A 72,089-nucleotide genomic window follows, 5' to 3' on the forward strand; every position below is an offset into this window, starting at 1 on the left:
AAATTTGCTAGTGTTACTGTTTTCAATACTACTGCTGGGTTAACAGGAAAATGTGTCCTTACTTTTAGTGCTAAAAAACATGAAAAGAGACTGAATTTTCAGCAGAGGAAATTGCAGAGGATATGACAGATGACAGTTTAAACATTATAGTCAAAGACTCTACACCTGTTTATAAAAAATTAAAATCAAAATCTTTGTTTCCTTGTGTTTCTCTGTTAATGATAGTTATTAATAGAAAATATTTAAAAAGAATATGCAATTTGGTCAGTTAATTGATATTTAGGAACTCTATCCTTACTCTTTCAAAAAATTACCTTCACGTTATATAGATTTCAACAGCACATAAAAAGGCAATATGTTGCTCACTTTAAAGAGAATTATTTCAGTAAAATAGTGTTAAATCTTTGTAGATCCAGAATTCAGGCCACATGGTATCACTTTGAATCCAATTTAGACAAGTTTCACTAAACTCACTCTGTCTAAAAGAACTATAAATATTAAGCTGTGACTAAAAGCTCTCTGTGATGTCCCTGTCTCCTCTTCAGCTCTTTTCTCCCCTTTGGTTAATTTGCAACAGCTTTTACATCTGGCAGGTGACTTGATCCATGGTCCTCCAGATAATTCTCAATTCTTCAAACTCTGTACTTTTTAGGGGGTTCATTAATAATCATAATTTATATTTATTTGTGGTCATTTTCCAAAGATTAAGCAGCATTTAAAAATTATACCTTTTCACAATTCTCTGATTTTATTTTTATTGTATAATTATGATTTTTTTCATTTTATAGATAATAGCATCATGAATTCAGGGATGAATGTCCCTATCTGTGTTCAGAAGAAAAAGGGGCTGGCAGGGACATTTGACCCTTAGATAAAATGTTGGGTAACTTTAGTGCAGGTGTGCATATGGCAAAAATAAGTTAACTGGATATTAGAGAATGTGAGAATGGGCTGCTGGAATCACAAAGCTATTCAGCTTATGTTTTCTGGCAGATGCATTCTTTTTTAGGCTGGACTAATGGTGAGGATATTTGGTATAAATTATGTTGCTATGGCTAAACTTCCAACGTTTCTTTTTAAAGAGTGGCATTAATTTAAGGTGTGGCTGCATTGGATTATTTGGGTTTTGCCACTATCATAATCACAGCAGAGAAATGCGTCATATTATTACATTTACTAAGCTGTTTTCTAGGAACTGTATCGTACACCAGTTTTTGCCAAAGTCTACTTATGATAGTGGCAGCATTTAGCCTTCATATGTACATTCGCACAATGTATCCCCTCATGTTTCTTGTTGATTCAAGTCTTTATCTTTCTCGGTTGATACAAACAAACATAATCCAAACAGATAAGTATTTTCACTTTCTTTTCAAAGTTCCTGATGCTTCAGCAGATTTATATGTTGTAATAACTCCTAGAAATATAGATAAGTTAATTCTGAAATATATTGATGACTCTGGTAGGTATAAGCTTCATTGTTTAATTTAAAGTAGTGTGATCATTTGTCCATTTTTCAGAAGAATGAGTTGTGGAATTAGTATGTTAATATAGTTACTTTCCCTGGTAATTCTCCTAAAAAATAAAGAAGGTACAGATTTTAGTGGTGAGAATGTGATTTAATAGGAAAACTTTTAATCTTCTTGGTTTTCTTTGTGATATGACTGGATTTTTCGAGAAAGGCTTCCTTGATCTATTTTGGGCAATAAAGGCATCTAGATCAGTAGCCCTTGAAGAACACCCACATTTTTCAGATGATCAAAAAGCCCACATCAGTGTGGTAAATGTGTGCCCTCCAAAAGAACAAAGGGAGTGCTCTACAGAGAGTACCTGATTGTAGCAGATCAGAGGGACAGCATTTGACCCTGGATGGAAAAAAATGAGAAAAAGCAAAGAAAGCAAAAAGTTGAATAAATAAAAATACCCCCATCAAACTGCAAACTGTTACCCAGTGATGGCTGCATTCACCGAGTATGTGTTTTTCTTGGTGTTTGCATTTGACACATCCTGAAAGGAACACAAAATAATCAAAGTCCATCTTTAAGCTGTGTCGTTATGTGACTGCCACAAGTTTTCACTCGTGTCATTACATTTACTGAAAGAGTTGAAGGAAAGAAATCTGGGGGGATCCACAGATGTTTGTAGTTTTCAATTTGCAAGCAAAGACTTGCAACTGGTTATTTAACACATATATGTCCTTAGTTGCTGATTATTTTCATATATGTTTTCAATCAGTATAGCATATAATTAGAAAGAGCTTTGTAATCCCTTTGACTTGTTTTGGGTTAGGGCAAGCAGTTATGCTCTCTATTTTTAACGGTGATTTTAAAAAGATTTTCTCCTATAATCACTGTGTTTTCATATCTCCTATCTCATTAGTCCATTACTGTCAACCTTATATTTGCTTTGAGGAAAATGTCCTAATTATCTTGTACACAGAGCATCTTAGATAGGTTAAAACTTCAGGTGCACAGTTATAATAGGCTTTAGTATGAATGAAGACACATAAAAAAAGAGTTAAAACCAATAAATATATTGAATTTTCAGTTAACCTTATTTAAAGTGTTTTTAAAGATTAGATGCAAATATTTTATATTTAAACATAGGAGCATTTTCTATGTACAAAACGTATTAGAAGAAACACATGAAACTTAGAAATTAAGGAGGAAAGAGCCTAATACTAAATTTTTCACTGAGGACATTATGAAACTATTCAATATTAATTAATTTACCAAAATGACTACTTCTTAACATATAAAGATGTTGGTCTGGGGAATCCAGATTATTAACTGATAAACAGCAATTTAGTCTTACATATTTGAGTCAATGGCTTATTTCAGTGACTTTCTTTACTTGAATCCACTGGCAAAAACTGATTTGAATGAGGTGAGCCAACAGATATTTTATGACCCTTCTTATAATCAGAGACTAGAATATCAAAATGTCTACTCAGGGATAAAATTAACTTCATTAACATATACTGTTAGTTCAATAATTTTTTCTTATAGAAAAAAATTCTTTCAAAATAGGTCACTGCCAACATTCTATATTTTAATTTTAAACTGGGACCTTCTGAACCCCCAAATAGTTTTAACACTATATTTTCAGCATCACTGAAATAACATGCAAGAACAGTGAAGACAGAAACATGAGACATTCAGAACAAAGAAATACAGCCAGGGGGCATGTGTTTGACAAAAATCTATAGGAACTAGGGGTTTCACATTTCACTCAATTCTATCACATCCAGTTCAACAAATCTTTGTGAAACATTATACTGTGGGAGATACAAAGGGGGATCTCAGAGTCACCATTTTTGAAATTTACCTCTTGCAGTTGACATGTGAGGGGGGAGGTAGTGGGAAATAACAGCTCATCATTGCCTTGCCCACTTGGACCAAAGGACATGTAGATACTTTTTGGTATCCCCTGTAGAACTAAAATATTAGAAATTCTGTTTGGCATCTCTACAATATACACAGGACAATTATTTTGAGTGGGTGGTATAAATAACTGTCTGCCTGGAGCTCCCAAATCAATGTCTAGGGAGTGAGGCAAGTAACCCAAATGTTTAAAGTAACCAGGTAGAAGACACTATACATAGAAAATTTCTGGTCTTGACTACTGGCTTACCCTAAAGATGAGATCTGGGGGCAAGTTACTTAAGCTCTTTATTTGTTGACTTTCTTGTTTAAGTAAAAAAGTTTGCAGATATGTGGTACATTTGATCTGGAAAATATGCAGTTCCTTTCGCCTCAGTCTAGAAAATGAAGAGGTTTGAATTCAAGGTCACTTTCAAGATGTTTTTAAGATACTTGATGAGACTGCATTTGAAGGAAAGCTGAGAGAGCATCAGGTTGAGAGGTTGAATACAAGTGAGAATGAAAATGAGGAAGAAGCTCTGAAGAGAAGGGCTGGTGAGAATGGGAACCTGAGGCTTCGAAAATTTGGGCAAGTTATGAATTCTCTAGTTTAGACTCATTGAGGAGTGCCTCAGGCCTCTATAAACAACATTCATATCAAAGAAAGCAGACATGACTATAGAATAATATCCAAGTCACTTTCAATTAGTTCACATGAAGAGAAAAAACTTATTCATGCAATGTTGATATACAATACAATGCATGATAACCTAAAGGACATGCTAATGGTTTGGAACATGAAAAGAGGGGCATAATTTTGCAAGAAGACTTATGAGTTCTTACAATTGGAAGATCTTTTTGAGAACTTTAAAAACTTCAGGTTCTACTCATAGCATGGATGGAACTAGAAAGTGTTACACTAAGTGAAGTAAGCCAGATGGGAGACAAATACCATATGATCTCACCTATAAGTGGAACCTAATTAACAAAACAAACAAGCAAACAAAATATAACCAGAGACATTGAAATAAAGAATAGATTGACAATAACCAGACAGAATGGGGGGAGGGAGATAATAGGGGAAAGAAGGGAAAGAGTTGTAAAGAAACATGTATAAAGGACACATGGACAAAGTTAAAGCAGGGAAGGATAGAAGTGGGGAGGTGGGGTGGGTAGGGTGCTGGAAAGTGGCGGTGTGAAAATGGATTCAACTGTATTCAAACAACAATAGAAAAATGATTTAAAAATTCAAGTTCTAGCAGAGTTGAGTCACTCATTTGAGCTTACACAAGAAAGCCCATGTCTTCTTAAAAATGGCACAAAGGAAAATTTTGTGTCTGTGATTATAAATATAGTCATATATATATAATCATATATATAATCATATATATATATATAGTGTGTGTGTGTGTGTGTGTGTGTGTGTGTTTTCACCAATTGCAGGATCTGTATGAGATCAAGCTCTAATGATGTAACATAATTAGATTCCCCTAGCATGTAGTTTCTAAGTGATGAAAACTGTTTTGTTTGCCTTGTTCTTCACCTGTTTTTAATTTAACTAGGATTAAAACACATTTCTGTACAAAAGTATAAAACTTTTTTTTACAAAACACTTAATTTCTTGGCAATGAAAACAAGCCTGTTGGAAATGATAGGAAATTAGAGTCAAGAAACTACATTCTTTACTATTACTATTATAGAGTTGAATGTTGCCTGTACTTTAGAACCTGAGCAGACATTTCATATAGTTGCTTGAGACAGAAGACTATCGGGTATTATACATTTAGAAAAATTAATTGCATAAATGAAATTAATTGCTCTAAGAGAGGATTTTCATATATGAGATAGACAGCATTTTTCTCAGCACACCAATGAAAAGAATAAGTTGTGACAAAGATTCTTTACCTGACTGAATTTTAGCCAGGCTCCTGAACCTTCTACATTCGTCTGTGCACTTGTAAGAATATAGCTTTAACAGGAACCCTGCTAAGTCAGATTAACCAGAATTTGCTATCCTGGGTATCAGATTGATTTTTTCATCTTCCTCTGTTCCCCAGGTGATGTCTGATCATCCTGGACAGTCTCCAGCAAAGAGGCTTTAAGGTTGATTTATCCAGAACCCCCTGATTCCTGATGTTTCTTCTTAGTAACTTTCTATCCACTGACTCCCACCTTGCCCCCTTGGTTATAAATTTCAATTGTGCATGCTGTTTTTGGAATTGTAGCTAGTTTTATAGTAAGGTCTCTTTTCTCTACTTTTTACCCCCTTTCCACTCTGGCTTAAAAAATTATAACTTTTCTTTATGCATGTACTTCATAAAATGCTAAAATTATGACCTTTGGCTGAACCATACTTGAGAGTGTTATTAGTTTATCTAGTGATAGTGAGTCACAACATATCATAGAAATAAATGAATAAAAATCTAATGATAAATAAAGTTCAGGTATACAATAGATACTTGTCATGTCAACAGAATACAAGATATGTAGCTGCCATGAATTCAGAATCAATTCAAACTTAAAAATTCATGTTAGGACTATGGAAACTGGTACATAAACTCTGTTTAGAAATTTGGTATGGTAGTAAAGATTTCATAAATGGACCTAACTCATTAACCTATTCACTTATTCACCAAATTTTTTGAGTTCCTTCTGTTAACCAGATAATCTTCTAGTGATGGAAATGCAGATGTCAAAATGAGCCTCAAAATTCCTATCTTTATGTTTTTCTATGTTAGTAAGGGAGATCTAATATAAACACATAGACAAAGACATAGAACATGTAAATGAAGAATTTCAAGTTCAACCAAGGAATGACTATACTAATAAGTATATTTGACAAGAGGTTAACTTTGTTATTTAAGAATGTGATACCTGAAAATTATATCATATTTAATTTCCATTAAATATGTAGGTAAAGACAAGACTGTAGTCCACCACTGAGATCTCCTTTTTGGGATTGAAATGCTCATTCTCTCACATACTTGGCTGGTAATGGCTCACAGCTAAGTCATTTGCAAGGACTTGCCCCTTCCAAGGTGCAGCTTGTTAGCAGTGATAGAAGTGTGAGTACAATGGCTTGTCTTGCTTGCCTCAACTGGGACAACTCTAGGAGAGCATAACAGTTCCAGAGGTCTCTTTGGATTGACTGAGGCTTTGTTGTACCTGTTCTGCATGTGACCTTTTCCTATGTTTTTCTCATTCCATTACTCACGTCACAGAGAGAAAACCCAATGAATTTTCTTTATGAAAATCTCTATCTCGAAATTAATTTCCCAGAGACCTTTTTCCTTAGATAGCAATTCTAGGGAAAGGCACGTTTGAAGGTGCCAATATTCACAAAAGTGTTTCTGTGCAAAATGCAATTGGAATTGAGCACAGTGGTTTGCTTCGGGAATAAAGACACCACTCAAATTTTTTACTTTACTTTTCTTTTTCTATTTTTTAGACTCTGGTAACAAGATCCTAAAACTTGGGACTTTCCTGAGTAATAAGTGTAATAATAGTGTCTTTTAATATTTTAATTCCCATTTAAATACACATAAGGTTCTGCTCTGGCTGCCTGGGGAACCAACTAGTCATTAGAGTTGTGACTTAGTCCCATCTCCACCCCAACCTTGGGGAGGAGCTTAAGATTGAGCTCTATAGCCACTGGCCAGTGATTTAAGAAATCATGGCAATGTAATATGACCTCCATAAAAATTCAAAAGGACTGAATTCCAGAGCTTCCAGATTGGTGAACACTTAGAGATTCAGGGAAAGTGGCACTCAAATTATATAATCTTGGTCCCCCTTTCCATGCCCCTTGCTCTATGCATTTTCTTCATCTGGGTATTCCTGAGTTATATATTTTGATAATAAATGAAATCTTGTTAAGGAGAAAAGAATATTTTTAATGAGACCTCTTGCCAAAGGTGTATAAGCCATCATTTATTCTTCAAGATTGCAGTAAGTTTAATATAAAGTGATAAAGCATAAACATATACTTTTTCAGCTGAAAATTTTAAGCCCCATTCTATTCACTGATTCAATATTTCATTAAGCAATTACTCTATGCCACAGATTGATTCAAGCAATGACCAATTTCAAGAAGGAAACACTTAATAGTTGTATGTTAAAAAATCTATTGTTTCTGTTCCAAACCTAAAGTGGTGATTATTTTAATGCCTACCGCATAGATAAAACCTTATATAGTAGCTCATTTGAGGCTAGAAATATACTCAAAGCCCTCAAGAAAAATATTAGCAAGTTAATATGCACCTAAATAGGATCTCCTAATCACAGATAACTGGCCCATCTTTCATTAAATTTAATGATTTGTTTTGATTGCTTACTACATGTCAGGTACTGAAATAGACACTGGAGATAAAATAATTTCATTAAGTATTATTTTCATAAGCTTCCCAGAGATTATAATTATTGAAAAAGGTAGCTTATGAAAAAAAGAACCAAACTGTGCTTACAAAATGTATAAGAATAACTCAAGAGAACCTTGACAGTGTTGGCTAAACTGTAATCTGAATCATCAGTAGGTGTCAAACAGTCAGAAAGGATTAAGATAGCTTGTGCATACATGTGGCTGTGAGTGGAAGGTTTGGCAGAAAGTGATGTTCCAAGTGGAGGGAATGTAAAGTTCTAGTGTTTAAGGAAGCATCCTTTATTTAGGCAATTGAAAGAAAGGGGGATATGAACTATAAGAAAACATCAGCTTTGTACATTATTATACAAATTTAAGATGTATTCCAAGATCATTGGAGGGTAGAGGAGAGAACAACTGGAGCATAAATAAAGCAATAACAAAATTTTGTTTGCTAGAAATACCACTGCTATAAATATATATTGTACAATGGTTTTGATTGAAATAAGAATGGCATCATTGAAGCCGTTATAGCATACGAAGTATAGTCAACAGCACTGTGGTGACGGCCTCTGGTGCCAGGTGGGCCCTTGAATGTTCAGAGGGAACACTTTGTAACATACATGAATGTCTATATGCTGTGTTTTAAACCTCCCAAAAAAGAGTTAAATGCAAATTATAGTAGAAAAATAAAAATTTTTAAAGGTGGTAGAAGGCTCTTTCTATGCCTCAATGACTATGGTTCAGTTTAGCTGACAAGCATGCTCTAAATGAGCCTTGCTTTCATTGCTACACATTTTTCAACGGCTCAACTTTGAAAAAGTTTACACCAGTTACCCATCATGTAACTGTGAAAGAATAATGTCTTCATGTAAATTGCAAGCTGAATCTGAGGAACAAATGGTTGCTTGCTGTTGCTGTCATATATCACACAAAAAATGAATTGAGGAGAAATGAAGTTAGAACCATTGATGTTGAGTGTTCTTAAGAGAGAGTGAAAGAATGATTCCATGAGGCAAAATATCAGAAAATTAATGAGCTACCTGAGGAGGCAGGTGCTCCTTCCAAGATAATTTAAAAACAACAGAATAATCATTAGAGATATTTTGGAGAATATTTGCATTTTAAAATATCTTCCCAGTGCTTCAGTTTGTCCCATTCTTGTACTTGATATTACTTCTCCTAACCTAACACAATATGTCAGCTTAATTAAAATATTTTCTGTACTATAGAAGTAAGTTATTTGGGCATTTACAAGCAACAAGTATTTATCAAATATATATTATTTTCTCAGGCACTGAGCTATATAAATATGCATAATAGGAGTGCTTTGGGTCCATGCACAAAAATTTGCCTTTAATTGTGAATAATGTTCATCGCAGACATTTGTCGGCTTAGTCAGAATGTTTTCAGTTATAAAGAACGTCTTATTGGGTGCTGAGAACAGAGATTTAATCCTGGCTCTGCCACTGATGAGTTCTGTTCTTTGGATAAGTCACACTAATGATTCCTAGCTTCAGTTTCATCACTCAAAAAGGGAGAGTGTTAGAACAGATGCTCCAAAGGCTATGACCATTAATAAAAGTCTATTTACAAAAGCTTTTGTTTTTCATAAAAAAATGTGATCTTTGGGGCATTAATTCTAATAGGTGGTAGTAGGTGTTCCATGGTCCAACACACTGAGATGAGGCTGAGTTTTATTTTCTATTTTCATTATTTTACTTTTTTTAGGTTGGTAAATGCTTTATTTAGTTCTGTGTTGCAAGATCTTTGTCCAAGAAAGACAATGAAAATTTCACTGGGAAAAAAGAGCTCAATCTGAGTTTTTTCCAGTGCCAACACAAATTTCAAAGGGAAAGTGAATGGTTCTTGTTGTAGTTATTTTGTTTTGAATTGATGAGGAAGAATCTAAAATCAAAGAAAGAGCTTTGTAAAGATATACTTCCATCATAGAAATCCATGAAATACTACTATTTGTTCTTATAGTTTTTACAACTAATATTTTAATCTTATTATACTTCTTATTTTTGCAGAAAATTTTAATTTAATTTAATTTTTATTGTTTAAGTACAGTTGTCTCCATTTCTCCCCATCCACCCCCCCTACAATAGCCCCTATAATTTTGAGAAAGAAGAACATAGTAGGACAGATCACAATACCTGTCATCAAACTATATTTTAGTGCCACAGTAATCAAATAGTCTGGTACTGGCATAAGAACAGACACACAAACCAATGGAACAGAATAGAGAGCCCAGAATTGGTGTTTCAGGGAGGGACTGGCAGGGCGTGGGGAAATGAAGACAATTGTACTTGAACAACAATTAAAAAAAGAAAGAAAATAAAAAAAGAATAGAGAGCTGAGAAATAAACCCAAGTATCTATGGTAAATTATAATTGACAAAGGAGGCAGAAGCATAGAATGGAGTAAAAATAGCCTCTTGAGCAAATGGTATGGAAAAACGTAGACAGCTACATCCAAAAAAATGAAGCTCAACCACCAAATTATATCATACACAAAACTAAATTCAAAATGGATAAAAGACCTAAATATAAGTCATGACACCACAAAAGTTCTAGAGGAGGACATAGGCAGGAAAGTCTCAGATATCCCAGGCAGCAATATTTTCACTGATATGTTCCCCCTAGAGGAAGGAACATAAAGGAAAGAATAAACAAATGGGACTTTATCAAAATAAAAAAGCTTCTGCACAGCTAAACAAAAGATCAACAAAATGAAAAGGGCATCAACCTGTATGTGAAAATATATTTGCAAATGATACCTCAGATGAGGGTTTGACTTTCAAAATATGTAAAGAACTCACATGACTCTACTCCAGGAAGACAAACAATCCAATTGAAAATTGGGCAATGTACCTAACCAGACACTTCTCCAGGGAATACATACAAAGGGCCTAGGGATATATGAAAGGCTCAGCATTACTAGCCATCAGACACTGAGTTTTAAAAAGTTAAAAAATAGATTATTACTACTGGATTTTTCAAAAATGTTAATATTCATATGAACCTTATGAATGTTCTAGACAGTGATATCCAATGCCTTGTTTCCCAAACTCATTTTGACCAAGAACCTCTTTTCAATGTGGAATATCGACCAAATATTCAACTAAAATTTATTTACCAGTGAGGCTATCCCAGTAGAAAATAAACATCAATAGCCATAACAATTAAAAATAGCCATATAATGACTCATGGAATTGACAGAGCAGAGACACAATTAAAAAAAAAACCTAATTTAACTTCATTCTACATAGAATGTCATGTCCTGAGGAACATAAAAAGGAAGCAGGGATCTGGAATGCTGGGGAAGTGTTGTTACAGAATATAGCCGGGTGGGGGAGCAATTATTGGCCCACCCTGGGACACCTAAAACTGTTACAGAGGACAGGCATCAAGGGCGGGGGGGATGATATACTATTATTACCGAAATTAGCCCCACTAGGTTCACATTGTCTGCTGCCTTAGGAAAGACATCTCTCAATGCCAGAGATCTGTGAAAAGGAAAGGAAATGTTTGTTTAAAGCTATACAGAATTATAGTAGTGACCTAATGTCTTCATTAAAATATCAAAGTCCTTTTGGATACCCTGTAGACGCCCACAGTGCTTCCTTCTCCCCCTGCCTTAATTTGAGGTACCATAACTCTGGAAAAGAAGCAAACATCCATGTTTTAAGCCACTGGCACCATCAGTTATGTCGCCATCCAGGCAGGATCTCTAATTAATCCAAAGTCATGTGGCACCTTCTCATGGTCCACTGGCAAGAGTTCTTTCACCCTTCTTCCAGGCAAAGTCTCTCCTGCTTCCCAGGCTACAGAAACAAAGAAAGCACCCTAAAGCTGGGTGGTCCTCTTCTACTGATACAGGGTGCAGCGGGGGGTGGGCAAAAAAAGATTCGGAATGGTGTCCAGAATCCAAAGTGTATAAGAATATTGGAGAGACATATAAGATGTCCTCACCACCACCGCCCAGGGGGAAAAGACAAATGAAGCAGGGCCATAGAGAACTGTTTTGCATAGCAACAGCTTTGCAGCTAACCTCTAGAATGGTCATTTAACATATCTATAACCTTTAACTGGCTTTGTAAGTATGTTAAATAGAAGTGGCCAAGTTTTGAGCCAAGGAGAAGGGAGGGGCTGGTACCCAGGATGTAACTAGGGGCTGAACTCCTGAGTGAGAGCGCTGGGGTGAGAGCTTGGAAAAGATGGGCTCCAGGACATGAGGGGATAACTGCCCAGGTGAGGAGAGGGCCACGCAGTTTGGGGCAGAGTGAGGACCCTTGCAGTCATGTAGGGGAGAGCCACGAAGTTTCATCAGAGTGAGGACCCCCTGTTGGTGAGGTGAAAGAGGGAGCCACGTGGTTTTGGCAGAGTGCGGACCCCCTCTTTCCCAGTTGAAAGGGAAAACCATGCAACTTTGCCAGAATGGAGATCCCTGTAGCCAGGTGAAGAAGAAAGCCACATGCTTTTGGTGGAGTTGGAACCCCTGCAGCTTTGGTAGAAGAGGACAACACGGCTTTGGGGTGCCCCTTTGGCCACGTGGCCTGGAAAGCAGGAGAGACTTTGACTGGAACTGGGTACAAAGAACTCTTGCCAGTGGACCATGAGAGGGTACCACAGTACTTTGGATTAACTAGAGATCCTTCACGGCGACACAGCTGATAGTGACAGAGGCCTAAAAAAGGGATGTGTGCTCTTCTCCTGATTTACGGTACCCGGAGTTAGGACAGTGGGAGAAGCGGGAGCTGTGTGGGTGTGGGTGTATACCCTAAAGGACTTTGATATTTTAGTGGAGGCATTAAGCCTAAATAGCATTAAATAAACATTTTGTTTCCTTTTCACAAAACTCTGGCATTGAGAGATGTCTTTCCAATTGGCAGCGGACCGAAGAGCCCAGTAGATATTAGTATACTGTCCTTGGGAGGGGCCCTCTGCTCTGTACCAGTTTTTGGCATCCCTAGGTGGGCCAAATATTGCCCCTCCTCAGACCTCTTGTTCTGTAACACTGCCAAAGCTGTGGGGGTCTACACTTTGGTGAAACTGCATGGACCTCTCTCATCTAAGCTGCAGGAACGGGGGTCACCACTCTGCCAAAGTGGCAGTTCTCTGCTAAAGCCACATGGTGATTCTCTCCTCCCAAGCTGCGCATGGCTCTCTCAATGGCTGTCACATCTGAGTTTAAATCTTCATGCCAATCCACCTCTGCAGCCCCATTTCCAACTCCTCCCACAATTGGCTATACTCACCAGCACTCCCATATTATTCCAAGTTTACTGGGCTTCAATTGTGAGTCTGGGTGGGTGTGGCCCCATGGCATGGAGCCAATCATCTCTAAGCTCTCAAGCAAGCACTGTAACTCAGAGGACCTGTCTCCCAGTTAGGTCTTGGGGGGAAGTCACTTCCATCCCCCTGGCTCAGCATGGGCACAGCTATTTAACATATCTATGAAACCAGTTAAAAGGTATAGATGTGTTAACCGACCATTCCAGAGGTTAGCTGCAAAGCTACTGCTATGCAAAACAGTTCTCAATGGTCCTGCTCCATTTGTCCCTTCCCCCAACTCACACCTGAGGTGGGGAAGGGGTAAGAATATCTTATATGTCTTTCTAATATTTCCTGGACACCCTGAGTTCTGGGCTCCATTCCAAATTCCTATTGCCCCCCCCTCCTTGGCTGCACCCTATTACAGTGCGATCTCAATTAAGCAAAAACATAAGAGATCAGGGAGGAAGTCATGTTAATAGCTGAGGTAAAATCAGGTAGTAAAACTTCTGTGTTTAGAACCACAATGTAAATGTATTTGTAAAAATATTACTGTGCTAAATTATAATCCAATGAACAGTTAAGCGCAGTCTTGGCACTGGGGCATCATGCTGAATGGAAGAGAAGTGCCTGGGCTTCCTGGAGCTTATGTTCTAGTGAGGGAGAAATGCTCGGGCCGCGGAGCAGTCAACTGGGGCTCGACCACCTACCTAGAACAAATGAGTTGGGGGGACAAGAGGCGCGAAGAATGGCAGCAAGACAAAAGATTCGGATCAAGCTGCAAACTTTATTTTTCCGAACTGGGTATATATATAGAGGGGGAGGGAGAGATTAGGTTGCTTGCTATTGGCTAGCTTGAGACAAAGAAGGGCCCGCTTATTGATTACTTGGGTGCAACTGGTACTTGTGGACACCTCATGTGCCTGTAGCCGATTGGCTTGTGGAGCGCACAGGTTCCTGTAATCAATGCAATGTTTTTAGCTAGAAGCCAGGTGTAAGGTTCCCAACAGAGAAAGAGGAAATATAAACAAGTATCCCAATCCAAACAATTACTACAAATTCTAGTATGTTATCCAAGGAGGCATAGTAAGGATTTGTTCAAATATTTGGGGACATTATAAATATGTTACTAGGAAAAAATTTTGAATCAATCTCATATAAAATGAGAAAAAAAGGAAGAAAAAGAAGAGCAAGCCAGTCATCTGAAGAATTTTGGAAAGAACTCTATATGTAGAGGAGACAGATTTGGCATTTTGAGGAATGGAGAAAAAACATGGCTGAAGAGAAGAGAGGCAGGCAATTCTAACGAACACTTAGTTGAAACCTTGCATAAAGTTTGAATATTATTCTCTCTCTATCATAATACCACGAAAGGGATTTAAGCACAGAAGTAAAATGATCCCATCTGTGTTTTAGAAAAAGTCTTCTGTTCTGAGTGGAAGAGTAGAGACACTAGGGATGGGAGTTTGAAGAAAAGGGGTGGTTAGGCTTTTCATTGTACATATGCTAATGGCCTCAATGTACTTCTCAGAAAAGCCAACACTAGCAGGCTCTCCAGAGCCAAAGAAATCAGGAGAAGAAATATTCAAAGCTGAGAAGCAGCCAGTGATTTTAGCAATAAACCATAAAAATGAAGAGTGTGGGATACAAAAAAACAAACAGACAAACAAACAAAAAGATGTTTAAGTGGTTAAAGAAGTCCCCCTTTTCTCTTTTATTTTATTATTAAAATGTTTAATTTTGTCATTAAAATTCAACATGAGAGAAGCAGAATGCTGGAATCCTTAAGTCGAAACACATTTGTGACAATATAATCACAGGGTTTCAGAGCATAATCACACAGAAGGAGCCAAATCTGATCCATATCGATGGACAGAACATGACGCTTAACAGCGTGAGCAATAGTTTAAGAACAGGATTGATTCAAAAATTTCCCCAGGCCTCAATGTATTACCATAAACAAGTTATAATTCTTTAAATGGAATCATTTTCAAAAGCACTATATTTTAAAATAGGGGGGTTGATAACAGCTAAGATTAGCTATGGAAAGCAATGAATCTCATCCTAATGTCATGCTCCTTATCTCTCAGAAATGGAGACACAGTCTTCCATCAGCAACCTCTCATGGAGGAATTTCAGTCTCTATGGAGACTGGCTTCATTTCAGTCAGTCAATTAGAGGTGAAAGGTATTCCATTTGCAGCCACCTAAGCCAGAGAGTTCACCTATTTTTTTCTTTCTTTCAGCCAAATGATATCTTCTTATCTAAGAAGAAAAAAACTGGGTTTCCTGGTCATTTAATTTGTGCTTGTTCTGTTCCAGTTACTCTTTTTCTTTTGTCTCAAGTAGTAGCATTCTCTGTAAATCAGATAAAGAGCTATGTCATTATAGTATCATCTTTGAAAAGCTCCATAATTGAAGCTTTTCTACCCAAGTCATTGAAATAAAACAGCTATTTCTGCACTAAATATTCACTTATTTCCAGGAGTACTTATTATATTATTTACTTAGGTGGTGGCACTTTAAACCTTTTTTAGGAATAGCCTTATAGTATAGGAAACTTTTCTAAATAACAGACATTTTCACAAAAGGCAATAAAAAGTATATAGAAGTTACCTTTGTTCATCACTATTTCCATATTTTCCCTAAGAATATAAAAATTTCAGTTATTGCTGATGTTTTAAATTTAGTCACTTCAGGTAAAAAAAAAAGTCACACTCAATATGATTAGATTTAATTAATTTATGTCCTCATTAGAGCTAGTAAGATTTGTACAACATGAGCAGTGATTTCAAAAAGAAAATGAAACAACATAAAAATTATTTATCAGAAATAATTTAATGCTGAGGTTCTGTTATTAAATATTAAATAAAATATTAATTTTTTATATTTTTATTTATCTTTAGAGGAGAAGGGAAGGAGATAGGGAGAGAAATATCAATGTAGTGTGTCCCTGCTGGGAACTGGCCTGCAACCCAGGCATGTGCCCTGACTGGGAATCGAACTGCGATCCTCTGGTTCGCAGCCCCGCACTCAATCCACTGAGCTACACCAGCCAGGTGAATTTTTCTTTTTATTGTGTTACTCAAGAAATGTAAAACTTGGTAGTAGCTAAATATCATATGTTTATGGCTGCAAATGGCAGAAGCTCAACTCAAATGAACAACAACTGAAAAAATGACTAATGGAGAACTTGTCTAGAGAGTCTATAAATTCTAACTTCAGTCATGGGTAAATCAGGGGGCTCCTGCAACATCATTATTAGGTCTTACTTTCTCCATCTCTAGGATGGAGATGCTTTTCTAGGAATCTAGCTCAATTTTAAATCAAATGTCCTCTAGACATACCCTTATGCCTAAGAACACCTTTAAGCTTACATTTTAAACTTTGAGTGACCATAAACATTTTTTAGAATATTTTAAGAATGGTTTGTATTATGTATTCAGCCAGTCCTAAAGTAACTATTATGGCCATGTTTATATGGCCATAATCAGTTGCACTGATTGTCCCAGTGGGTTTTATAACCATCCTTAGGTTAGAGGTATAGTCAGCACACTTAATATGACTGGCATGGACTAAAAAATAAGAGGAATGTTTTCCTAAGAAGAGTTGGGTTACTCTTACTAAAAGAAGATGAAATGGGTGGCGAGCAGCCAGAAACTAGAGAGGTTCATGCCAACGTCACAATTCCTTGATGACTCCATTCTCAAAATTTCCTCTCCATTTAACTAGACAACAATTTTTTTAGTGGTTAAATGAACTCTCCATATAAGATTTTTTATTCTGAATATTCAGTCTGTAAATACAACCTACTATTCTCCTACGTTTCTAAACTTCTCACCTTGATATATTTACTTTTGTTTTCCCCTCCACTAACTGTACCCTCCACCAGCTCTTTCTGATCTTATACGCCTTTACTGGTTTCAATTTTAATCCTTTGAATAATACTCATGTTGGTCTTTAACACATAGAGAGCCATATATTTATTTCTCTAGCAAAATGGGTTTATTCTAGAATCCAAAAAAATTGCACTTCAGTACATGCCGTCTAAGAATAAACAATGTGCAAGTCCAGAAAAACAAAAGAGAGGGATGCTCTTTTATGAATGTGGAAGGGCTGATGGAAACTGAAAAAACAAAATAGAGTGACTTTTCACTGGTTGGGTTGTGGCTGTTTATCATTGGCTGAGTTGTTACTGGGCAAGAATCTTTTCTTCTGCCCGCTGAGGTGGTAGGTATAGTATCATCACTTCCTAGTGGAGCTGCAGATTCTGTCTCTTTCTTTTGGGGTCAGTAGCATGTGTGAAGTGACACATGTCTGAGCATTCTCTCTTCTGGCTTCCTGACTCCATTTCAAATGAGGTTTCTGTTTATTAGTTTTTACACTGTTATTGGCATTTTTTTATTCCACTGTCCTCTATTCTTCCACAATTCCTATCTTGTCAATCTTTAATCAGGATTATGGTAATTCAGCTCCTCCTGTTTTTCTTCCTGGGTGCTACTCATTGCTCAGCTGGAAAAGTTGTAGGACAGCACACCCAATTTCCCTACACACATGTCCACCATTCAAACATTCAAATGGGTCTTGTTTTTTGTTTAGTATTTTGTTCACTTTCTTTGGATACTATACTAAACAATTTGTGTTCAAGACTCTCCCATGAGCAACCATCTTAAACTAACTTTAATACACACACACCACTTTTCCAAGTCAGGCTTTCTCAACATTTTTCCTGCTGACTTCAACATATCAAACATCTTCAGCAAAAGCAGAATGCTTCCATTTGCCAAAAGCTAATCCCTCAAAAATATTTTTCTCTTTTTGTTCTCCATGATTATGTTAAATTCACAATCCAGTACTCATGTGTTTTATGCTTAAACAAAAATAATTGGCTGTATATTCATGGAAAAAACTCCTCTGTGCTTTTGCATATTCTGTTCTTTCTAACAAAATGCCTGAAACTTCTGTTTTTTCCACCACAGACACTTTTGTGTGTGTGTGTTTGAATTATCACCTGATCTCATCCAGTTGGATGCAAGTAGTATGTCTTTGGATGCAGTAGATGTTCTCCTCACATGTTTGTCTTATTGCTATTTCAACTATATCTATTTTCTAGTAAGAGGCAAATGAATTTTTCAAGGTTTATAAATGTATTAGGCCCAGGATCTTGAAGAAGCTGACCCATTCCCTCAGAAATCTGATAGAGTAGGCCCTGGTTGGTGTGGCACAGTGGATTGAGTGATGGCCTGCAAACCTAAGGGTTGCCAGTTTGATTTCCAGTCAGGGCACAGGCCTGGGTTGTGAGCCAGGTCCCCAGTAGGGGACACACAAGAGCCAAGCACATAATTGATGTTTCTCTCCTTCCCTCTTTCCCTTCCTCTCTCTCTAAAAATAAATAAAATCTTTAAAAAAAAAAACAAATCTGACAGAGTGGGCATGAAAAGAGTTTGTTTAGGGAATGTTTAAGAAAATTCCTCTTGCTGAGTCATCCTATATTTACCCATTGTGAAAATAAATGGGTTCACGTATAAAGCAAAGACAAGACATCTGAGACAAAGTTGATTCTCCTTTCTGAAGAATAGACTCTGTCACCCACTATAAAGAATAAAGGTGCCAGAAACTCAGTTTCCCATAATCCATTGCAGGTAGAGCATCAACATGTGATCCAATTCTGGCTAATTTGGTCTAAAAATAATTGTTGGAAGGCTATTTGAAAGGCTGTTCTACCCAATTAAAAGACACACAAGAGACAAAGTCCTCATCAACCAGATGTGACTTTGGGTACATAAAATGATTGAAACTTTATATCCAATACATTAAGGCAAATCATTTTGAAAATAAAGAACAGTAAACAAAAAGAGTCTCTTCTCCTTGAAGACAGTGTTGAAAAGTTGAACCTATGGTCTTTTTATCATGTAATATGGTAAATATTATTCATGGCTTATGCTATCTTTAGTTACATTTTTCCCCCTGTGACCTGCCTCGGCCCGCGAGGCAGTCAACGGGGTCCGCCGATATACCTGTAACGGATGAAGGGGGATGGGACAGGAGGCGCGAAGAATGGCAGCAAGACAAAGGATTCTGATCAAGCTGCAAATTTATTTCAAAATGGAGAGAGTTATATAGAGGAGGGCAGTGGAGGAAGTGCAGTGGGTAGGTGGCTTCAAACCGTGCTCTAGCCTGCGATTGGCCGGGGGTTGCATGGCGGGCGCGTGATCAAGGCACTGATTGGTGTGCCACCCGCATGTCCAGGAGGGGGAGTTCTATGGCTCCTGACTGCAACATCCTGTTATTCAGGCGTATCTCTGAGGTCTGATTGTATCAGCCTGTTTCAGGCTTATCCCAGCCCCCAACATCTCCTCCCTTATTTTTATTTTTAAGGTGAGGAGTGGACATTAACCGGCTAGGGGAGGCAGAGGTCTGGCTCCTCCTGAGCTCGTCCCGAGCTCTGAAGCACCCTTTTTGGAGGAGAGGGTTGGGGCGCTGACCTCTATGCAAGCCGACTTGCCTCTCAGGAGACATGGCAGGGCCACCTTCGGGGTAGCTTCTCCTTGCGATGCTTTGCTCTGCACCTAGCGGTATCCATTACAATTCATATGTAAAGTATAATGCCAAGAGTTATACTGTTCTCGTAGGAGGTGGGGGTGTAAAAAGGAGTTTATGGGCGAGGACATTCTCGGAGAAAATGCTGCGAGTCAGTGCCAGGTTCATTCATTTCTAGCTGGTGATAATGTATCTGGATAGGTTTGCCAAGAAGGGAGTTAAGTTGGTCTCGGATGAGGTTTGTGGTGCGCCTGAGAACCCAGGGAGCAAAGGTCAGGAAGAGAATGATAGCTATTAAAGGCCCGAGGAGAGGGAGAAGAAAGGGGAGTAGTCCGTTGAAGGCTGTAAGGAAAGGGCTCTCAGTCAGAGCTTTTCGTTGTCTTTCCAAGTCTTCTTGAAGGGTCTTGATCTTGTCCCATACGATGCCTGACTTGTTGGCATAAAAGCAGCATCGTTCCTGTAAAGCTAAACAGATACCTCCCTGCTCTGCTGTGAGTGAGTCTAGACCTCGTCTATTCTGTAGGACTACTTCTGCTAGGGAATCTAATTGGTCTTGAATGTCAGTAATAGTATTTGATAAGGCTTGTACATCATCGACAAGTTGTTTGGAAAGTTTTGTATAGGAGTGAATTGCGACTCCTAATCCTGTAGTTCCGGTAGCTACCGCTCCAGAGACTCCTAGACCAACAAGCAGGGGAATAACAGCTAAGGCTCTTTTGTGTTGTCCTGCGAAGTGGTCAAAAGCAGGAACGGGGACAGGCTCATCTCCTGGGATGATGTCTATGTCAGGTAATAAGGCAGCTAAGGCACATAGCCCTGTCCAATTGGCGGGCAGGGCGGTGAAAGCTAGATTATTACCACACACGAATGCTCGCCCTGGACCAGGACAGAGGGATGTGCTGTAATTAAGCATATGGCTACAATTGGTAAAGCTGGCGAAACCAACAGAAATATCAAAAGAATTATTTTGTGAACCTTTATAGATACAAGGGGAGGAGTAAAAGAGCATAGGCTGAACTCTAAAGGGTGTGCTGAGGGTGCAGTTTTGTTCGGTGGTATTCAGGGCTGATATGTTGGTGGAGACAGCTAGAGGCATGGGGGTGCCTTGCACGCCGCGGGTGAAATGGCGGACGCGCCATGCGCTGAAGGCAAAATGGCGGCGGCGGGTGCGTGAGAGGTACTATAAGGAGGCGGTTTGAATGGCGGAAGGACTGCCGCTACAGTGGTGGCCAGTCAGGATTATTGTAGCGAGCAGCCTCGTCCTCTAATTCTGCCTGTTCAGAGGGGTTTAACTGGTCGCCGGGGTCCTGGGAATTGGGGGGTGGAGCAGAGGAATAGAACTCCTGAAGGGGAGGGTACAGAGAAGGGACTTGAGGGTCTGTATCTATTCGGATGGAGACAGAAGGACAGTTTGAAGGCGCTTGTGAGGGGGGTCGCGAAAGCGAGTCAGCACGAACGTCGGGAAGGCCGTGGACTGAGGGGGCTTTGGAGGGGGCCGGGGAGTGACTGCGGAGAATTTCTTGCCCCTCTTTGCAAAGGCACTGTATGTCAGGGGAATTATTGTGGTTTTTAAGGATGTCTGTTATGAGGTTATAATAGTCAAAGGCAGTTATAGGGATAGTCTCGGGGCCAAAAACCTTATAATAGTCATTTAGACAGTCGCCTACACGGCGCCAGACGCGGGAGTCAATGCTACCCTCCTGAGGAAACCATGGCAGATTTTAAAAACGAAAGTGAAAAAGGAATTCAAATCTTTTTTACGAACTCTTATCTTGCGCACCTTGAGAGACTCTTTTAATTGAGCAACGAACAAATCATGTTGTGAGCATGCCTGTCCCATGGCTGGGTCTTACCTTTGAAATGCCGCTGTCGGGGAACGGGGTCCTCTGGGAATGCCGGCGCGCGGCCGAGTAGTCGCGTGAGCCGGGCGAAACGCTGTGATCGAAGGGGACAGCGGTCCGCACAGGCGATCAGCGGGGCCCCACCTTGGGCGCCAGTTGCCTCGGCCCGCGAGGCAGTCAACGGGGTCTGCCGATATACCTGTAACGGATGAAGGGGGATGGGACAGGAGGCGCGAAGAATGGCAGCAAGACAAAGGATTCTGATCAAGCTGAAAATTTATTTCAAAATGGAGAGAGTTATATAGAGGAGGGCAGTGGAGGAAGTGCAGTGGGTAGGTGGCTTCAAACCGTGCTCTAGCCTGCGATTGGCCGGGGGGTTGCATGGCGGGCGCGTGATCAAGGCACTGATTGGTGTGCCACCCGCATGTCCAGGAGGGGGAGTTCTATGGCTCCTGACTGCAACATCCTGTTATTCAGGCGTATCTCTGAGGTCTGATTGTATCAGCCTGTTTCAGGCTTATCCCAGCCCCCAACAGTGACCAATTTTCTGAACTGATAAAACTTCTGAGCCATAAAACTGGAAATCTAGGTCTAAGCAATATGGGCTGACTCAAACAGATGATAGCACTGTTTAAAAGAGTTACTCCTTTGCAATGCTTTCCATCCTAAGGCTTGAACATTTAAAGTTGTGCCAATGCCTGTACCATGACCTGATCACTAAAATGGTCTCTGTGTTGGGTTCAGAAGATAGTTTCCTACATCTTAGTTACTATGTGTTACTTCAGCAGTTAATATCACTGAACAATGAGAAAAAAAACATGAAAAGCAGCTAAAACAGCTATTCTCAGCAGCAAAACTGTGGGACAATATTAATAATAGTTAAAAAGAAGAGTTCCTCCTTAATCTGAACATTTTTAAAGATATTTTAATCTATCTTGAAGAAATAAAAATAAAGTTTGAATCAAATAAGAATCCCATGGATGTGGGAGTTTGGACCACATGGAAGAAGGAATGATATTAGTTATAATTAATTAATTAAAATATTTCCTGAACATCTATTATGTTACAAGCCTTGCACAAGTTACTATAGATACCAAAGTAAACAAGACAGGCAAATCTCATCTCTTAACCTCTTGGAGTAGAGTTGTCATTATAGGTGGAGAAAGTGAGTAATGACAACTACCATGAACATCAATATTTCAAATGGTGATAATTATGAAGAAACCAAAATAAACTAAAGGATGGGGGTTGGGCTGGAGTAATTTTATCTGGAATTTTGCTGGTGTAATATTTAAGAGCTGTAAAGAAAAAAATATTAACAAGATGTGGGGGTAAAAGAATTCCAGGCAAAGGAAGGAGTAAGTAACTAGAGGCTATGGCAAAATTTACTAACAGTATTAGAGGGATATAAAGAAGTTTAAGTGAGAGAGATAGAAAGAGTAATGCCATGAATACAAGGAAAATCTTAGGAAAAGATAGAACCATCTTGAAAAGTCTCCTAAAATTAATCAATAGTGAGTAGTTGAAAGTGACTCATTGCATGGCAGGTCATTAAATAGTTTTAAGCAGCAAGGAGAAATATTCCGATTTGGGCTTTGAGAAGAAACCTCTGGCTGCTCTATAGAAAAAAAAACCTGACAGATACTCTTGGGAGTGTGTGTACAGGAATAGAAGATGTAGGAAATATTGCAGTAGTCTAGTTGAGAAATGGTGTTGGTTTAAACTTGGGCAGTCAATAGTAGAGATATTAAGATGCTATTGAATATTCGAAGTAAAACTGAAAGGACTTCTCAACAAAAGTTCCCAAGTTGAACCCTGGAGTTTTCTTTTAAAAAATATTTTTAGCCTCATCTGAGGATATGATTTTTATTGAGCTTAGAGAGAGGTAAAGAGAGAGAGAGAAAAAAATGTTACAGAGAGACAGAAACACATCAATCCATAGTTGGCTGCCTCCCATGCATGCTCAGACTGAACCTGCAAACTTTTGGTGCATGGGACCACACTACAAGCAACTGAGCCACCCAGCCAGGCCCTGGAATTTTTTTCAGACAGAGGAAGGTGATGTAAACTCAAAAACAGAGGTTTCACATGAAGCCATGTGGCAAAGTTCCTTGATGTCTTATACTGTTGTTGAGTATGTGACTGAGCATGTGTTTTTATGTACTTTGAATATATATGTTTAAATAAAATCTCTGACCACTTTGCCTCCATTATTGATTTTCATGTTGTTATTGCTATTGAGGAGACAAATGGATAAATGCATGGTGAAGACTAGGCAGAGATGGATGTGTACAATAGGTTGTACTATTTCCCGACTTAGTCATTGAGATAAGAGAGATTAAGAATGCCCCTGTGAACTCCTTCTGAGAAAGAATGAAGAAGCTGGATTTTTAATTTGAGCAACATGTGATATTATCTGAGGTGAGTAGAGTGAAGACATTGAGTTCTGTTTACACATATTAAATTTTACATATTTATCAGACATATATGTAGGAATAAGTTGTCAAATTTATATTAAAATACAGTTTTGGGGTGAGATGTAAGTTTTGTAGAGTTGAAGATACAAATCTGGAAGTTGTCAGCTCAAGAATATATAAACTTTTATAGAAAATATATTAAATAGAGTTATCATTTCCACATTTTCTCTAAGTTTCTTCTCATTCTAGAACATATTTAGTGTGAAACACACCTGCATAAATAATGTTATTAAGCTTCAGAGTAAATTTTTACTTAAATGTTTTTATGTACAGAGAGAGGTACAGAATTATCACTAAAATACTGGGATTTTAAATATGATGATCACTAAACATTTTCAAAGAAATCATTTTTTAAATATATTTTATTGATTATTCTATTACAGTTGTCCCATTTTCTCCAACTTCATCCCCCTCCTCCCTGCAACCCCTGTCCCATACCCATTCCCCACCTCAGTTGACATCCATGGGTTTTGCATATAAGTGCTTTGGCTTCTTCATTTCCTATACTATTCTTACCTCCTTCTGTCTATGTTGTACCTATGGTTTATGCTTCTTATGACCTGTATCTTTTCCCCCATTCTCCCCCTTCCCCTCCCTGCTGCTAACCTTCCATGTCATCTCCATTTCTGTAATTCTGTTCCTGTTCTAGCTGTTTGCTTAGGGTTTTTTTAATAGATAGTTGTTAATTTGTTGTCATTTTACTGTTCATAGTTTTTGATCTTCTTTTTTTAAAAAAGTCCCTTTAACATTTCATATAATAAAGGCTTGGTGATGGTGAACTCCTTTAACTTGACCTTATCTGGGAAGCACTTTATCTGCCCTTCCATTCTAAATGAAAGCTTTGCTGGATAGAGTAATCCTGGATGTAGGACCTTGCCTTTCATGACTCTGAATACTTCTTTCCCATCCCTTCTTGCCTGTAAGGTTTCTTTTGAGAAATCTGCTGATAGTCTTAGAGGAACTCCTTTGTAGGTTACTATCTCCTTTCTCTTGCTGTATTTAAGATTATCCCCTTATCTTTAATCTTGGGTAATGTAATTATGATGTGCCTTGGTGTGTGCTTGCTTGGATCCAACTTCTTTGGGACCCTCTGAGCTTCCTGGACTTCCTGTAAATGTATTTACTTTGCCAGACTGAGGAAGAAAATATTTTTTCAAATAAGTTTTCAATTTCTTGCTCTTCCTTTTCCTTCTGGCACCTATATGATTCAGATGTTGCAGCATTTAAAGTTGTCCTGGAAGTTCCTAGGCTTCTCCTCATTTTTTTTTTAATTCTTGTTTCTTCATTCTGTTCTGATTGAGTGCTTATTTTTTCCTTCATGTCCAAACCATTGATTTGAGTTGTGGTTTTGTTCCCTTCACTGTTGGTCTTCTATACATTTTCCTTTATTTCATTTTGCATAGCCTTCATTTTTTTCCCTATTTTGAGACCATACTCTACTATTTCTGTGAGCATCCTGACCACAGTCTTGAACTCTGCATCTGATTGGTTGGCTATCTCTTCATTGCTTAGCTGTATTTTTGCTGGAGCTTTGATCTGTTCTTTCATATGGGCCATTTTTTGTCTCAACACACCTGTTACATAATAAAGAGCAGGGCCTTAGGTATTCACCATGGTAGGGCAACCCAAGTTGCTTTGTTGTGATGCTGTATGTGGGGGAGAGTCCAAGAGGGAACAATGCCACTTGCTGGGCTATTGGCCAGCTTTCAGTCACTTCCTCTGCTACTCACAAGCAAATTGCACCCTTCTGGTGCTGATTCCCAGGTGGGTGGGTTTGTGTATATTCTAGGACCCTGTGGGTCTCTCCAACAAACTCTCCTGTGAGAATGGGACTTTCTCCCACTGCTGCAACCCCCATAGATTTTTTCAGTCATAGGTTTTGAGGCTTTATTTCCCTGTGCTAAAACCCTGGGTTGTGCAGTCTTTCTTGCTCCCCTGTTGTTCCTCTTGGTTTATCCACATCCAAGTGTGGGATTGCCCTCTTTTCCAGCCACCATCTTGCCTAGTCCTCTAGCTGTCACCTTATCACAGGTCCTCTCTGCCTTCACTGTCCCTCTCTTCTCCCTCCTACCAGTCTGGATGAATGTTTCTCCTTTAACTCCTGGTTGTCAGGCTTCCATACAGTTCAATTTTCTGTCACTATTGGTTGTTTTTTGTTTTTAAACTCGTTGTTCTTATTTTGGTTGTGGGAGGTGGCAAAGTATATCAACTTATGCCTCCATCTTGGCTGGAAGTCTTTAAATAGTTTTATTGGCAACATATACTTGATTCTTAGAACTGTAAGTACAATTAATATATAATTTACATTAGATATATAATCCTTATATTTCAAGAGTTGAGCAGTATCACTCTCTATTTTGTTTTATATTATTTGAAAGTCTGTATTTCAATTGTTTAAATGTAAACAATGTAATATGTCCCATGCTGTTAATGGAGCTTGAAATGAGGATGTGCATTATCATCATGATGAAATCAGCAATCCACATGAAAAACAAAACATAACCTATACAAATTCGAAAGCCACAAAAATAGTTCACCTTTCTGTATTTGAAATTGGCTGACCATATATATTAATAGATGATATTGGGAGGAAATCTTTGTTTTTCTAAATTTTGCAGAAGCAATGGCAAGTTTGTTGATGAAGAGCCTTTTAATGCAATACAACTAATAAAAAATGTGTATTTGATCCCATTGTCCATATCGTAAAATTAATACAGGGTCCATAAATCACTATAGGGAGTAAAATTTGTTAATTACTGGTATTTGATATACTTCAGTATAAAACCATTAATTATTTCTTAAACTAAAATTACAATTTTATTATGAATCACTGAATTGTTCTATATTTAATTTGTAAAAATACATGTGATAACTCCATCTCAACCAAAGTATGGCAAAACAACAATACTAATGTGAATTATCAAAATTTAAAAAGTAAACCAGGTATTCCAGAACAAAAAAGTATTTGTGCTGTATACATATTATATACATAACTTTAAATTTTCCTTAAGTTTTAAGTGTAACTTTAGTGAAGATAATAAACTTTTGGGGGTATAAAAAGAAATCTGTTAATGAAAATCAACCAGAATCTACTAAGGAACTAATTATTAATCATCATTACTTACAGTTTTTTTCTCAAAAACATATGTGAAATGTGACTGTGAGGTTCTAGAATTAATAATTAACTTTCATGAGGGAATAGAACACAATTATGTAGAGTAAAGCATTTCTTTCCACAAGTTCCCAAAATGATTTTCTGTGAAGCTTGAGCCGTTACTATATGTTTTATGAGATACTTATCCATTGAATGTGGATTTCAATTTTGGAAAGTGTCCAAATGCTTGAGAGTCAGGACTGTACATAAGGTGATAGAGCATTCTTTGTCAGAGATGAAGTGTGAAGTTTAGAGATTGAGTTCAAATGCTGAAGATAACTTAGGAAGAGAGGTTCATAAGGAATACATGTTGATGCTATTTCAGTCCAACTACACTGACGGAGTGGTTATGTTAATGACTCTATCTCTGTCTGTTCCATTAGATCAGCAAGATATAATGTGAAGAAAAAATTGTCAGATGACTTGGCATTTCAGAATAACATCTCTTGTTCACAAAATGATTTTCTAATTCCCTGGATAATGTGTTCTCCAAAAGATCTATAAGAATTCCTCAAATGATCTGTAAGTATAATGATCTTGGTTGAAAATCAATCCAACAGTAAAGGCACATATTAAATTTATGTAAAATGCACGTACAAAGTCACTTCCCTTAAATTCTAGACTATAGAATATTGATTTCTAAAATTGTGACAAATGCTATATGACAAAAGTTCAAAAAAAAGCAAAAATGTAAAGTAAATATTGTTCAAATAAATTTTCTACTTATTAAGCAAGTGTTGAAGCAAACATTATAGAAATGCTAAAAAAAATACAGCTTTTTTTCTGCATAGTTCTTATATTGGTGGAGTATAAGATAGGAATATTTTTAAAGCCTTCTAAAGAAAAGAAGCAATCTATGAGCACTCCACTAAGCAATAATGGGACAGCTATCATTTTCTTTCTTTGAGATATTTTCTTTAGTATTCTAGACTTCTGCTGTCTACTTTAGATTGGGTTTTGTATAGTTCTTTCACTTCAGCCACCATATAGTTAGTTAAACTGGACTGGCTTAGAATTTAATCTTTTTATTTGGCCTGGATTGGCTGCTCACCAACAATGTCTAGCAGTATATCTATTTGCTTTGCATATCTTGGCAATTGTGAACAATGCTACCATGAACAAGTAGTGCAGGTTTTTTTCCTCCCAATGTATACCCAGAGGTGGGAATGCTAAATCATATGGTACCTCTACATTTAATTTTTTATAGAAACCTCCAAACTATGTTCTATAGTGCTTCATATTTTATAGTCCCACCTATCTACAGTGCCTGGTGGTTCCCTTTTATCTAAGGTGGTTCCCTTTTATCTCGCCAGAACTGTTATCTTTCTGACCAAAAAATCCATTTTAACAGATGTGAGATAATATTTCACCATAGTTTTATTGGAATTTCCCTGATAATTAGTGATTTTGAGCATCCTTTCAGGTGTCTGATGGTCAATGCTATATCTTCTTCAGAAGATATGAAAAATGTCTGTTCAGGTGGTTTGCTCTTCTAAGAAATTAAATTATTCGGGTTTTTTGTTTTGTTTGTTTGTTTTTTTTTTTGCTTGCTATTGAGTTGTGTGAGTTTTTTAATATACAATAAAGTTCTCTCCATAAAGTATGTAACCATGTAATATGAAAAATAGAGACATTTATTGGAAAAACATTGCACATAGGACAATGATTCCTCAGTCCCCTTCAAAGTAGGCACCTTGGGACCTCTCACTTCTCCCAGTGTCTCTTCTACTGTTCAAAACACTCTGCACAATACTTAGTTGGAATCACCATCAGCTACCCCATTGTATAGTCCTCAATTTCACTGATGGTCTAAAATTTCTTACCTTCCAAAGGTGACTTTACTGGTAGTTTTGGGAAAACCCAGGAGTTTCAGGGTGTCAAATCTGGGCTACAGTGGGGCTGAGTCACAGGGTGCCTTTATTTGCCTTGATCCATTCTATGCATCACCAGGTGTCCACAGCCATGACCGATTTCATTATATTCCTTCTTTCTACCAGCAAAAAACATTTAGGTAGTAGTTCTTATTAATTGTTTGGCCTGGAGGGGTGTACTCATGATGGAAAACACCTTCCCAATAAAAAAAAAAAAAAACACAGTTAACATGGTCTTGATATTGCTGCAACTCTGTCTCACTTTTATGGGCATGGATAACCAGGTAACTTCCACTGGGACAACTAGGCATTCATTTCCAATCATAGCCGTGGACCCCTGATTCATCTCCAGTTATGACCTTCTTGAGGAAATCTGATTCATTGGTGGTGGTTTGAATCAAGTCATTAGCAACTGCAGCATAATGTTCCTTCTGTTCTAGTAGCAGAAGCCATGGGACAAATTTTGACAGAATATATTTCATGCCAGATCCTGCATCAAAATTTTGGACACAGTAGTTTTTGGGATCCCCAGATCAGCTTCTAGTTCTTGCACTGTCAGTCATCAATCTTTGCTGCTTGCAGGCTGTACACATTTGACATTCTCAGATGTTATGCTTGTTGCCGGCCTTCCAGAATGTGGATCACTTTTAACAGATTCTCAATCATCTTTGAAGTATATATGCCACACTTTTATTTGTACTTCATTCATTGCACTGTCTCCAGAAGGTTTCTGAATCATCCAAATAGTTTCCATGAAAGAATGTGCAAGCTTAACACAGAATATGATGCAGGTTTGCTGCTCTACTTGCTGTCATTTTGAGTGTGGTGTCCATATATATCTTTAGAAAAATTCCAGCCATTGTTAATATAATGATAACAGTTTGCATGACCAATGGCAGACAGAAGAAAACACCACAATAACACTGGTAGGGAGACCACAGGAGACATGAGAGGGCTGGCTGGTCTCCCATGGGTGGCAGCTGAAGTTCTGGAGGGATATTTCAGCTGGCAGGGGTTTCCCTTGAGAACTGTGGGATCTAAACTCTAAGATGGGCTCCCTGGCATATAGCACCAGGACTAGAAATGGACCCAGATAATATACAGCCATGAAAAGCAGCAGTGTTTCTGTCTGCTGGGAAGAGACAGTTGGAGAGGCAGAGAGCCTCTTAAAGGTTCAATGCATGAAATTTTATTTGAAGCCACTTACCCTGGGATCCAGCAAAAGAAGGGCATAGTGGATTAGAGACAGTTAAGGAGAGTCTTGGGCAGGTAGCTTTGGGGAGAAAATTGAAGAAACAGCCAGCAGGATCCTTGTTCTTGTCATATTCCCTACTGCAGGAGCCACCTTTTTTCAGGCAGAGCACTCCCCTCCAAGTGGCATTAGCCTGAGGGGAAGCAATAGCCCCTCCCATAGGAATTAATCTACCTCACCTTGTGGAGCTTAAACAGAGCTGCTGATTAGTTTAATAACTAATCAGTTTGATTGCTGATTAGTTTACTAACTAAGGCAGAAACACAAAGAAGTATACAAAATGGGAAAACAAAGAAACACCCCCAATGAAAAAATAAGAGAATTTTCCAGAAGAAGAACTAGGTGAAATAGAGACAAGCAATTTATTAAATAGAGAGTACTATTAAACAGTACTATTTAATAGTTTATTAAATAGAGTACTATCTAGAGTACTGATTATAAGGATACTCAACAGCATCAAAAAGACATAGGAATCATAAAAAAGACAAGTCAGAAATAAAGAATGCAATATCTGAAATAAATAATACACTAGAAGGAGAATAAAAACAGTAGGTTAGATGAAACAGAAGATTGAATCAGTAATTTGGAAGACAAGGTAGAAAAAAAAAACATCCAGGAGAGCTGAAGAAACATTTTGGACTACATGAAGTATAAGAATATCTCCATCATGGGAATAACAGAAGTAGAAGAGAATGAGTAAGAGATCAAGAGCCAATTTGAAGAAATATTGACTGAAAAATTCTCTAATCAGGTGAAGGAAAAAGACACAGAAGTAAGGAAAGCCAGATACTCCCAAACAAGTTGGATCCAAAGAGGCCTACAACAAGAAACATCACAATTAAAATGACAAAGTTTAAAGACAAGGAGAGAATCCTAAATACTGCAAAAGAAAAGCAGGTAGTTACCTACAAGGGAGCACCAATCCCCCTGTCATCTGATTTCTCAACAGAAACACTAAGTAAGGCAAGAAAGGAGTGGTATAAATATTCAAGGTGATGAAAAGCAAAGACCTACAACCAAGGCTACTCTACCCAGCAAGACTATCATTTAAAATCAAAGGAGAAATAAAGAGCTTCCCAGACAATAAAAAGCTAAAGGAGTTAACACAAAACCAGTACTACAACAAATGTTAAAGATCTTGCTTTAAGAAGACAAGGAAAAAAAGAGCAAAATATTCTGACAATAAAATGTAACTACAAACATATCTAACAATAATCACCTTAAATATAAATGGATTAAATGCTTCAACCAAAAGACATAGGATATCTGAATGAGTAAGAAAGCAAGACCTATATATAGACTGCCTCCACAATATCCATCTCAGATTAAAACATACACACAGACTAAAAAGGAGAAATAGAAAAGGATATTTCATGCAAAAGGAACAGAAAAAGCTAGGGTAGCAGTACTTATGTTGGACAAAATAGACCTTAAAGCCAAGGCCATAGTAAGAGACAAAAAAGGACACTCCATAATGATAAAGGGAACAACCCAACCAGAGGCTATAACCCTAGTAAACATTTAAGTACCCATTATAGGAGCACCTAAATATGTAACACAAATCCCACCTACCCCCAGAGCTGGTACTTTTAAAAGACAAACAAGATTGACAAACATTTAAGCAGACTCACCAAGAAAAAAGAAAAAGGACCCAAATAAATAAAATCAGAAATGAAAAAGGAAAAATAGCAACTGACACCAAAGAAATACAAAGGATTACAAGAAAATATTATGAATAACTCTATGCCAACAAACTGGACCACCTGTATGAAATGGATAAATTTCCTAGAAATATATAGTCTTCCAAAACTACCTCAGGAAGAACCAGAGAATCTGAATAAACAGATTATGACTCATGATATTGAAGGAGTAATAAAAAAACACCCAAAAAACATAAGCCTTAGACTAGAAGGCTTCATAGGGAAATTTTAGCAAATATTTAGAAAAGAACTAACAGTTATCTTTCCCAAACTATTTAATAAAATTCAAGAGGAGAGAAGGCTCCCAAACTCATTTTATGAGGCCTGCACTATCCTATTTCCAAAACCATATAATGGCACTGCAAAAAAAGAACATTATAGGTCAATACCCTGATGAACTTAGAAGCTAATATCCATAAGAAAATATTAGCAAACTGAATATAGCAATGCATCAATAAGATCACACACCATAATCAAGTGGTATTTATTTCAGGAATGAAAGGTTGAGACAATATCTGCAAATAAATTAATGTGATTCACTACATAAACTAAATGAAGGATAAAAACTCCCTGATTATATCAATAGATGCAGAAAAAGGATGTCATAATATCCAGCACTGATTCATGATAAAAACTCTCAGCAAAGTGGGAATAAACTGAACATACCTAAACATGATGAAGATCACGTATAAAAAACCATTGCCAGTAACATACTCTGTGGGCAAAAACTACAAGCATTCACCTCAAGATCAGGAACTGATCTTGCTTTCACCTTTCTTATTCAACATAGTACTGGAAGTCCTAGCCACAGAAGTCAGACAAGAAGAAGTAAAAAAGGCATCTAAATTGGAAAGGAAGTAGTAAAAACTGTCTTTATTTGCAGTTGTCATGCCATTATGCATAGAGAACCCTGGAGACTACACCAAGAACTACTAGAACTGATAAATGAATTCAGCAAAGTAGCCAGATACAAAATTAATATCCAGAAATCAGTTGAATTTTATATACCAATAATGAAATAACAGAAAGAGAAATTGATAAAACAGTTCCATTAATAATTGCTTCAAAAAGAATAAAATACCCAGGAATAAATCTAACTAAGGATGTAAAAGACCTGTAGTTGGTAAATTATAGGATACTGAAGATAGAAATCAAAGAAGATACAAATAAGTGGAAGCACTATGGTGTTCATGGATAGGAAGAATTAACATCATTAAAATGTCCATACTATCCAAAGCAATTAACAGATTCAATGAATTTTTATCAAGAGTACAATGATATATTTCACAGAAATAGAACAAATATTTAAAAAATGTATATGTATCCTGAAAAGGCCTCGCACAGCAACAGCCATCTTGAGAAACAATAACAAAGTTGGAGGAATCACACTACCTAATATCAAATTATATTATAAGGCCATTGTAATCAAAACAGCATGGTATTAGCTTAAAAAACAGACACACAAGTCAATGAAACAGAATCGAGAGCCCAGAAATAAAACCACAACTTTATAGTCAATTAATATTCAATAGAGAAAGCAAGCACATTCAATGGGCTAAAGATAGTTTATTCAATGAATGGCATTGGGAAATTGGACAGATACGTGCAGAAAAATGAAACTAGACCACCTTCTTATACCACACACAAGAGCAAATTCAAAATGGATTAAAGATTTACCTGTTAGACCCAAAACCAAGAATTCCTAGAGCAAACATGCAGCAATATCTCTGACATTGCTCATAGTGATTTTTTACTGTATATATTTCCCCAGGAAAGGAAAAACAGTTTAAAAAATAAACAAATGTGACTACATCAATCTATTAAGTTTTTTGCACAGCAAAGGAGATCACCAACAAAATAAAAAGACAACCCACAGAATGGGAGAACAATATTCTTTGATACATCTGGTAAGGGGTTAATATCCAAATTTTATAAAGTATTTACAAAATACTTTATAAGTATTTTGTAAATACTTATATTATGTAAATACTTTATGTATTTACATAAGTATTATGTAAATACTTATACTATATATTCAACACTAAAAAAAATCAAGCACTAAAAAAATCACTTAAAAATGGGCAAATGACCTGAATAGATACTTCTCCAAGGAGGACATGCACATAGCCAAAAGACATATAAAAAGATTTTCATTGTCACTAACCACCAGAGAAATAAAAATTAAAACCACAATGAAATACCATCTTATACCTGTCAGAATAGCTATCATCAATAAATCAACAAACATTAAATACCGGCAAGGTTGTGAGGAAATGAGAACCCTTTTGCACTGTTGGTGGGAATGCAGTCTGGTGCAGCTACTGTGGAAAGCAGTATGGGGTTACCCCCCCAAAATAAAAATGGATCTGCCTTTTGACTCAGCAATCCCATTTGGGGATATATCTGAAGGAACCAAAAACACTAATTCAAAAAAACATAAGCACCCTTATGTTCATTATATCATTATTTACAATGACCAAGATATGGAAACTGCCTTAGTGTCTATCAGTAGATGAATGGATGAAACAACTATCAGACATTTATACAATGGAATGCTACTCAGCCATGAAAAAGGAAAATTTTACCCATTGTGACAGTATGGATGGAGCTAGAGAACACTATCCTAAGTGAAATAAGCCAGTCAGAGAAAGACAAATACCATATAATTTCACTCATTTGTGGAGTCTAATAAACAAACTGAACTAACAAGGGAAATGGGAACAGATCCTAAGAGAACAAGATGACAGCTTGTGGGGGTGGAGGTTAGGGGATGGAGGGATTGAACAAAAAGGAAAAAGGGCTCTTGCATATGGACAACAGTGTGGTTATTGCTGTCAGGAGGGAATATAAGGGGATTATATGGTAATGGAAAAAATATAGTAAATATTTTTTAATAAAGAAAAGAAACAATCAAAATGTACATATAAAAAGTCAACATGGAAAATAATAAAGTAAAAATGTTCTCTGCAAATTGCATAAATACACACACACACATGCCCTACAGGCCACCAAAAACTAAAAAACTGCTAGAAGTAAAAAAGTACAGTAAACTTGCAAAATATAAAAATCATTCACATTTCTATACACTAATAATGAACTATCTGAAAAATAATTGGAGATACATCTCATTTACAATAGAATCAAAACAATAAAATCCTTACGAATAAATTTAACCAAGGAAGTAAAAGAACTGCTAACTGAAAACTGTAAGACTCTACTAAAAATTATCAGACTTTAATGAAAGCAATTAAAATACAAACATATGAAAAAATTTTGTGTTAATGATTAGAAAAATTAATGTTGTCATAATGTCTTCACTACCCAAAAACATTTATAGATTCAGTGCAATTCCTATTAAAATTTCTTATAGAGAAGTGTAATAAGTAAACATAAAATTTGTATGTTACCTAAAAAGATTTCAGTACTTAGTCAACTTGAGCAAGAACAAAGTTGGAGGCATTTAAATTTGTATTATAAAGCTATAGTAATCAAAAACTATCTGATTTAAATTTATGTTATAAAGCTATATTAATCAAAATAGTATGGTTCTGGCATAAAAACAGATAGATTAATGGAACACAATTAAGAGCCATAAAATAAACACACACATATACTATCAACTAAGAAAGGATACTCAGTGGGAAAAGGATAGCTTCTCTATTTTTTATTTTTTTATTTATTTACTTATTTTATTTACTTATATTTTTTAAAGTCATTTTTATTCATTACAGCTATCACAGTTTTTCCCCCTTTACATTCCTCTGCCCAGCCCAACCCGACTCTTATCGTCAGTCCCCACACTATTATTCTCCATGTCAATGGGTCATTAATACATGTTTTTGACTAGTCCCTTCCCTTCTTAAATAATCTTTTTTCTTTACTTTTATTTTTATTACTGCTTTCTCCCTGCTAGCTAATTAGCAAGCACTTACTAAATTATTGTGGGAAGATGGCAGCGAAGTGGGTGGGAGTGGACCCCAGTTCTCCTTGTGCCCAGCTGGAACACCTAGCCAATCTTCTAAGGACCAGAGTGAACAGCCAGTGGAATCCCAGCTTACATGAAGTTTGGAAGCAAAAAATTACAGAAGACATTGAAAAACAGACAGTGAGGAGAGTGCACTGGGACTGTAAGATCCCTAGGATTTGCACCAGGACCAAGAGTGGCCTGGAGCCTGCTGCAAGATATAGGAGGAGAGTTAGATCACCAGCTCCCTTTCCTACCAAAGCAGGGAGGGCAGACCTGCACTAGGAAGTACCTGGATGCTGGAAGTCACTGGGGGGGGGGGGGGGTGGATAGAGACGAAGTGGGAGACACACGTAGGCAGTACACAACTACTGGGATGTGGACAATGACACCAGAGAAATTGGGGTGCCAGCAACACCTAGAAAAGGAAGGAGTTGGGCTGTGTCAGACGCTGACTTTGATAGTCTCTGGACTGGTAGAAAAATGTGGGGCTCTGTGGTGCCCTCATTAAGAACAGCCAGCCATCTTTGTGAGGAACTCTCTAGCACCTGCTGGTGTGCCACAGGAGATTTCACCTGCACATGCCCAGAGTGAGTGGTAGAGGGGAACTGTGTACCTTGCTAATCTCACACTGTGAGCCCAAAGACAGTAACCGAACTGAACTCTACACCCCACCTGTCTGGCTGACACTGCACGTGAGTGGTGGAGGGGAGCCCAGCGCTGCTGCTACTACGGCACTGCATGCACAAAGACAGTAGTAGAAGGGAACCTTGAGCCCCTCTTGTCTCTGGCTCTGTGCTGCAGATTGAATCACACTGTGAGCAGCTGAGTGGCTGATTTGAGCCTGGTGGTTCATGGAAGATCTGGGCTGGAGGCTGGGAAACTGTGAATAGTGGAACCCAAAACTGGTCCCTATCCTCTCAAAACCAAAGAAAGGGAGAAAAGCGAAGCCCAGCCCCCACTTCCTGTAGCATTTGGGAAGACCAGCAGAACTTGCTGAACAGGTTTAAAGTCAGCAGGAGGCTCTATAACTATCTTTTCTTTTTTTCTTTTCTTTTTGGATCGTCTCTCTTCCTGGTTTCTGCTTCTTTTCTTCTTCCATAAGACATGGAGTTACAAAGGATCCAGAGGCAGATAGAAAGGAGGAGCACAAGGCTCCCCCCAAACTGAGAAACAGACAAATGCCACTTTGCTATCCCATAGACCTGGCATTTATTGTTTATGTGTATTATTTTTTAAATTATTTTACCACTTTTATTTCATTAGTATTTTTTTCATTTCTCTTCCTCATATTTAGTTTTCCTCATTAATTTCTCTGTGTGAATGCACTGTTTGACTGTTTTTCCTTATTCTCTTTGTATTGTATTTTAATGTTCCTTCTATCACTTCACCTGTGTTCCAATAAAACACAACTCTTGATTGGGTACTTTTTATTATGGTTATCCAAGTCATTTATTTCTTATCGTATTATTTATTGATACATATTATTTACTATTGTAAATAATTCTTGTTCCATACAATTGTACATACTACACAGCAACCCTCCCTGATCTTAGCCCACTTTAACCCTGAGCATTATTATTGTTGTGGTTAATTCTATTCTCTCTCACACTACGCCTATTTTCTATCCTTTAATCTCACTATACTTCATCATCTAACCTTCCACAAGTGCTCTGTTTTCTGGATTCATCTTGAAATTCTCCTCCTCTCTAACAAGAGTCTTATCTCTCTTTCTCCTTTTATACAAACTGGCTAATTGGGTGAAATATCACAGCTAATGTTATATTTACACAAAGGATTTCCTGTCTCTTCTCTACTTGCTGGTACTTTAAACCCCATAAAATACTCTCTTGCTGTTTTAGTACATTTTGCCTACCCCCTGCCACTGATTAAATGCAAGAATAGATGAGAGCTCAGAACATGTCTATATCTGCTGGAGGAGAAAAACCACCAAAAGGTAAAACCCAAGTACAACAAGAGATCCCACACAAACAGAAGAAAGGGCAAACCTAGAGAGTCCAGTCAAGGAGCTCAGATACCACACCATTGAACACATAGAATTCCTACCATAGAAATTTACCTTACAAAGGCAGCTAACAAAGTGAAACATCAGGAATACAGAAACAAACAAAAAGAGTCAATAAAAATAGAGAGAGGAAAAAATATGCAATCAAAAGGAATGGAAGACTCCCCACTAAAAGAGCTAAACAAAATGGAGATAACCAAACTATCAGATATAGAACTCATATTAATGGTTATAAAGATGCTCAACAAGCTCACAGACAACAATAAGGAACTGAGTAAGAACTACCTCAGCATGAAAAAGAAAATAGAAACTATAAACAAAAACCTGCAAGAAATGAACAATAAAATCTCAGAAATCAAAACCACATTAGAAGAAATTACAAGCAGGCTGGATGAAGCAGAGTATCAAATCAGCAAGTTGGAGGACAAGGTGAAAAAAACTCCCAGATAGAGCAAGAGAACAAAAAGAGACTCAGAAAAAAATGAACAGGTGGTAAGAGAACTGCAAGACAACATGAAATGTAAAAAAAAAAATCCATATAATAGGGCAACCAGAAAGAAAAGAAGAAGAGCAAGGAAAAGAAAATATGTTTAAAAAAATAATAATGGAAATCTTCCCTAAAATGATGAGAGAAAAAGTCACACAAATCCAGAAAACATAGACAGTCTCAATTAAGAGGAACCCAAAAAGGCCCATATCAACAAATCATAAGTAAAATGGCAAAATTCCAAGACAAAGAGAAAATCTTAAAGGCGCCAAGGGAGAATAAAGAAGTAACACACAAGGGAGGCCTGATAAGGCTAACAGCTGATTTCTGAATGCAAATGCTCCAAGGCAGAAGAGAATGCCAAGAAATACTCAAAGAAATGAAAGCCATAGGCCTGCAATCAAGATTACTCTACCCAGCACAGCTCTCAATTTAAATGGAAGGCTAAATAAGAAGCTTCCCAGACAAAAGAAGTCTAAAAGAATACACTTCCACCAAACCATTTCTGTAAGAGATGCTAAAAGGGCTGCTTTAAGGAAAGGAAGGACAAGAGTAAAAGAGAGAGGAACACGGGTATGAAAAAATGGCAATGAATAAATACCTATCAATAATAACCTTAAATATAAATGGATTAAATGCTCCAATAAAAAGACATAGAGTAGCTGAATGGATAAGAAAGCATGATCCACACATACCCTGCCTACAAGAGACCCACCTCAGAACAAAAGATCTACACAGACTGAAATTGGAGGAAATGGACAGGGAAAAAAAAGCCAGGGTAGCAATACATATATCAGGCAAAACAGACTTAAAAAAGAAACACATTAAAAGAGACCCAGAAGGTCACTTTATAATACTCAAGGGAAGAATCCACCAAGAAGACATAAACATTGTAAATATATATGCACACAACATAGGAGCACCAAAATATGTAAAGAAAATTTTGGAGGACTTCAAGAAAGATATTGACAACAACACAATTATAGTAGGGGATTTCAATACCCCAATGTCAAAAAAGGACAGATATTCCAAACAAAATATTCACAAAAATGTTGCGACATTGAACAATGTCCTAGATCACATGTACTTAACTGATGTACATATAGAAAGTTTCATCCCAAGAAAAAAAATACACATTCTTTGCAAGTGCACATGGAATATTTTCAAAGATAGACCACACCATAGTTCACAAAACAAGCCACAACAAATTTAAGAAAATTGAAATCACAACAAGCCTTCTCTCTGACCACAAGGGACTGAAACTGGAAACCAACCTCAAGGAACAAACTCAGAAACACTCAAATTCCTGGAGATTGAAGAACATGCTATTAAACAATGAATGGGTCAAGAAGGATATCAAGGAGGAAATCAAAACGTTCCTGGAAACAAATGAAATGAACTCATAACAACCCCAAATTTATGGGACACAACAAAGGCAGTCCTGAGAGGTAAATTCCTAGCTGTACAGGTCTATCTAAAAAAAAAAAAGAAACATTTCAAATAAACAACCTAACCCTACACCTACAAGAACTCGAGGAATAACAACAAAGACAACCCAGAGGAAATAGAAGGAAGGAGGTAACCAAGATCAGAGTAGAATCAAATGACATAAAGACTAAAAGCACAATTCTAAAAATCAATAAATCCAGGAGCTGGTTCTTTGAAAAGGTAAAAAAATTGACAAGACTTTATGTAAGCCGATCAAGAAAAAAAGAGAGAAGACCCAAATAAACACAATCAGAAATGAAAGAGGAGAGATTACAACTGACACCTAAAAAATAGAAGGGATTGTAAGAAATTACTATGAAGCACTATATGCCAAGAAACTTGAAAACCTAGGTGAAATGGACAAATTTCTAAAAAAATATAATCTTCCAAAACTCAATGAAGAAGCAGAAAACCTGAACAGAGCAGGCAGTAATAAAAAAAAAAAACTCCCAAACACAAAAGGTCTGGTCCAAATGATTTCACAGAAGAATTCTACAAAGGAGAATTCACAGGAGAATTCTACTAAGCATTTAAGGAAGAGCTAACTCCTATTCTTCACAGACTATTCAAAAAAATCCAAAATGATGGAAAACTCCCAAACTCTTTTTATGTAGCCAGCATCATCCTAATCCCAAACCCAGATAAAGCCACCACCACAACAACAACAAAAAACCTTCAGGCCAATAAAATATTAGCAAACCACATCCAACAATGCATTAAAAAGATCATACACCATGACCAAGTGAGATCCACCCCAGGGATGCAAGGATGGTTCAATATTCGCAAATACGTAAATGTAATATATCATATAAACAAAAACAAAGACAAAAATTACATAATCATATTAATAGATGTGGAAAAAAACTTTTGATATGGTACAACACCCATTTATTATAAAAACACTCAACAAAGTGGGAATAGAGGGAGCATTCCTCAACATAATAAAGGCCATATATGAGAGACCTACAGCCAACATTATACTCAATGGGCAAAAAGTAAAAGCTTTCTCACTAAGATCAAGAACAAGATTATCTACTTTGACCACATCTATTCAACATAGTATTGAAAGTCCTAGCCACAGCAATCAGATAAAAAAAGAAATAAAAGACATTCAAATTGGAAGAGAGGAAACTAAACTGTCATTGTTTCCAGACTAGGTGATACTGTACATAGAAAACCCCATAGACTCCACTGAAAAACTGCTTGACCTAATAAATAAATTTGGAAAAACATCAGAATACAAAGTCAATATACAGAATCAAAGGCATTTTTTGTACACCAAAAGTGAAATATCAGAATCAGAAATTAAGAAAAAAGTCCCATTTGGTATAGCAAAAATTGAAATAAAATACCTAGGAATAAACCTGATTAAGGAGGTAAAAGACCTGTACTCAGAAAATTATACAACACTAAAGAAAGAAATTAAGGAAGACACAAACAAATGGAAACATATCCTGTGTTCATGGATTGGAAGAATTAACATCATCAAAATGTCCATACTACTCAAAGCAATTTACAGATTCACTACAATCCCTATTTAAGTACCAATAGCATACATCACAGTTATAAAACAAACACTTCAAAAATTTATATGTTATTGTAAACAACCCTGAATAAATGCAGCAATTTTGAGAAAGAAGAACAAAGTAGGAGGAATCACCATACCTGCTATCAAAATCTATTGCAAGGCCACTCTAATCAAAGTAGCCTGGTACTGTCATAAAAACAGACACATGGACCAATGGAACAGAATACAGAGCTCGAAAATAAACTCAAATCTCCATGGTCAACTAATATGTGACAAAGGGGGCAGAAGCATAAAATGGAGCAAAGATAGCCTCTTCAACAAATGGTATTGGAAGAATTGGACAGCTACTTGAAAAAAACTGAAACTTAACCACCATTATACCATACATAAAAATAAATTCAAGGTGGATAAAAGATTTAAATATAAGTCATGAAACCATTAAAGTCCTAGAAGAGAACATAGGCAGGTAAATCACAGATATTCCACTCAGCAGTTTTTTCACTATGTCCCTCTAGATCAATGGACATAAAAGAAAAAAATAAACAAATGGGATCTCATCAAAATAAAAAGCTTCTGCATGGCTAAAGAAAACAGCATTAAAATGAAAAGAGAACCAACTCTATGGGAAAACATATTTGCCAATGATACCTCAGACAATGGTTTCACCTCCAAAATATATAAAGAACTTATGCAACTCCATTCTAAGAAGACAAACAACCCAATTAAAAATGGGCATAGGACTTGAACAGACAATTCTCCAGGGAGGACATACAGAGGGTCCAGAGACAAATGAAAAGATGCTCATTATCACTATCCATCAGAGACATGCAAATTAAAACCACAATGAGATACCAGTTCACACAGGTTAGAATAGTCATCATAAATAAAGCAACAAACAACAAATGTTGGTGAGGGTGTGGAGAAAATAGAACCGTAGTGCACTGCTGATGGGATTTCAGACTGGTACAACCACCGTGGAAAAAAATATGGAATTTTCTAAGAAAACTAAAAATGGATCTGCCTTTTGACCCAGCAATTCCACTTCTAGGATTATATCCTAAGAACCCTAAAACACCAAGCCAAAAGAACCTGTGCTTTCCAATGTTCATAGCAGCACAACTTATAATAGCCAAGTGCTGTAAGCAACCTAGATGCCCATCAGTAAATGAATGGATCAAAAAACTATGGTACATGTACACAATGAAATTCTACACAGCAGAAAGAAATAGGAGATCCTACCCTTTGCTACAGCTCTCATGGGACTGCAGAGCATTATGCTAAGTGAAGTAAGCCAGGTGATGAAAAAACAAATACCATATGATCTCACCTTTAACAGAAACCTAATCAACAAAGCCAGCAAGCAAAGTATAGCTGAAGACATTCAAATTCAGAACAGGTTGCCAGTTATCAGATGGGAGAGGGGCAGGGATAATTGGGGGAAAGTATGAAGGATTTACAGGAGCAATTATAAAGGACATATTGGGAACAACATGTGATGGGGTGGAAATGGGGGAGTAAGGCAGGGAGGGCTGGGATGGTGGGGAGGGGTGGTAGGGATTAGTGGGGGGAATGCAGAAAACTGTACTTGAACAACAATAAAAAAATAAAAATATATATTTGACTTCAGTTGAATTAGTCAAATTCAACTGAATTTGACTCAGTTGAGTAAAATGGCATGGTTCCAATACCATTTGTTGAAGAGGCTATCTTTGCTCCATTTTATGCTTCTGTCCCCTTTGTCACTGCTTCTGCCCCCTTTGTCACTTCTATCAAGTGAAAACTTCTTTGCACTTGATAATTTTCTTTATCGAAGTTAATCTTCAGTGCTTTTAATATCTTTTTTTTAATTTTAGTAAATAGATTTCTGGCTTTGTAACTATTTTACCAATTCAATTATAAGCATTTTTTAAATTTTCTTTGTAATTTTTATACATTTCACCTGTCTTCTTCATTCATGTTCAATTTATGAATGATAATCATAAATTGATCATGATAACTATTATGATCATTTCTATGATAATCAAAATTTTAGTATTTTGACTTTTCTATAAAGTAGTTTTAATATCTCATTATTCATCTTACTTTACATAAATTTGTTCTCAACTATCTCTCCAAACTGTCATATATTACATTTTGTATCACTGCTTTTTTAAAATTCAGATTATCTTTTTATTGCCTTTTAACTGAAAGGGTCACCTAGATTTCATTTTCATATATTAAAAAGTGTTGTTTGTCACTACTGTGATAATATTGTTCTACAGATATGTAATTTTAAATATAATGTGAGATGGGAAGGTGTAGTTTCTTACAAAAGTTTAGATTGATGTAGTAGTTGGTAAGAATTCACTCCTCCTGCAAACATCTTAAAGAGATAGACTCTTTTATTCTTATTTTTTGTTATAGTTGACAGTCAATATTATGTTAGGTTCAGGTGTTACAACATAGTGATTCAACATTTATATACCTTACAAAGTGATCACCATGATAAGTCTACTAACCATCTGTCACTGTACAAGGTTATTACAATATTATTGACTATATTTTCTGTTTTGAATATTAAACCCTGTGGTTTATGGGGGTAGAAAATGGGAGAATGAGCAAAAAGGGTGAAAGGCATTAAGAGGTACAAAGTTCCAGATAGACTCTTTTAAAAGACAGAAAGTAGATTGGTACATCAGGGAGCTTAGCACAAAGTAGGATGTTGGGAAAGTTTAAAATGCAGAGTGAGAATGTTATGTAGAAAATTGATATAATCTGAATTTTCCATTTACTTATGTTTTCATAAGTATCCTAATAACTAACAGCAGATTGCGACATACTATGTGTGAGTGATTCCCATCACTCCTTCAGATCAATCAATTTATCATGCATCTTTAAGATTTGTATTATCTGAATTTTAAGGTAGGCATCTTGTTATTCAGCATTCTATAGAGTTTTATCAAAGAATCCCATATCCAAGGTCAATTATAATTTATGGTATAACACAAAGGAGGACTTGAATATTTTCAATTCTTTTACTAACTCCCATGACTTTTTAAGAGTATGCTGCACATTGCTTTCTGCCTAGCCCCACTTTCTTCACTTTAAGGACACCCTGATAATACATGTATCCCTCCAGGCCTTAAAGGTCTAACTGAATATGAGGTGATGATTCTCCTTTACCCTCTCTCACATGGATGGTAAGTACCTATATTTTACAAGAAGAACTATTACAAGAATGTTACTTGTTTATTACAATAGGAGTCATTGATTGATTTTTATGTACTGTGTTATCTTTCTCTGTGCTGTAATTATATACCTATACAACATATAACATCTTCTTTATTTCATTTGCAATCTCAAGAAAAGAAAGGAGGAAGTCATGACACAGTTATAGTGCTATAGAAAACTGGCTCATATCATCAATGGACTGCCAGGCTGTGAGTGTAACCTGTAAAACTTGAGTGATAAAGATCAGGAAAAGGACAACCAGGTTATAGAAGGGCCACATTCTTTAATTGAAGCCAACAACTCATTACTGATATGATTAAGGTACCTCCCAGAAGTCATTAATAAATGTAAATGAAGATGGAAATTTAAAAAATTTAATATGAAAAGGGAGTATGTTAAAATGAGAAAGACTGATATAATAACAGGTGCCAACTCAGTGATGATCATTAAAGAGCCTAAGGGGGCAAACCAGAAGTTGAGGAAGAACTTATCAGTATTTTTCTAACACATCCATAGGATGAGTGTGTTTTCATTCTAAATAATCAGAAGTATCCCTAAATTGGTAGTATATAATTAACAGGACTACCATAAATAATTAAATTCACCCTCATGAAACTTCTCAATTCTCAAAAATAAATTCTGTATTTACTAAGAAGCTCAATGTTTTTGTTGTTGTTGTTGGGGGGGCATTAAGGAATCTTGGAATATTTTACCTAAAAAGAAATGCAATGGCCAATATTAATATTTCCTTTAAATATACTTAGTGTGGTCAGTCATTGATTTTCAGCCTTAGAAATTTGTCTGCTGGGTAAATGAATATATACTTATTTATAATAAATTTGCTTATCAGGGCCTACAAAAACTATCAAAGTAGTAAATTGAGATTGAGCGTGAAAATCCAAATGTCTTTCTGTGCTCTGTCACTACCTTTATACTTGCCAGCATTAGACTTTCTAATATTCAATTACTTTTTATTTTTATTACTAAGTACTTATTTACCTTAAAAGATGCTATGTGTAGTAAGTAGTATGAAGATTAACAATAATTCTAAATATATGAAGAACAATACAAACACTGGGTTTGTGTTTGCTTGTGTATTTGTTGTCTGTATATTGAACACTGGGAAATATAATTAAAAAATCAAATCTCTAAGCTGCAAATGTGCATAATAATGCAAAATATAAATATATACTCATCTTAAACCTACCTTAGAATAGCACCACATGCAGCTGTGTGACCCTAATAAAACTTCACAACATGGAAGAAAAGTTGAAGAAATATAAGGGGTTTTTGTAGTAAAGAAAGACCACCCTGATTCTTGTCTAAGAAAAAAGAAAGGAGGCAGAAGCTTAGAAAATGTGGGTTCTCACAAACAAAATGTAAACCTGAGATCACATAACCATTCTCTTTGTTCCTGTGCTCTCTGCACTCATCAGGGACCATGAATCTTTCCTTCATTTTTTCATGACAAAGTTCAGAGACTATCTAGAATGGGTGATCTATGAATACAATTCATATATTTTACTCATTGAAGTGTTTGCAGAACTTATTAAATAAATTTTTAAATGCATGAAGTTCAATTAATATTTTTGTACAAGTCCCCAAATAGATGTAGTCATGACTCTATAGCCAATGTCTTTCATTCTAATGCCTTGTAGTCACTTCTACAGGTCAGAAGAAACATGTGAACATGGTTTTGCACAGCAGTTTAGAAAGATTGTGTTGGTATTTCAGCAAATATGTGGTCACTTTTCTTTCCATTGTAATCTGTTTTCTCTCCCTTTAAATACCCTTAGTTACTGCAAAACAAGTAAGATAAACTTGATTGTTCTAGTAATAATACAAATTTCTCTTTAATACTACACTTTGCATTTGAAACAAATTTGTCAAAATAAAACTTGAATAACACCACTGCAGAACAGAATAACACCACCGTATTGAATTAGCTTCTATGAAAAAGAGATAATGTGTATATGCATATATATGAATATATATAATTTTATAGATATTCCTACTCCATTTTCTAACTGCTTGACACTGGGCATGTTATTTAGTTCCATCACTTATAAAATCAGAACATTAATTGTAACTATTTTTTACCATTGCCAAGTTTATCATATGAGATGAACACAATGCACATAAACCATATTTCACAAGGGGTGGCACAGAGTAAGAACTTAGTAAATATTAACTACTCTAGAATTATAATTTGTATGTGTTTTGTAGGATAAGATCAGCTAGGTGATGAGATTACCAGTATTTTCTATTTATCTATATGAGCTATTCTGCATTTTTAGTGCATATGGATAATTTTATAGTAAAAATAAAGCTATTTTAATTTTAAGATAAATGCATTTTGTGAGAGATGCTTTGAGTTTTGCATAATTATACTACTGCAGTTGGATCAAGTGACTTTTTCTTCAACCAAAACTACAATATTAAACATTTAAATCTTCTGTATGAAATTTATTCCAACCTTCTTTGCTTCATAAGAGCTATTGCTAAAAAATTTTTTAAACATAACAATTAATCAAATTTCTACTGAAAACTTTTGTCAGCAAATGAGAAAGTTCTGCAGAATCACACTTCTTGTTTATTGTATATTAGTACTAAACATGATAATTATGAAATTCATATGTGATACAAGAATGTTAATTTATAAAATTATGAATAAGTACAGGAAAAATGGACCTAATTACTAAGTTATTTTGTTCTTTAAGTTCCATAGTACAAATGATTTCAGGCCTTTTGGGGATCAGGGCTGCTCATTATTCATCTCTATATCCCCTAGTATATAATGCATGATAAAGCAAATATTTAAATAGAATTACTCAAGAAAATTCTCATATACTAAGGTTCCTTACTGTAAAATAAGATTTGATGATTCGAAGATAAAAACAAAAAACAAAATGGCTCATTCATTCCATTTCTATCATATCTTCATTGTGCCAAACATCAAAGGTGATGCTAAATACATGTTTTAAAAATCTCTTACATGTCTGCACTTTAGACTTACCATTGAAGGGTACATGGCATTAACTAATTGATATAATGTTCTTCCTAAAGTATGTAAAAGTATTCCCTATATAATAGGTGTTGCTATGTCTCTGTTTAAAAAGATAAATACAGGTAACCCAATTTTAAGTGACTTCAGAAGTTGATGGAGAAGTATGTTTGCACAAAAACCTGTGATTTTGCTTCTATATGTGACTATTTTATAAGGATGAGCCTTATACCTTATTAAGAATTCAGAACATAGTTTTAAGGAATTCAATATCTGGAGGACTATACAGAAGGGATGAAAGAAGCCTACCCTCCAGGAGGTGACCACTGTCATGCCAACTAAAGCAAACAAAGCATCTGCTAACTCATAAATGCTGTGAAGGGTCCCTAACTAGCAGTATCGTTTCTTCATGATAAATTCAGCCTATCTTTTCTACATGAGCTTGGAAACATTACCGAACTCAAAAGGGGCATGGGTGGAAGAATCACTTCTGAGAGCTGTCACCTACTTCCTGTTGCTAAGGAAACCACTTCCATTGTATATGTTCAAAATAGCAGGTTCCTTTGAATCCTGCCTTTCAAGCTCTATTTTTTTAAAAGCAAACATATAGATATAGAACCCATATTTTGAAATGGACACCGATTTATTTTTTGTTTCTACTATCTGGTGAACATGCCTTTCCAATTAAAGATAATGTGTAGATAGGTGTAGATATAGATGATATAGATAAAAATATCAGATAGACAACTTCTTTTTGTTGTTTTTCATTTTATAAAATTGCCAGTGCCTTTCCAGTGCACAAGAGTCAACAAATCTAAGATATCCCTATAACCCCTAAATATGTATCTCTTAACACTGGATGAAATAATTGATAACTTTTGATATTTGATAAGACTGGGAATACATTAAATTACTCCATAGTGATAGTAAGTGCTTAGAGATCCTTCACTGATACAATGTGTGTTTTATTTCTCATATAAAAATATTGTTAAAATGCCCCAAATTTGCTTGTTTAAACATTTTGTGGAAGGATTAGGTCAAATACCAGATTTCAATGAATCGGCTTTCAAAGATAAAATATAAGAATTGGAGTTCTATTAAACCACAATGATTGCTGTGTATATTCGCCAGCCATTAGCAACAGCATGTGTGGACATTGGCCATTCATGCTTGCTGATTTCATAACTTGGATTGTAAATGCTGTAATTATATGTTGTAATTCACATTATACAACTGAGAATCATAGCCCATTATTACAACATTCTCATTAATGTCCTGTTTATTTGAGATCTTTCAAAGAATTCCTTTGAGCACCCATCATGATATTTTTAATTATACTCTTTATATCTCTTCAAAATGTTTTGGACCTGTCTTAAACACTTTGATGTGCATGGTGCCTTAAAACCACAGACTACAAAACCAAATTACATCACAACAAAGTTAAAATGGTTTTGATTACTAAATCTATAAAATAATTTCCCTCTCTTGTTGATGCCTATTCAGTGATTACAGCTCCTAATGAAAAAATTTGTTTTCAGTTTCAGTTCTAGAGAATACTCCTAGTATATTCCTAAGCATTAAATTGGCTTATTTAAGTGACTTCTACAATTGTGTACTCTTATGCTGACTTATTTGACTTGCGATGGCTTTTAGTCTAACAGCCACTGATATAGTGTCATATTTTCTGCAGAGACAAGAGTGTTTTATGCACAAAGAGGAATGTTAAAGCATGAACATATCCTAATTTCAGGGAGATTATTTCACTGATAAGCATAAAGATACTTAATTTAATGTACTCACTTATTTTCTTACAATAGATGTTCAATAAAGGTATTTGTTCAGTAATATTGAACATTAATTTTAATGAAGTAAAATTACATATTTGTATTTATCTACTGCAATCTGGGGGCATATTCAGAGCTTCCCACTTGCTCGTCTTATCAGCTGGTTATATAATTGATTTAAAATTTTGATATTTGATACTGTTTCATTCCTTAGAGACCCATATTCATTCTTATTTCATTAGTGAGTAGTGTATTGGTGCTTCGATTTTAAAAACAAAACAATTGCTTTGGTTCATCAGTTTTCTATTTTGCCTCTGGTAGTATAATGTTCAATGACTTTTGTTGGCTTATTGCATTTTAATTAGAAAGATGCTGTGTGCCTTTTGTAGCATGCTGCTATGCTACCCTTAATTGAAATCTTTCTCTTGTGTCTGAGATCATTATATCACCTTGATGCCTGGAAATGCTTCTCTTAGGGAGTGTATGGTGATATTGCATTAGTCCTTTGAAGCTGGGACTTTGATTAGCAGGATCTGATCTGACTCTTAGCTCTAGTATCTTCAAATGCAATTACAAATTACCCACTTAACTCAATACTGTATATATGAAGATAGTTAAATACCACTTACTAGATAAAGTGAAATTTTACAGTGGGAAATTATTTCCTTGCACACACTTTGATTTAAAGGTCATAGCTTCAGAATGATAAAAATATTACTCCGTATTTTAAAACCAATGGAAGATAGTTTTAAAAGCAAGAAGAGGTAATGAGATCATTTTTGTTATCCCCTTTCCTTTGCTTTAGAATATTTCACAGCACGCTCTAAACTACTGTTTCTTTTTTTTCTGGGTTTTCCCCATGCTTTTTCTAACACTCTAATAGTACACATTACTTTTAAGAGTAATCAGAATGCTTCTGTAGGGTGATTTGGCAAAACATGTATTACAATTATAGCAAAAGGAAAATAATCAGAGATAAAGAACAAATATTTTTCAAAACCTGTGGGAATCTTTCATCAAGGTAAGAATTTTACAAAAAATTCAAATAATGAAAAAATATCTGATCATGTACCTTAAAGATTGTAGGAACAAAAGTGATCACAAAACACACGAGAGTTTAATCACCACTTCCCACCATGGAGGAGAGGAAGATCATGGGATAAGTATAGTTTGCATAGTGATGGAAAAGAATTTTCAAAGATACAGAATCCAGAAATAATTGCTTTCCCTTAATTATTATTTTTAAAGAGGATAGAAATGTATGCAGCAGGAAGAAATGTAACATTGCTAACAAACTTTCCCCTTTCTTTTAATAATCTTAAAGTTGTCAATATATAATTCATTACACTATGAAAAATCTAATGGTCAGAGAAGAGCTGGATCTTCTCTGCCCTTCAGGGCAGCCACAGGGTCCAAAAGTTCTCACCCTGCAAGGATATGGGTGTCGTCAGGGGTTGTATCTCAAGAGCACAAGTGGCAGAAGGAAACTTTACAGTAAAAATGCTGGAGATTTTTAAAAAGGCTGGAAATAAAAAGACATAAAGTTAGCTATGTTCTTTGATGATGCAATTGTAACTGCTTTTCTTATTCTTTGTGATAATCTGTATTGTGTAAATCTTCTACAATGAACAGATGTACTTTATTACATTTTTCCTGAAGTTATTTGAGAAGTCATTCATTAAAAAACTGGCTGCAGAAGGAACAGCCCCTACATTCTCATTAATCAAGTCTTTGTGAGGAGAATGGCTCAGCCTATAAACCAGTGAGTAGTACTAGCTGAAGTATTAGTTTTAATTTTTTCCCTCATACAGGGAGTTGGGCATGGGCTAGGTGGAAATTGGAACAACTATAATAGAATAATGATAAAATTTTTTAAATAAAAAATTGCATATATGTGATATTTTGGTTTTGTCCTTTTTTTTCTTTGCTCAGCAAAAAATAAAGAAATCTCCTGGACACAGACAATAGTGAGGTGATTACCAGGGAGGGAGGTGTGGGGGTGTTAGAGGAGGGTATAGGGGAGATAAACAGTGATGGATGGACACTTTGGTCCGGGTGGTGAGCACACAATACAGTGTACAGATGATGTGTTGTAGAAGTGGGTACCTGAAACTTGTATAATTTTGTTAACTAGTGTCGCCTCGATAAACATAGTATAATTGAAAACGTAAGTAAATTATATCTACAGGTCTGTCCAGAAAGTGTCCAGCTATGTAGTAGGAAAAATAGAGACATTTACTGAAGAAGTACAAGGTATAAGAAACATTGTACATAGAACAATGACACTTCAGTCCCCTTCAAAGTAGGCACCTTGGGACCTCACATAGTTATTCCAGCATCTCTTCCACTGTTCAAAACACTCTGTGAAATCCTTTATTGAAATCACCATCAGCTACCCTGTTGTATTTTCCTACATCTCATAGATAATTTGAAACCTCTTTCCTTTCAATGGTGATTTTAGTTTTGGAAAAGGCCAGAAGTGGCAAGGAGCCAAATCTAGTTCATTGCTAGTGGTTTGAATTGAGTCATTAGCAACTGCAGCACAATGTTCCTTCTTCTGTGGCAGCAGAAGCCATGGAATGAATTTTGCCATGACATGTTTCATGCCAACATCCTGCATCAAAATCTCAGAGATAGTAGTTTTTGGAACCCCCAGATGAGCTTCTAGTTCTCATACTGTCAATTGCCAGTCTTTGTAGATTGCAGCCTGTACACATTCAATATCCTTAGGTGTTCTGCTGGTTAGATGTTTTCTAGAATGTGGATCAGTTTTGACAGATTCTCAACCACCTTTGAAACAATTGTACTACACTTTTATTTGTGATGCACTCATTGCATCAACCTGGAAAGCCTTCTAAATCATCTGAATAATTTCTGCAGAGGAATGTTCAAGCTTAACACAAAATTTGATGCAAAAATGTGTTACTCTCTTTGCTCAGTCATTTTGAATGTAACAGCCATGCAATACACATGCTTACTCAATGGCGTCTACTGCCCCTACTGACTAGTACAGTGAAGTAGTCTTTGTCCAGGCACATGCATTCCAGTCCACTATTCTTGGCCGCCAGGCTCTGTTGATGTCATGCAAACCATTCTCATTATGTTAACAATGACTGGAATATTTTCAGACAGACCTCATATGTGATTAGTTATAATATGTGTGCCTTAAATTAAAATCTTATGCTTTAATATAATATTTTATAAATGTTGTGTGGGGAAAATATTTCACAATTTAATATATTAGTCATCATGTATACAGATGCTGTGAACTATTAATTAAAACTTTAACACTTTTTGGTTCATCATTTGTAGTAATGATAGCATAAACAGTAAATAAAATAAAAATTCAGATAAGTCTTGGCTATCTTATCTGGGTGAATATCCTCATATGTTGGAGCGTATTGAAATTTTCATAAATTTATTCATTACAATATAAAATTAAATATTCAGACTGTTATAATATCTGTATGTTTATATACTTGTATAAGTATATGTGTATATATAAAATCTTATAAAATAAAGATACTATTAGGACAATCAATACAAAAAACATGTATTAGATTGAAGCACATGAAACTTATTTCTTAGGTCAAAAGTCCTTGCATATAAATCTGTATACATATGATACATTTGCTATTTAAAGAAAAACTGGTTTTTGCTTTTACAAAAGACAGCCTAATCATATGTTTATTAGGTTGATAAATAAATATTATACTGTATCAAATATTATTTTTTTTAATTTTACTCAATAAATATAAGACTATATGGATAGTATTTCTTGAAAATAAGTATACTGACTGATTTGAATATACTAAAATCAAAATATTACCTAGATGTACTTAGAAATTCATTAAAAACAAATAAAATTTTGGTGTTCCTCCCAGAGGAACATTTCCAAATAAGAAAAATATAAGTTTATTTTTTTCTTTGGGTAAACTAATGCTGAATTAATATTTTTCAGTTTATGAGCCTATGAAAATATTAAAATATACTTCATACACGAGTCATGAATCTTCAAACTTTAAAGTGCCTAATATATAATAAAGGGAATACAGTGCCATATTATTTCAAATATCTAAAACATTATATTGAACAATATTAAATTCCCTATATTTAATCATCTTTTGTATACAAATACAACAATTTTATAACCTGACTAATGGAAGTGGTAAGAACTATTTCTGAGCAGAATTAAGGGGCATGAATTCCAAGTACATGGGAAATGGAGAATATGCCACACAATTTAAATCTGTGTAAGATCAGTGTTAGTTGAACTGTGTGAAAATGTGAATACTTGACCTAAAAAAATAAAAACCCACCACCAGCAACAACAACAAAATACTACACTTTGACATATCATATTTAATCTTTAGAAAATCAAGATAAAAGACATCATACTCAATGGGAAAAACTGAATGCTTTTCTCTTAAAATCAGGAATAAGACAAGAATATCCACTTTCAGCACTCTTATTCAACATAGTGCTATAAGTTCTAGCCATAGCAATAACACAAGAAAAATAAATAAAAGGCATTCAAATTGGAAAGGAGGAACTAAACTCATCATTATTTGAAGATAACATGATAGTGTACATAGAAAGCACTAGAGTCTTCACCAAAAATCTACTCAACTTAATAAGTGAATTTGGCAAAATAATGGGATACAAAATCAATATTCAGAAATTCATGGCATTTCTGTACAGCAACAATGAACAATAGCATTACAATAGCATCAATAGCATTTTACAATAGTACCAATAGCATTACAATAGCATTAATAGCTATTGTAGCCATGAATAGCCATTTCTGTACAGCAAGAGAGAGAAACTGAAAAAAAATCCATTTACTAAAACAAGAAAAATAAAGTACCTAGTAATAAATTTAAACTAGGAGTTAAAAGACCTATACTCAGAAAACTACACAACACTGAAGAAAGAAACTGAGGAAGATACAAATAAATGGAAGTATATACCATGTTCATGGCCTGGAAGAATTAGCATCATTAAAATACCCATACTACCCAAAGCAATCAATAGATCCAGTGAAATTTTTATCAATATTCCAATGATGTATTTCACAGATCTAGAACAAACATTTCAAAAATGTATATGGAACCTGAAATACCCACAAATAGCCTCAGTAATCTTGAGAAAGAAGAATAAAGTTGGAGGGATCACAATACCCAATATCAAATTACACTACAAGGCCACTGTAATCAAAACAGTCTAGTACTGGCATAAGAAAAGACACATAGATCATAGGACAGAATAGAGAGCCCAGAAATAAATCCATGTTTATATGGTCAATTAATTCTTGACAAAGGGTGCACAGTTATATACTGGAGTAAAAATAGTCTCTTTAATAAATGGTGTTGGGAAACCTGGATTGGTACATGAAAAAAGAAAAAAAGAAACAAGAGCACCAACTTACATCATTTACCACAATAAACTCAAAATGGATAAAAGATAAAATGTAACTTGTGATACCAGAAGTCCTAGTGGAAAACATGGACAGTCAAATATTGCCTATCCCATGTAGCAATATTTTTGCCAATATAAATCCTAGGGAAAGAGAAATAAAGGACAAAATAAACAAATGGGACTATATCAAATTGAAAAGCTTCTGCATGGCAAAAGAAACCATCATCAAATGAAAAGGGAACTGACTGTATGGGAGAACACATTTACCAATGATATATCAGCATGGATTTAATCTCAAAAATATATAAAGAACTCATATGACTCAACACAAAGAAGAAAAATAATCCAATTATAAAATAAGCAATGGACCTGAGTAAACATTTCTCCAAGGAGAACATACAGATTGCCCATAGAAATATGAAAAAATCCTCATAATCACTATCCAACAGAGAGATGCAAATCAAAATCACAGTGACATATCACCTCATGCCTGTCAGAATATCTTATTAATAAATCAACAAACAACAAGTGCTGGTGAGGATGTAGAGGAAAGAGAACCCTAGTGTACTCTTGGTAGGAATGCAGGCTGGTTGAAAACAGTATGGAATTTCCTCAAAAAATTAAAAATGGAACTACCTTTTGACCCAGGGATTCCATTGCTGATAATATACTCTAAGAAGCTTGAAATACCAATTTGAAAGAACTTGTGTATCCCAATGTTCATAGCAGTGCTATTTACCACAGCCAAGTGTTAGAAACGGCCTCAGTGCCCATCAGTAGATGAATGGATTAAAAAAGTGTGGTACATTTACACAATGGAATATTATGCAGCAGAAAAAAGAGTGAATTCTTATCTTTTGTGACAGTTTGCTTGGAAATGGAGACTGTTATGCTAAGTGAAATAAGCCAGGTGATGAATGACAATAACACATGATCTTACTTATAAGAGGAATTTAATGAACAAAATAAACCAATGAGCAAAACAGAACCAGAGACATGGAAACATGGAACAGACTGACAGCTGCCAGAGGGGTGGGTGTGATTGGTAAATGGTGGAAAGAAGAGGAAGGAATTAGTTAAAAGCATGTATGAATGACCCATTGACATGGACAATGATATGAAGAAGGACTGTGGGAGTGGGGGATGGAGTGGGAACAGTAGAGCAAAGGGGAAAAATGTGAGACAACTGTAATAAGATAAACAATAAAAGAAATAGAAAATAACCAAAATGGAAACAAGTTCTACTTTATACAATTTATACATTAAAAGGTATAAGTGAAGATTAAGAACTCAAAATGAGAAATTTGGACTTATAAAGGGCTGACAGTATGTATTGAAAATAATTAGTTAAATGCAATACAAATTTTAGATATGTTTTAATGGCACTATAGTTTGATGATGAATGATTTAATAGGTAAAAGTGTTGAAGGGAGAAAAGAGAGATTGGGTGCTGGGGAGTCAACACCTGCAGATTAAATCCACACATAATAGAGAAGAAAGGAATTAGAATAATAAACTAATTTCTTCACCTTTTAGAAGTGTTTTTTTTAAAATAATCTCATCCCTAGTTAATTAAAAATTAGAGAAACTGAAATTTAAGTATAATTACTCATTCCTAATTGTATAAATGAATGCTTATGTTAGAAAATTTTAAATGGAGAACATTATAACAGCAACAACAACAAAAATAACCAGAACAATAACAATAAACCCAAAGAGTAATCAAAATCTCATGTCAGAAGAACCAGACTATGTGTTGGGGGAGGCAGGTTGCAGCATGCCAGAAAGTACTTTCATTTCTGTCCATCTCAAGTACACTGTATCCACAGTTGAGAGAAGCCACTGTATTGTATACAACAATGTTGTTTTGTAATTTGTTTTTCTTTATTAGTATGTTATAAACCCCAACTCAACCTAATTTATACATAAAGTTACATTTCCATATAGACACTAAATCTAATATAGTTATTACTCATCTTTAAGCAAATATTTAAACGTTTTAGACTATTTTATCCTTAAAATAAATTCTATTACTATAAAAAGCACTTCTTTAATTGATATGCAGGATATATTCACATCATTCAAACATAAAAATTAAGGTTAAAGAAGTATGTAAAACATATTAAAATGTCTTTTTGAAGCCTCTCCTAATTCTTTCCATACCTCAACAAATGTGTATTATTAACCTTTATGCATATACTGAAATATGTAAATAGTTTCTAAACATATCAACCTTAAATTCTTTCACTAATTATAGGAGTATAATGTGCATAATTCTGTTTCTTACATTTTACACTTAAAATTATGTCTTTTAGATTTCATCATATATTTTTCATAGAGAGCTTTCTCATTCTGTTTTACAGATTCATGGACTTCCAATTTCATTGTATGGTTTCTCTATAATATACTTAAGCAATCCTCTATTGGTAGATACTTAGGTTGTTTCCAATATTTGCTACTATAATTACTTATTACAAAATGCTGCATGATTTTAGATGACTTAGAGGTAAATTTGTTGCATCAGAAATTAGAAACTTATTGCAGTGATGATTTCACAACATACAAATTTTGAATTATTTTCTGTATACCTGAAACTAATATAATGTAATATGTCAATTATGTCCAATAAAAAATAAAACATATAAATTTATGTTTTGTTAGACTGAAAATTGTCTTCCACGGGTATTATACAAGACATTACTCTAATTAGCAATTGTTAGAGTATTACTGATTCTCCAATACAACAGCATTACTATCAAATCTGACTTTTTGCCAACCTGTTTTGTAAAAACTGCTCACTCACTATCATTTTAATTTGTACTTGATCCTATTTCATAGTTTAAATGCTGTTTGAATTTCCTTTTTCTTTTTTGGAAAATTTTTTGTTGATATTATTTATATTTATCTCTTTAGGTGTTGGCCTTTTTCATATTAACTTTTGGAGCCCGTGATAGTATTAAGAGTATATAGTTATAATTTGAATATTATTCTTTTTCAATTCATCGATTGTCTTTTGATATTGTTTACTTTGTTTTAATAATTTTTCTATCAACAAGATTATGACTTTGTGTAATCATGTATAATATCTGGATTGTATTAATTTTCTAAAATGGTGACAATAGTAGACATTCTTACATTTTTCCAATATAACTGGGATGTCATTACTGTAACCCCACAAATTTGACCTTGGGTTTAGGACTGATATAATTATATATTTTATCATATTAAAGAAGTACTTATCTATTATTATTTTGCAGGCATTTTTCTTTCATGAGGGTTGTTGAATTTTGTCAACTTTAACTTCTAAAGTGATGTTCCTGTAATTTTCATACCTCATTCTCTTTATGAGATTTTATAAATATATCATTTCATAGAAATGCTTGAATGTTTTCACACATTTTGGATATACAATTATTGTAATAGCATTACAATTACTTTTAATGGCTTAATAGCACTATTGATCTTAAATATTTGATCTTAACTTTTGATCAAAGTTAAAATCAAATATTTTATCTTAACTTTTGTAAATGAGTTTCTGATATACACAATTTTTATGAACTCTGTTTTCATAAAAAATTATCCATCTTATTTGGACAAAAATGCAGTTTGAAAGAGATCAACAAAATGTTCATTATAATTTTAAAGTATATTTCCATCAATTAAAATTTTTGTATTTGGATTTTTCTATTTTTCTAAAATTCTCATATATTTTTCAAAGGAAAATAACTTTGGAGCATAACAAAAATAATCAGAAATTGGTTTTGTTCTCTTTTTTTTTTAACATTTTATTATTTATTTATCTTTAGAGGGGAAGGGGGGGAAGGAGAGAGGGAGAGAAACATCAATGTATGGTTGCCTTTGGTGCGTCCCCTGCTGGGAACTGGCCTGCAGGGAACCGGCCTGCAACCCAGGTATGTGCCCTGACTGGGAATCGAACCGCGATCGTATGGTTCGCAGGCCCATGCTCAATCCACTGAGCTACACCAGCCAGGGCCTCTTCTCTTATCTTAATCATTAAATGTATCTTCTTTCTTTTTCCCTTTTTTTTTCTTCTTACTCCTTTATTCCTTTCCTTCTTTTTTCTTCCTTTTATCTTCTTCCTACTACTAAGTAATACAATCCTCATGTCTATTTTTTATTAGTAATTTACTCATTTATTTTCATGGTCAAAATCTATTCTGCAGGGTTTTTTATTTTTTCAAGAAGGACTAATGTTAACCTCTTTTATTCATTCATGTTAAAAGCTTATTTTACTCTACATTCTTGACAGACAATTTTACCAAAAACTCCTTGGGTCATTTGTTTACAAGTTGAAGGCTGTTGTAGATGACCCTCCATTGTCTTCTCACACTGAAATTTTCTATGAAAAAATCTAAGATAATCCAGATATTTTCCCCAGAAAAGTGACCTGATTTTTTTTAATGGGGCAACACAAAACAATTAACTTTAAACTCTAAAAATTTCATTAGGATATAATGTGGTAAGAACTATTCTGAGTGAATTTTCCCTGATATATCATGTGCACTTTCAACATACATATTTGTCTTTTTTTGTTTCAGAAGTAATATAATCACATTTTAAATATTTATTATATGCCTTAATTTAGGTTTTTCTTTTTATCTGAGGGTGGGACTTCATAGCCAAATGTCTGTTTATTCATCATTTTTAATTTTATTTTTATATTTTTCATCATTTTGCCTTCATTTCTATGTTTGTTTGTTTTTTAATTTTCTGCCTGCCACATTTCTTTACCAGGATATTTCAAATATGTATTTTTCTGAGGGCCCTTTCTCTTTTACCCCTCTGTAAAAGGTGGGTTTTCATTCTTGCTTTTATTACTGAGGTTTTATAACTTATATTTCATCATTTATCTATTTACAAATTTCATTCACAGAAAATAGTGTTATATTAAGATTTTTTTTAATTTTTGCAAAATAATTAGCCATAATTTTCATTTGTTGTAGGATAAGAATATACTCTGATGACTGGTGGGTATGGTTCAATGGATTGAGTGCCTGCAAACCAAAGGGTTGCATGTTCGATTCCCAGTCAGGGCAAATATCTGGGTTGTAGGCCAAGTACCCAGTAAGGGGTGAGTGAGAGGCAACCACACACTGCTGTTTCTCTCCCTTTCTTTCTCCCTTTCATTGCCTCTCTTTAACAATAAATAAATAGAGTCTTTTTTTAAAAAAGCATCTCTATAAAGTATTGCCCTGCCTGGTGTGGCTCAGTGGATTGAGTGCCAGCCTGCGAACCAAAGGGTCGCTGATTCGATTCCCAGTTAGGGCACATGCCTGGGTTGCAGGCCAGGTCCCCAGTAGAGGGCGCATAAGAGGCAACCACACATTGATGTTTCTCTCCTTTTCTTTCTCCTTCCCTTCCCTTCTCTCTAAAAATAAGTAAATAAATAACATGAACTCTTAAAAAAAGTGTTTCTGATAAAAATCTTATGTTGTTGTATTTTATGCATTTATTTTTATTGTTGACACTATTAGAGATGTCCTCCATTTGCCTTTCTCCACCTAGCCCCTGTCCTGCCCAGACCTCAGCCTTCATCACAATGTTGTCTATGTCCATGGGCTTTGCATATACGCATATATGTTCTTTGGCTAATCTTTTCTTCTACCTGCTAAGTTTGTTGAAATTTGCTATTAGCAATAGAAAACCAATACCAATGGTATTCTTGTTCTGCATATGTTACTCGTTAATTAAAATGCTTCATTTTTCTGTACGACAGTCCTAGATTCTTCCTGAAGTCCTTTCTTCTTTTTGTGATAATACAGAAACTTAGTTTTCTCTAAAAAGTGACTCATCTTATCACCCCTTGTGTAGCCCTGAATCCTCTGCTTCTGTGAACAACACTGGCTTCAGAAAACTTACTACCATCTGGCATTTCACTGTGGAGACTTGCACCCATTATCAGTTTGTATGCATAATTCTTATACTATAAGATATGGTCTTTTTTTCTTAGGAAGTATAATATTGCTGTCATGCTCTGAGACATGCCATTTTTGAACCACAGTTCACTCACCACCCTCATTCATTTCTTTATTCCACCTTTTGCGACTGTTTTCTCATCTCTACTAATTTTGACTAACTTGAATTGTCCTTAGAGAATATATCTTTCTCCTAAATTTATGCAAATTGTAGTTATCAGAGATTTCTCCCCACTATTCCTTTTTTGTCTTGTTTTGTATGGTATGGTATCCAGAAGACAATGATGCTGACAAGCAGTCAATACTGACAGCCAGTGATATGTTTGTTAATCACCAGTGACAAATTTGCCAACAATGATGTCAAGTGAGACAAACACCCTAATATTTGGTTGATATACATTTTCACCTACAACCCACACAAAGGCCCAGTACTAAAAGAGTGGCTTGTTTAAATAAACCTACTTTCGATAGCGACCTGCTTACTCATGTCTTCTGATATCTCTCAGTTAACAATAGTTTCCCTCTTTTATCCAGGAGCCTATCACCCACGGCCATGTAAATACCCCTCAACTCAGTCCCCAGTCAGTATTGCAATCTATCTATGTATTATCTATCTAATGATCTGCTCCTTGTAATTTTCTTTCCTTTCTGATAATAATTATTCTAGTGTTCCTTGCATTTCCTGCTCATGCTCACTGCCCTTTCCCCATAACAGTGGAGAGTGGGAAGGGAAAGATCTAGGAATATCTCTTAAAATTTTACACAAAACGTATATATTTAATGTGTATACAATATTTTACCAAATTTCTAACATTTCTATGTATAACACTTGATTTACTTTTTGAATAGCACCTTTTAAATGTATATTTCAATCTATAGTCCCATTATCTTTCTCTATGGCTCTAGGAATTTTCTTCTTTTTCTCTTTCCTGTATTTGCTCCCTTTGCCTCTAACTTTTACCCTCATTTCCACTTTCATAAGTAATTGCTCACAAGTCTTTTGGTTTCTCACCCTTTCACCTCCCAGAGCAAAATTACTCTTCCTCCCCTCCCAGAAAATTACTTTCTCTTTCATCTGTACCTTTGACATTCATTTCCTGTGGGGTTTCACCAGCAACAGCAGCAGGTGATGTTAACTGTTTAAAACCCATGGAGGGAAAAAAATCATAGGCATCTGTTGCCCTGGCTGAAATACATTTCGTTTAGGTGCAGTAAATTGTCACAAACAGATTTTCATTAGTTTTCTAGCTTGATAATTGCTTTATCTAATATTAGCATATAAAAATGAGGTTACCTAAAGCACACTAATAATTCTGTTTTGTAGGACTTCTAGCTATACTGACCAGAGTCAGAGTATCCAGGGTGTAACTTTGAAAGATATAATGTTTGTATCAAGCAACAATGTTCTAAGTCCAATTCAAAATTTCTGTTTGACATGGAAGTCCCTTTTTGAAAACACTTTCAGTCTCCAGAATCCTTCAACTGCTAAAGTAATGTCCTGACATTGCTGGTTTGAGTTTTTTATGGGCCATTAAGTTGAGTGCAAAAGTCATAAATTATCTGTAAAAGCTACCCAAATTATAGCTATCTGTGGTTTTCGATAAAGGCCAAGAATGTGTTTTTAAAAAACACACCCATTGCATGGAAAACAGCCAACCATGGAAAATATGCCTACTATTCTACTTGTTTAAAATATTCTGAGCCACTTTAATGTTGCCACCAAATTCCTCTTCAAAAAGAAAGTCTTTTGTTTTGAAAAAAGACTTACAATAAATATTGCCAATATCCTCATTATTTGTGTTCAAAAGAGTATGCTATCTGAGAAAGGGACACCTCTGCTTTAAATTTTTTGGGGGGAAGATCCACAAAAAGCATATATAAAAAACACAATTATTCTTTCAACTTCACAAGATCATAAAACTCCAATCTACCTGAGCTAAACTAATACAGCTGAGTCTCATTAATATGCTTACCCAGACATTTAAACATCAAAGAAAGAAACATCTGTATTCTAAATCAGACTTTATTTTATTTAAGAAATAAAAATTATGCAGTTCTTTTCAATTTTTAAGTCTAACAAATTTCCTGGATCCCAATGCTTTATGAGTTATGACCACAGAACTGTCAAGCCTGGAGACAGTGGAGAGAGGTAATAGACTTTCTCAGCTAATGAGAATGAAGGATAGTAAGAGCATTTGTTGTTTATACTGTATCTTATTTAAAACTGTTTCTTCAATATATACCTTTCCCTACACAACATAACAAAAAGTTTCTAAAAAGGTATAACATTTAGTATATATCTTAAACAGATCTAAACTGAAGAAAATATAGAAATCTTAAAGCCATTTAAATAGAATGTGATATATTATTCACTTGTTTTTAATACTGCATGAAGCAGTGCTCAGAAAACATAACTCTGGTTTTTGCCCCAAATAATTACAGAAAACCATGATTGCTATGAATCTGAAAAGTGAAACGTTTATTTTCTAACTTTGATTTTCAGCAAAGGGATGCTTTTGCTTTTCCCAGCTAGAATATCACAATGAGCACTGACTCAGACTTTGTTATGAAGGCTCCTACATCCTTTATCAGTAAACTCATTACAAGACTTTATCATTTATTTGTTAACAAGTCAATTAGCAGTAAGAACAATAAGTATTCATGGATACTAAATTAAAATCAGGGGTTAGAGAAAGATGGTAGCAATTTTTTTCAGGCAGTGTCCATTTAATTGCTGTTTTTGTTTTTTTAATGGATAGACTCATTAGAAAATCATTTTGATTTATTCAAGCAGGCAGTTGCAAATATTAACTTAATTTTCACTTAATAGCTTACCTTACACATTCTTGTTAATCACAATCAAACTGATTCAAAAGCTAAAAAAAAAGTAATGGAATTGAAAAAAATTAACACAAACAAAATCCTCATATTTCTCATTAAGTGTTAATACAAAAGCCAGTTTATATCTCAGCCTGTTTATATCTGATTTTTTTTTGTTCACAAATGCTGTTTTAAAGATAACCTGTAATATTGTGGGTTAATGAATTATTCAGTAAAGTTTCCTCCCCCCACCCCCACCAAGAAAGCCCAGGGGTCTTTACTGTTAAATACTCCTTATTTCCAAACTTAAATCTAGTCTAAGACTTGAATTTGAATAATATCACTGCTATATTTTGAGTATGTATCATTTATAGCCACCAAACATTACCAGAGTTGAACATATAAAAATAATGCTAAGGTCTCAGGTGGTTTATCTGTGTTCTTGAGGAAGAGACATTTAGCTAATAAAATTTGTTTATCTGTATATCAGCATCGAAACTGAAATTTGTTTACCTGTCTTTCTGGTCTCCTTTAAATATTCAGTATAAAACTATTTTTGTACACTCCGCCCATATAATTCCAAATTTAAAACACTGAAAAATTTTTAGGAATCTTTATAATATTTACTATATAAATAGCATTTTTCCAACTCATTTAATAAGATGTCTTGTCCTCCTTGATTCCTTTTAGTTTGTGTAACCTACAACTTTTCAGTAAACCTGCGGCTTTTGAACTTTGTGATGCTGCTTTCCTATTTTGTTTAGAGCTCACATTTGTCCTGTTAGCTAATATCCATGTAACCATGCCATATACTTAGTGCACAGTGAACACTTGCTAACTGTTTATTTATAAATATTGAGAAATGAAGGAATAGGTCATGTATACGGCAAAATTTTTTACAAAATGGTATATCTTCTCTATATTTCTTTGCACTGATCTAACAGCAACATACACATAAAAACCTAGAAAAAATGAAAAGTTTAACATAAGAAAAACCCTTAAATTCATGTTAAATTAAGCAAATATCTACTAAAATATTGCATAAATATCATCTGGGTTCTGGCCAGATAGCTCAGCTGGTTAGAGAATTGTTCCGAGACACCAAAGTTGTGGGTTTGATTCCCTGGTCAGGGTATATACAAGAATCAACCGATAAATGCATAAATTAGTGAAACAACAAATTGATATCTTTCTCTTTCCCCTTTCTTTTTCTGTTTTTTAAATCAACAAATTTTAAAAAAGCTTAAAAATAAATAAATAAATACCATCTGGTTATAGTGCACAGAAAAATACAAGTGTAGATATCAAGTACAGTGATGTAAATGTCAACAGTCTGGATTTAACTTGCTTTCACATCAAATGCCTGCTATTTTCTGCTCAAATACAAATGAACTTACCCTGAAGAAGACAACTGTTTTCATATTCCAATTTTGTCTAACTAATGAGACAGCTTTTCTTTTCTTTTTTCCACTTATCAACAGTTTTTTTATTTTATTTTATTTTTTATTTAATTATTTTTCAAGTACAGTTTTCTGTCTATTACTCCCATCCCAGTACCCCCCGCCCTGTGCTCCCCACCTCCCTCCCATTTCCACCCCCTTAGTTCTCATCCCTGTGTCCTTTATACTTGTTCGTCTAAATCCCTCCCTTATTTCCCCTAAAATTCCCTTCCCTCTCCCCTCTGGTCACTGTCCCCCTGTTCTCTATTTCAGTGTCTTTGTTTTTATTTTGCTTGCTTGTTTATTTTGTTGTTTAGCTTCCTGTTAAAGGTGAGATCATATGGTATTTGTCTTTCAATGCCTGGCCTATTTCACTCAGCATAATGCTTTCCAGTTCCATCCATGTTGTTGCAAAGGGTAGGAGCTCCTTCTTTCTCTCTGCTGCATAGAATTCCATTGTGTATATGTACCACAATTTTTTGATCCATTCGTTTACTGATAGGAACCTAGGTTGCTTCCAACTCTTACTATAGTAAATTGTGCTGCTATAAACATTGGGGTGCATAGGTTCTTTGGTATTGGTGTTTTAGGGTTCTTAAGATATAATCCTAGCAGTGGACTTGCTGGGTCAAAAGGCAGGTCGATTTTTAGTTTTCTGAGAAAATTCCATACTGTTTTCCATAATGGTTGTACCAGTCTGCAATCCCACCAACAGTGAACTAGGGATCCCCACAAACTCTCCAACATTTGTTGTTTGTTGCTTTGTTTATGATAGCCATTTCAACTGGTGTAAAGTGGTATCTCATTGTAGTTTTAATTTGCATCTCTCTGATGGCTAGTGATATTGAGCATCTTTTCATGTGTCTCTGGATCTTCTGTATGTCTTCCTTGGAGAAGTGTCTGTTCGAGTCCTTTTCCTATTTTGTAATTGGGTTAGTTGTCTTCTTAGAGTGCAGTCCTGTGAGTTCTTTGTATATTTTGGAGATTAAACCTTTGTCTGAGGTATCATTGGCAAATATGTTTTCCCATACAGTTGGTTGTCTTTTTATTTTAATACTGTTTTCTTTAGCCATTCAGAAGCTTTTTATGGATTGGAAGAATTAACATCATCAAAATGTCCATACTACCCAAAGCAATTTACAGATTCAATGCAATACCAATGAAAGTACCAATGGCATATTTCACAGACATAGAACAAACACTTCAAAAATTTATATGAAACCATAACCAACCCCGAATAGCAGCCACAATTTTGAGAAAGAAGAACAAAGTACGAGGAATCATAATACCTGATATCAAACTGTATTACAAGGCCACTGTAATCAAAACAGCCTGGTACTGGCATAAAAACAGGAACATACACCAATGGAACAGAACAGAGAGCCCAGAAATCAACCCAACTCTCTACAGTCAATTAATATTCAACAAAGGGGATAGTATAAAATGGAGTAAAGATAGCCTCTTCAACAAATGGTGTTGGGAGAACTGGACAGCTATGTGCAAAAAAATGAAACTTGAGCACAGACTTACACCACACACCAAAATAAATTCAAGGTGGATAAAAACTTAAATATAAACCGTGACACTGTTAAAATCCTAGAGGAGAACATCAACAAGAAAGTCTCAGATATTTCACGCAGCAACATTTTTACTGATGTGTCCCTTAGAGCAAGGAATATAAAGGAAAGAATAAACAAATGGGATCTCATCAAAATAAAGAGACTAACCTTTTCTTATTGTGATAAAACTTCTAAGAATCATAATGTTTCTAAATTTTATGTTCTTTCAAAGTAACATTAGAACTTGGCCTGTGCTATGGAAATATTTTGCAAAATTTTACTGCTACATTACACTACATTACAAAAGTTAATCATTAGAACTGCCCTTTGTCTTCTGGCTTGCCTTCTGTCATTGATTGACCTTATGGGAGTGTTTTGGCCAGTTGCTCTCTTTTTAAATCTGTTCACCATTTGGTCAATGTGAGTCATTTGTGTTGACTGCAGTAATCCTTTTTAAAAATTGTTTTCTTAAAACTGATTCCTCTTGTCACATTTATATCAATATTTTAGTTTTCCATTTGTTATAAATTACTTTTTTAGTTTTAAAGTTAATTATTTCATTTTAATAAAATAAATGAAAATTTATTAAATCTATAAATTAAACAAAAACTTCTGCAATAAATGTAAACATAACATACGGCAGCATATCACCTTTAAGATTTTTTTTTATCTTTCAGGTTTTTAATTAAGCAATATTCATTGAAGAAAACATGCATTGAGCAGGCACCCCTAAACTCAGTTCTCATTTAATTGAGCCACATACATGTAAGCTCTAGATCTTTAAAAAATTACATTTTTACTAAAATTTGAGTCAGACGTTTTGGGAACACCAAGAACAGCCCCAAGATAACACAGACCCACTGGAAAGACACCTGAGTATCCTTCTGCGGACAGAGCATTCAGTGTTGGGAGACAGGCAACTACCAGGGCCAGACTCATGCTCTTTAAAAATTTGAACAATTGCTATTTCCTGAGCATCCTTTGGTACTCTGTGACGTCTATTATAAGTTTTCAAATAGACCGTCCTCCCCCACTTTACAGATGAGAACACAGATTCAGATATATTAGGTTACTTCTTACAATCATACCAAGGTACTAATTGGTAAAGTCAGGGTTTATATCTAGGTATTTCTGATTCCATTGTGCATGTTTTCTTTCTTTCTTTTTTTCTTTCTTTCTTTCTTTCTTTCTTTCTTTCTTTCTTTCTTTCTTTCTTTCTTTCTTTCTTTCTTTCTCTTCCTTCCTTCCTTCCTTCCTTTTTGTTTTTTGTCTCATAGTCATGAGGACTTTATCGTGTTTATTAAATGAAACATGTATTATATAATTTTTAAGTATCACAGATATATCAATTTACAATTGCATATTTATGTATACAATTAATCATATCATTTTAGCAACATAAGATTTTATTACATATTGATTTATTATTTCATTTAGCCCTGTGGGTAAAGTTTAAATGGCTTCATAGTGTTTTACTGTGCTGTATATTATAATTTATTTAACAATCCCCATAGTCCTACTGTGTATTTCAAAATTTTCATGCTTGCTCCCACATAATGGCAAAAACAAAAATAATAATAACAATAACAACAAAACAAAATATCTAATAACAATAACAACAAAATATCTAACACTTGTTTATTGTCCATTTGAAATGTTTGGAATTTTAATTATTTTTATATTTAAATATTTCATATTAAATATTTTAAATTTTAAAAAATACTATCTTTGTTGAAAAGAACATGTAAATACAGTGATGTCTCAGATAAAATTAACATTTGTATACAAATTATTTTTTAAAAAGAGTAGTTTTAAATGCAAAATAAATAGAGATTGATGTTAAGACAATTTTCCAATTAATATAAAAGAGCTTCTCTAAATATTTCATAGGAATATATCAAATATAAAAATGTTTTAAACTCATATCAGATTTTAAATATATTTTAAGCTTCTGTAATATTTTTATGAAGACCATGACTGAGTTTTATATATACATCATAAAACACATTACCAGCCACATTGTAGGTTTTAGTAAATGGGAAGTAAATGAATTAAGATATTTCATTTAGTGTTAATTACTTAAAGATGATTTTGTTTGTAAACTTTTCTATGGTGACTGTGAGTATATAAATGCTAAAAAATGTTAATGAGAGAAGTTTTAGTAACAGAAAAACAGAACTGTGAGAGGACTTTATTCTTCACTTAGTTTTTTGCTCCCATTTGTATCATGACTTTTTCTTGCTGTCTGTGAAATACTAATACCACATAATTAGTTTAAATAGAATAAACATTGCATTTGTTTTATAATAAATTATACATGCAATAAAAAGTTTTCTAGCAAAAAAGTTGGAAGTTACTTAGATGGTTCAGTCTCTTGCTGCATAACAAAACTTTGAAAACGTAGTGCTTAAGACAATCAGCACTATTTGCTTGCAGATTTTGTAGTTTGGCCTCTCTGTGTGTTTTGGCTGAGGGAGCTGAACTAGGGATGGAGGATTTACGTGGCTTCATCCACATGTCTGGTAATCCACATATCTCTATAAGTTGGGTACATTGGTCAAGGGTTGGCTAGACCTCTCTCTCTTCCTTCTTAGACTCTCATTCTCTAGGGCATTTTTCTCACCACACATCTCCTACCAGAAAAGTAGATGGGCTTCTTTACAAGAAGAAAAAGGGTAAGTGGACAGCCTCTTAAGTAGACAAGGAAAAGGCAAAATATCACCTCCAATATATTCTATTGCTCAAATGAGATCACAGGGGCAGCCAAGATCCAAGGGGAAGGGACATGGATCTGCCCCTTTGTGAGAGGAGCAGCATACACATCCAGGGATGGGAAGAATTTCTGGCAGCATTCTTTGCACAATATCCATCTCAATTTGTTAAGAAGCAGACTCATATTATTCCTTCATTTGTTAGTCAAGTAGCCTTGGGTAAATTACTAAACCTTTACAACCTTCTGAATTCTCCACTTGGAAAAGAGTTTAAAGTTAGTATTTATTTCACAGTGTTGTTGTAAGGATTCAATGAGATGATGTGTATACAATAGTGAACATATTTCCAGCCACATCCTACATTTCAATAAATGAAAATTATTATAAAAGTGTACAATTCCTATTTGAATACACTTACATTTATATACACAAATGTTTATAAAACATTTATATACTGTACACTTGTACACTTACATTGTACACTTACATTTATATCCACAAATGTTTATAAAATAGATTTATAGAATTCACTGATTTTAGACAGTAGTCTGGAAAAGTGAGACTTTAGTAAATCAAAAGTTTTCATTTTTACTTCTAAAAATGTCTGTTTACATAAAGGCTTCCCTCTGCATTTTATGTAATATCAAGAATAGTAGGGTTGAAAATTACAACAGGGAATTGGAAGAGACAAAGTTGCCCAAACGATTTGGCTACACATTGCTTGGGTAGCATAATTACTAAGTATTAAATTAAACTGTTGAACTTTTTTAAATGGGTAACTCTAAACATAAGAATTAAGAAGACTCTTTTTTAAAGAAACTCCAGAAACTACTGTAAAATACCATATCAGAAATTATACTGTTACAGGGCAGGGACCTGGCCATGAGTGGGTCTGACTAGAGCCAACCAGCAGTGTTTGGGAAGATTTCACAGCACAAGTCCAGGTGACTATGAGGGTACATTTATTAAGACTGAGGACAATAAAAAAAGGGGGCTTGGTAAAGAAGCAATGAGAGCCTTGGCTGGGCCTCCTTCACTCACTTGGAAGTCAGAGAAAAGAGGGCCTTGGGGACACGTTCAGGGATTTAGCCTCAGACAAGCTGCTGCTGTCCATTTCTCCCCTGATTGCAAGCCTCAGGGTTCCCTAGATTAGGAAATGCTTGCCCACTGAAGAAGAAAGGGGAAGGGAATGCCAAGGATTGCTCCCCAGATGGAAAAGGGAGAGTTTGTTCCCTGGGTCCTTTGTCTTCAGGCATCTCTCTCCCTCCACACCCTCTCTCTCCCTGGCAGAAATTTTAGAGGAGGCCTCAGGGGGGATTTCAGCAGAATATTCATCAATTTTCCAGGTGTGCCCTTTAGGGTTGTGGTCTCTCCTTTTATTGGTCAGTGCCAGGGCAAAGGAGAGCATTAGCATTGCAGCTGGTCCTGGTTTTACCAGTCTGGTTTTGCAGCTTCTCTGGGCCTGGAGCTGAAATACAACTGTGGCCTAGATGGTATCTCTAGGGAGGTAAACTTCTGCATCTGACTATAAATTGTTCAGCCAGTTTGTTTAGCTATCTGTCTCAATTTCTTTATTCTACTTGCCAAGGAATTTTTCTATTTGCTTACCATCCTGCCTCAATACCAACACCTTTCCATTAAACAACTACTTCTTAATTAATTAACATGTACAAAAATATGAAAAAGTTTCTTCTTACTAGATGTATGAGTACATTACATCAGAAGACTGAGGTCCAAGAAAATCAGGATAGGTGGATAATCTATTAAAATAGAAATTTACATTTTAATCTCAGGATTTTCAACTGTTTTTCCCCAGTAAAGAAGTCAGATGTTTGTTTTCTTTTGCCTCAGGGAAAACGAGAATAACAAAACTGCTTAAAAATAGTTTCTATTTTTGTTCATTAAAAGCCACATTTATTGAGAATTCTATGCTACATGCATTGAGTAGAAGGGAAGAAAATAATATAGTAAAGTGGGGGACAGAAAAATTTTAGCCCAAATAGGGAAGCAAATGATTTCTGGGTTCTCCTCACACTTGCATTGAACCTGAGGAGCAGCCTGAGAGAACTAGGAGATCCTGACCCTGCCCTTGTGCTGATCCATGTGTTTAAAACATCTGTGGTAGTCTAAGATGAGCTATACTCTGTTACAGGGACGATAAATAATACCAAGTTCTCTTTAAATGAGAACTCACCACAAAGGAAAAAGGTTGGTGATTCGAGTGGAAATACAAGGCTTAGAGGTACTGGGAAGCATTGTTTTTGCTCTGTACAGCTGAGGTTTGAAGCTCCTGTGCTTGGGAAGAACAGGTGGGACCTTGGACATGAGCCCCTTTCAGCTCCTGCATGAACACATACAAGAACCCTGCTGTAGGAGCAGGCAGCAACAGGCAGCACCATTAGAACACTGGAATTCAGCAGCATATTCAATGTCTGATCACCTTCTCTTTTCTGTGGAGCTTCAGAGCAGGTCCTAAGTCTTTGTATCAAATAAACTAACCAATTCTTGGATATTCTATTGGAAGTACATAAAGGCTGTCAGAACAAAATAACCACACTGATGCTAATTAACACAGACAGATGGATTCTCAAGCATTAAATAGCCCACATCAGCTGACTATGATATACTAAAATAGGAAAATAATGAAAGTAAAATCTAAAAATTAGTGTTACCACATAACATATAAAAATGAACTCTCACTGAATCCCATTGATATGTACTAATTTTTACTTTCATGTGGAAGTTGAAGAAACATATTGAAGCAGGTTGCTAGTTCAAAGAAATACATATGTTAAAATTTGCACCCTGATTTTAAAACAACCATGATCTTCCCTGGCTGAAGTGACTCAGTATATTGAACATCAGCCTCCAAACCAAAGGATAGAC

This window comes from Artibeus jamaicensis, unplaced genomic scaffold (assembly GCF_021234435.1).
Source record: "Artibeus jamaicensis isolate MK-2021 breed Jamaican fruit bat unplaced genomic scaffold, CSHL_Jam_final scaffold_916, whole genome shotgun sequence".
Classification (NCBI taxonomy): Eukaryota; Metazoa; Chordata; class Mammalia; order Chiroptera; family Phyllostomidae; genus Artibeus; species Artibeus jamaicensis.